This window comes from Diuraphis noxia, unplaced genomic scaffold (genome assembly GCF_037042655.1).
Source record: "Diuraphis noxia isolate RWA-SAM2 unplaced genomic scaffold, SU_Dnox_SAM2 contig0004, whole genome shotgun sequence".
Classification (NCBI taxonomy): domain Eukaryota; kingdom Metazoa; phylum Arthropoda; class Insecta; order Hemiptera; family Aphididae; genus Diuraphis; species Diuraphis noxia.
The window spans coordinates 47,357,064-47,407,639 of NW_028301714.1; the positions used below are offsets into that span (position 1 = coordinate 47,357,064).

At 28.5% G+C, this 50,576-nt stretch overlaps 4 protein-coding genes across 4 annotated transcripts; 2 read left to right on the forward strand and 2 right to left on the reverse strand.

The window, feature by feature from the left end:
* Window positions 1-4,685: 4,685 nt before the first annotated feature.
* On the reverse strand, window positions 4,686-8,165 carry LOC107172843 (zinc finger MYM-type protein 1-like). The gene is made up of 2 exons (XM_089227824.1): window positions 7,708-8,165; window positions 4,686-7,053 (listed from the first exon to the last, which is right to left on the reverse strand). Exon 2 carries the CDS (start codon window positions 6,491-6,493, stop codon window positions 4,691-4,693), a length of 1,803 nt encoding a protein of 600 aa, XP_089083950.1. The 5' UTR covers window positions 6,494-7,053; window positions 7,708-8,165; the 3' UTR covers window positions 4,686-4,690.
* Window positions 8,166-9,372: 1,207 nt separating this feature from the next.
* On the forward strand, window positions 9,373-11,855 carry LOC107164851 (23 kDa integral membrane protein-like). The gene is made up of 5 exons (XM_015512826.2): window positions 9,373-9,709; window positions 10,241-10,429; window positions 10,507-10,683; window positions 10,773-10,985; window positions 11,066-11,855. The coding sequence occupies exons 1-5, from the start codon at window positions 9,650-9,652 to the stop codon at window positions 11,129-11,131; spliced, it is 705 nt and encodes a 234-aa protein (XP_015368312.1). The 5' UTR covers window positions 9,373-9,649; the 3' UTR covers window positions 11,132-11,855.
* A 2,181-nt stretch (window positions 11,856-14,036) lies between these two features.
* Window positions 14,037-18,842, forward strand: Ubc2 (ubiquitin conjugating enzyme 2). The gene is made up of 6 exons (XM_015512814.2): window positions 14,037-14,518; window positions 14,603-14,817; window positions 15,796-15,846; window positions 17,349-17,481; window positions 17,568-17,715; window positions 18,378-18,842. The coding sequence occupies exons 2-6, from the start codon at window positions 14,633-14,635 to the stop codon at window positions 18,473-18,475; spliced, it is 615 nt and encodes a 204-aa protein (XP_015368300.1). The 5' UTR covers window positions 14,037-14,518; window positions 14,603-14,632; the 3' UTR covers window positions 18,476-18,842.
* A 1,085-nt stretch (window positions 18,843-19,927) lies between these two features.
* Window positions 19,928-50,202, reverse strand: btv (dynein cytoplasmic heavy chain beethoven). Its single transcript, XM_089225539.1, has 68 exons — window positions 50,088-50,202; window positions 49,839-49,987; window positions 48,586-48,756; window positions 48,301-48,433; window positions 48,110-48,236; window positions 47,651-48,008; window positions 47,496-47,595; window positions 47,224-47,375; window positions 46,922-47,140; window positions 46,605-46,774; window positions 45,411-45,603; window positions 45,101-45,328; window positions 44,906-45,004; window positions 44,695-44,825; window positions 44,480-44,623; window positions 44,197-44,406; window positions 43,879-44,116; window positions 43,468-43,817; window positions 43,281-43,396; window positions 43,058-43,212; window positions 42,816-42,983; window positions 42,550-42,708; window positions 42,294-42,433; window positions 41,991-42,213; window positions 41,678-41,905; window positions 41,296-41,487; window positions 40,913-41,091; window positions 40,695-40,833; window positions 40,311-40,613; window positions 39,765-39,988; window positions 39,360-39,681; window positions 39,186-39,293; window positions 38,968-39,121; window positions 37,939-38,146; window positions 37,769-37,866; window positions 37,526-37,704; window positions 37,204-37,448; window positions 37,039-37,144; window positions 36,593-36,733; window positions 36,336-36,478; window positions 36,150-36,258; window positions 35,927-36,046; window positions 35,746-35,869; window positions 34,936-35,046; window positions 34,631-34,860; window positions 34,342-34,564; window positions 34,063-34,228; window positions 33,821-34,004; window positions 32,783-32,997; window positions 31,909-32,352; window positions 31,591-31,804; window positions 30,427-30,678; window positions 30,306-30,326; window positions 30,039-30,175; window positions 29,854-29,939; window positions 29,605-29,768; window positions 29,370-29,528; window positions 29,040-29,270; window positions 28,823-28,966; window positions 28,628-28,744; window positions 28,196-28,388; window positions 27,507-28,127; window positions 27,004-27,191; window positions 25,653-25,776; window positions 24,664-24,974; window positions 23,366-23,556; window positions 20,845-21,046; window positions 19,928-20,703 (listed from the first exon to the last, which is right to left on the reverse strand). The coding sequence occupies exons 1-68, from the start codon at window positions 50,125-50,127 to the stop codon at window positions 20,545-20,547; spliced, it is 12,582 nt and encodes a 4,193-aa protein (XP_089081665.1). The 5' UTR covers window positions 50,128-50,202; the 3' UTR covers window positions 19,928-20,544.
* Between the last annotated feature and the right edge of the window lie 374 nt (window positions 50,203-50,576).

The window sequence follows — 50,576 nt, forward strand, 5'->3', positions numbered from 1 at the left end:
AACTCACACGATACGAGGAAATCATGGTTTACCTGCAGAGTACGCATTGGGCATACTAGACTCACACATTCCCATTTAATGTGTAAGGAGACCGAAAGCTCGAACACAGTCAAATATAAACAATGCCTCACTCAAAGAAGCATTGCCGACTAGAAAAAATAATAATCTATTTCATCAAGATTACTGAGCTCACATCGAATATATAGGACCACGGATCAACGATAACTCCAAGCGACTAGTTAAAATTTAAAAAAAAAATAATTTCCAAAAATTAAATTTTTTAAATGTAACAACGTGTATGTAACAATTGTAGTCTAATAAACTAAGTATTTGAAGCCTTAATAATAAAAGTAAATAAAAAAATTATTTCTAAAAATAAAATAAATTAAACTAAACTTACTACCACTATATTATCACCATCAATATTTTTTTTTCTTTTATCATGCAAAGCTTTATAAAGTTAGTTATTTGATTTAAATTTTATTCACATACCATTTTTAATCCAGTTTAAATTGTTTGAATATAATAAGTTATAACTATAGCTTGATTTGTATAGGTATTTAGAAAAACCAATACATCTGAATTATAATCGTGTCTTATTATGATAATATATTCCTGTATCTGAAAAATAATTCCCTACAATAACTGAATAAGAAAACATTGAAATAAATTTTCGTAAAACAACTATTTAAACAAAAAATTGACTGAAAGCAATAAATAAAAATATTAGATTTATGTTTGAAAGTTTGAATAAACAATAAATATAATTAATAACAATGTACAAAATTACAATAACTGAATTACTCAACAAAACACTAAACGAAATAAATATACTAATATATTTTCGTTATAAAAATTAAAAGGTAATAAAAATATGACGTGTACCTAGTAGCCAGCGCAGTTTTTAATCTGTTTACTTTATTCCAGCCAACATAATGATAAAATAAGTTGGTTTAATTATGAAATAGATGTTAAATCAAAACTACCGCACTATTATCTCCATCGAATTTTTTTATTATATACATAGATGCTTGTTTAAGATGGCTGTCTCTCCGTGGAAATTGTCGTCATTATTTTAGTAGATTTTTGTGTATTGCATCATCGCACCTAATAACCCTTGTCAGTCATTACTCATTAACGGATAACTCTCTGTCCTCTGTGGCAGACTGAGTGCTTTAGGCCGTCAGGTGTCCTGTTTGCCTTTCGTATGTAAGCGATTCAAAGTCGTAGGTCGTGTTTGAGTGTCTATAGCAAGTATAGCAAGTCAGTCATCATCGGTGATAGTCTATACTATAACTGACTATTAATTGTAGACACAATACGTTGAAGAGTGACATTGCAGTGTTTCGCAGAAACTCTATAGTTTAAATGTTGCAAATAGTCATCATAAAAGCACATCATAATATTATATGGGGATCATGCATAGTGGCTTGATTGGACAATTAAATCGAAAACATCTCTCGATAGTCAATTTTATATGTGAAACCACCTTGATGTGAAAACTAAGTGTTTAAAAGCACATATCATAGACCCGACAGCGTGGTCACTTGATCCCGTCGTTTGTTAAACTAAATAATATATAGTATGATGAATAATGCTATAATAAAATGTTTAAAGTACCTAACATTATTTAATCACTTAATAGTATATTTAATTCAAGGACAGTAAGTTATATCTATATATTAAAAAGTAATGAAAGTTCAATAATTTACGAAAAATACAAACTACCTTTACATACATTTTCTACTGCACTAATAATTAAAAAAAATAAATAGAGTAGATTCTACAATAGGAATATACACAATAAAGACTGCAGTCTACAATTTACAGATTATCAAACCATAAAAACTATTCAAAATAATTAGATTATCAAAGAATAATTATTTTGAAAGCATTAAATAACCAATTCAAAAAAACTACGTTTAAATGAAGGAAAAATAAAATGAGAAGGAGTGTGTGGGAGCCCACAGTCAAAATCAAATGTATTTCAAGAAGTAAAAAAAATTTAGATTAGATTGTACAAGAATAATATACACGATAAAAACTGCAGTCTACAATTTACAAATTCTTAAACCATGGAAACTATTCAAAACAATCAATCAATGTATGATTAATAAGAGAGCATCAACTTATCTATTTATTAATCAACTTATTTATTCTGTCATATGCAAAATAAATAAATAACTTATCAAAGTCAAAAATACGCAAAGAAAAAATCAGCTCAATAAAGATTATTTAGAAAAAAAGGGGAGCACGGCGCCCAAAGGCAAATGCATTTAAAGAAGCAATAAAAATATATTTAGAAAAAATTATACTGTAAAACACACATCACAGAATGCAGTCTCTAGTCATCTCCAAATTCTTAAAACCAAAAATGTATTTTCAATTATTAATTCATTAGATAATTATATAAAATTTGAGTAAATATTAAAAATAAATGAACCAATGATAATATGTTAATGAAAATAAATGGAATGAGGGCTTTTTGAGCGAACATTTGCAATTAAATTTTAAGATGCATAAAAATAATAATGATGAGAAAATAAGACAGGATTTAAAAGACTTCTGCAGTTAATTTTGAATTATATACTAAATATTATTTTAGGTGTAGGTACATTAAAATAATCTATGAATTAAATATGATCAGAAAAACCATTGTTAATATTATGAATTATGATTTATGGCTTGATGAGGCGCGGTCGTACGCTCAATCTGCGGAAACGCACTGAGCGTACGTACCGGCCGCAGTTGCTAGCTCCCGGATGGGTGACCACCCGGGATTTTTAGCAACATATCCTTGCCACACATACACAAACACGTGTTACAACCCTACCCACTTTAAAACCTACAAACAAACATACAAAAATAACCCCTACCGTACCACCCTACACCCAATGGCTTATATGTTGCCGCGGGTTCTCCTTAAAAAAAAAAAAAAATATTATGATTGACATAATTTAGCTTGTTTGAAAAACTGGTTATAATACCAATAATACGTAACGTTAACTCGACTTTAAAACCGTGTTAAAAATTATGATAATATGATTTAGGTTCTACATTTCCTTGTTAATTAAAATATTTTCTTTAATTTTTATGTTTACAATGTTTACCTTGAGAGTAGTTAACGAGCATTGCAATTGCAAAGTTCATGACCAGTGATGATATTATCACGGCATCACCTTAGCTTCAACTTACCATAGTTTGACGTCTGTATAACAAGGAACCTTCGACTCCGGAACCTAGTGGTTTTTTTTCACATTTTCTGTGGCTCTTTGAAAAATCCACCAATACATCGAGAACCGTAAAATATACATTTTTTTCTCAAAAATAGCAAAATATTACAACTATGACTACAAAAAAAAAAGTTGTTTGGTTCCTGGGAGGGGCGGGGTATATACGCCCTATACTATTCCAAGATTGCTATAGCTACGCCACTGAGGCTTAATAAAATATATCAAACTAAATGATATGATAGTAAAATTAATAAATAGTATTCGGATATCATCACGTGGACGTGACTACAAAGGGCTAACTATAGGACACTTTGAATAAAAGATCTTTATAGTTGGTTTCCGATATAAGTGTTTGCTTATCAAGTTGTTCTATTGATTGTTAACCTCTCATAACTCAGATCATATATTACTATGGATAAAACCACGCCAATCTCGTCCTCGTAAACAATTTGAAACACACACAGAAGCGACGAATCTCTGACAAAGATGAGTAAGTGAGGTGAACCCGGAACCGTTGGAATACGGCCACACCTATAGCATATGATCTAAGGTTGATATAATATATTCTTTTTGTGTAATCTATTCTAATTTTAAACGAAGTTATCTTTTATTTTCAATTGGTAATTTAGTGCTAATTATTCTTTGATAAACTAATTATTTTGAATAGTATTTACGGTTTTGGAATTTGTGAGTTACACACTGCAGTTTAATTGTATAATTTTTCCTAATTTTTTTCTTATGCATTTATCTACTGGCACAAATGGTCTCCTTCTCATTTTTTCTCTTTAATTTAACTAAATTGAATATTTATATATACAATATAAATATTACACTTTGATAACCTGGTTCTTTCTAAATAATTATTCTCCAATGAATTTATAATTGTAAATTATTTTGTCGGTTTAAGAATTACTTACCTGATTAGAATTCTTATACAGTTTTGTAAATTACGTTTTTAAATTCTTTCCTCGTTGCAAACCAAATTTTAAATCAAACCGTTTCTTACAGGGCCGGATTTAATGTTGTGGGGGCCCCAGGGCCCATACAAGATTGAAATATAAGATTTTTTAGTTGATCTACATGCTTTAAAACTTTAAAATTATATTACCGATGAGTTATTCTCTCATCATGCTATTAATTTCTTATCACGTCAATTTTGCTTATTGAACATAATTAATACAGATTTATATAATGTTAATACAATTAATAAGTAAGTACAAGTAACCTTTAAAGTCATCTCTTTTTATTTTTTTAAATTAGTACATCAAAACCATTAAATAAGTTGTTATTAAAATATATTTGATGCTAATGTAAACTAAAATAAATCCTTCAAATTATTTTCAATAAAAAATTTGATACATTAAATAATATTTAGTACATTAGTTCAAGGTACAACGTTATTTTATAATATACAAATATAAAAATAAAATACTAAAGAAATATAATGTACAAGTTATTTATAATAAACATACTTTTCTTGACTTTTTAATAGAAAATTGTTTGATGGTATCTTCAAAGTCCAAGGACCTAAGTACATCACTTTCGATACTTAAAATGGTTAAGTTGGATAGACGATCTTGTGTCATTGTAGTTCTTAATCTATTTTTTATTAGTTTCATTTTTGAAAACGAGCGTTCTCCACTACTGTTTGCCACCATTAACACCAAGTACATACGCAGAGCAATGTCTACATTTGGAAAGGTAACTTTTAAATTGTCTTCGTATAGTATCCTGAACAAAAATAATTCCCACGATTCTTCTTTTCTACAATCTTTTTGACGTAAATTAACCAAACCATTAAACTGCAGTAATTCGTTCCCTAAAGTTGATTCCAAATCTTCAGAATATATATTGACCAGATTTGTGGCAGATAATAATAATTCTGAAGTTTCTATAATTCCTAATTTGCTGAAAAATCCAAATCGTTTACATATTATATCATAGGCTTTTATTCTATCAGTCAGAGATGTATACAACTGATCGATAACAGGGAGAAAGTTATCAGATCGAAATTTTTCTGTTTGGGATAATTGAGTAGTTTCCTGATTTCTACTTTCCAATGGAGTGAGTCTTACATTTTGTGAGCGAATTCGAATTTCTGGGTAGTCGGTTTTTCCTGACATTTTTTTGGCCGCTTCTTTATATTCATCAAATGAATTTCGTTTATCTTGAACAAATAGTTTCAAAGAAGTAAGGGCTGTTACCGCAGATTGAAGAACCATCTTAGGATTTTGTAACAAGTGATTTGTGGCGTTGAAGCGGTCTAAAATGTCATTCCAAAATAACAAATAAAACGCAATTTCAAAACTAGTGATTTTTTTCAGAAGTCCATTCGCTTCATTTTTAACAACTTCTTTTTGCTCTGGATCTTTTGAAATATAGTCCAAAGTCTCTTTAAATACATTATAACCTAATACTAATGCTTTGGTGGCATCTGCTCTACATGACCAACGAGTATCATTTAAATTTTTAGGAACATGAAATTGTGTATTTGAATCTTTCAATGATAACTTCTTAGTTAAAATTTGATATCTGGCTGGAGATGCCGTAAAAAATACGTATATATTTTGAACGAAATCAAAGAATTTTATAGCAGAAGGACAAGAATTAGCTGCAGTTTTTCCAACTAAATTCAAAGAATGCCCACAGCATGGCACAAAAATTGCATAACCATTTACTCGTTTTATAAAAGCCTGCATTCCATTGTATTTTCCACTCATGTTTGCAGCGTTGTCATATGACTGCCCTCGACAGTCTTTTATATCGATATCATAATCTTTTAGAAAGTGAATAAGTGTTTCAGCTATAGCTTTACCCGTATGTCCACTGTTAGGTAAAAACGTCAGAAATCTTTCTACAGGAATAAGGTTTTCCATATAACGAAATATTACCGTAAGTTGATCTATGTGCCCTTCATCTGGAGTGGAGTCAACAGAGACTGAATAATATTTTGATATTTTTAGTCTAGTAATTATTTCATTGAGTACGCTTTTGGCCATTAAACTAACCAGTTCTTCACAGATTGTTGACGAAAGATAATTTGTATGGCCACTTCCTTTATTTGCATGTTTCTTTATGTGTGCTGAAAGAAATGGATCGTATTCTGCTATCAACTCTAGAATGCCAAGATAATTTCCGTTTTTTGATGATCCAATAATTTCATTTTGACCTCTTAACGCCAATCCACGCTCACAAATAAATTTTATAGTACTAACTACGCGCATAAGAATTTTATTCCAATAACCACTTTCTTCGTTCATCTGCTGTTTTAAACTTTTGTCAATACAACCTATTTCTTTTCCTCGTTGTGATAGTATTATAACCGCTTGTAAGTGCTCTTTAGATGCTTCATGTTGACGTAGTCGTTCAGATGCATGCTTCCAATCACAATACCCGTTATTAGATAGATTTCCTTGATTAGTTTCTAAAAGTTTACAAACGTAACAATAAATTTTCCCGGTGCTCGGAGAAAAGCAAAGCCAAAAACGATTAACAATTTCTTTATTTTTCGAAATCCTTTTAAAAAGATTAATTGAACATTTTCTAGTACCATGATCTGGACGTTCACATCGATCTTGATTTACGGACAATTTTTCAAATAATTCTTCATCACAGTTCTGTAAGTCATTAAAACCTTTTTTTATCCAAAAGGATATAATTTCCTTCGTACATTTATTAGGCCACAGACCAATATCATTTTCAAACCCCAGTTCTGGCACCGACTCTGTGTTATTATCTACACTTTCATTTTTTGGAAATTGTTCTTCTAGATTTTCAACAAATTCTGTGTCATTTTTTGATGTGTCGACCACATTTGTCACTACATTAAAAAAATACATAAAACAAGAGTTATTTTAGACCTAATTTACCAAATTAATGTTTGGTCATGCTACCATGATGTAGGTATCATATTATGTCCATATACATAGTGACTAGAAATAACTTAAATTTAAAATATTTTAATTACAATTCACATTTCATAGTAAATTATATTCTTAAAATATCAAATAAACTAAAATAAATTAGGATTTGAGTAACTTTATTAGCTGCCAAATAGCATATAAATATTATATTATCTTCTAACTTTTTCGTTCCACATTTTTTACTCCTTGTATGTATTAAGTAGGTACTATTTATAGTATAAGAAATTTAGCAAAAACAAATTATAATTTGCCTCTTTTCTGTAAATGCTTTTTAAAATATTTGTCTACTATTTCTTTTTGCTTCGATGGCCTATCAATTTTTAAATTTAAAAGGTCAGACAATCAAAAAAAGAACCTGGGTAATTAGCAACCGCAAGAGCCAAAAATACATATGATAATAAATATCTGAATATCATAAAACAATCAATAACGTCAATAACAATAATATATAGTTTGCTAAACGATAAACATAAAGTCGATAAGGATAAAATTACGCATTAAATTATGAAAAATTAATATTTATTTTATTAATAATAAAATTATTTACTTACCCGATAGTAATAGTTGGCTGATTCAATACGTGACAAATTGAAAATGATAATGTTTACCGAAAACCGCCGCTAGCCACTCCGCAATGTGTACCTACGGTTTTACACAAGTTTTAGGAAAAAATATGTATTATTAAACAAGCGATAAGCTTGATGCCCACCCCGACGGCCCACCGACCGACGGCGCGCTACGACGACCGACGGCTCGCTCCGTCGACCGGCTGCACGTGTCCGACGACGATGCCAAAAGAGAGGGAAATAGGAGCTCGGCGCTCGCTCGACCGTCAATCTCTCTGGACAGAGTATAGTTGCGTAGTTATAATATAATTTACTATTTATAATTAAGTAGAAATGGAAAAAATTACCTCACAATCTAGTGATTCGTTTTATCACACACTAATAGCACCAATTTTCAAACTTAAAAAAAAATAGTATATTGTTTTGCAAATTACTAGAAAAAAAAAAAGGTAATCATTTTGTGGGGGCCTCTTATTAATAGAATCTTGTGGGGGCCCCGTGGCCTGGGCCCCGTGGGCCCCCCCCTAAATCCGGCCCTGGTTTCTTATTTGTCAGTTGATGATATTGTATGAAAACTCATATTTATGTTTTACACATCAATAATCATCATCAAGTGAATAATTGTTTTAATTAAATTTAGTTCACTCCAATCAGGGACGTCATGGGGTGGGGGGGGGTGTGCAGGGTGTACATTTTCACCAACATTTTTTATAAACGTCATCTTTGGCCTGCCAACAATAAATATAAGCGCCGATATTCTTAAGTGTTATATATTAATATATTATATATATATTTTTTTTATGCCATTTTGAACAAGCTTGTTTTATTGGTTACCTAGGTAACCAATAAAACAAATTACAGGTTTAGCGTTTAGCTATTATTTATTTTGAGTGTGCAGGGATAAAAATGTATAGGTAGGTTCGATTAAGTACTATTAAGGTGCTTTATACCCATAAATTTACTTACCAAATTCAACTGGCATTCACAATATAATATAAACTCATTAAAAGTACCTACACATATGTAGTTTTTCAAAAATAGTAATAATATTGTGATGTTTTCATACTAATATAGGTGACATATTAAATAAAGTTTTTGTCACCATTGAAACCCCCCCCCTCTTTATCCACCCAAAAAAAATTCCATGTGGCCTGGTAATGATTTGAATGGCCTGCAAAAATGTTGGCACCAACAATAAAAAAGTTGAAACGACGCCCCTGACTCCAATTAAGGATTAAAATAATTGAATTAATTTTTAATTTTTAATTTTAAAATACCTAAATAACATTTCAATAAAATTAATTGCAGAGTTTAATTATTGAAAAGTATAATATGAGTTTACATAATAATATGTTAGTTTTATATGTCTATGGACATCATAGGACATAGACCTTAGTTTTAATAGTTCGACGACGAACTTCGGCCGTCGGGCAACCATCATATTATAATTGTATTAGTTAATCGTGAATAAGATTGTCGATCACCCAAACCCTAAACTTCTTTATAGATCTCGGATCACTCGATCACCATTCTCGTATTCACAAGATACAAAATACGAGATAATAACTACTGATAACGTGAGGCTTTTGAGATATCAGCTGTGAGATTGTGTAACAATAGTTTTGTACTGTCATGGTAGTTCCCACTTTTTGCCATGTAAAACGTTGGGTGGTGTATTTTGGTCTATCGAATATCGATCAGTGTGTTTACTGTGTTTCTTTGTGACTTGATCGTCGTGCGCGCGCTCTTTAGCTGTTAGTTTGTTATCCCTATATGTTTTTGTCATATTGTTGTGGTTACGATTAACGACAATATTCGCATTTCGCAATACAAGCAGGGTAATCGTGAATTTATATAACGTATTATTGTCATTTGCTCGTCGTACGTCTGTCGTTAATTCGTATCTTTTGACGTTACCACCAGAATTATGTCCATCTGCACGTTTTTGGGCAAGTACATTTTGTACTTGTTCAACCTGTTGTGTCTCGTAAGTATAACGTTAAAATCTTTATGATTTTGGGAATGTTGGTTGGGGAACCTGCGAATCGTGCGATTATTATAGCTTTTTTCTCATATGAGTCATGTTATATGATGCGAGTTGAGTTGTATTAAGGGAATGTTACACTAGCAGTTGTGGTCTATTATATTTATTTGTTTATTATTATATTTTAATTTTACAGTGAGTTATAAGAACTTTAAAATTGTAAATTTTACTTCTTAAAATACTTGGTTGAACTCTGACTTGTGGGTCTGGGAAAAAAATTGTAATGAATGACCAAATACTTAACTCGCTTTAAAATTAAAATATAATAAAAGTTAATGATATTGCCTGGATAATAATCCCTTAAAATTTTATATGAGATCAATTCGCTGTGATTTTTAAGCTATCAGAACTGAATATGATCTGCTATGCGTAAAATTTGCCGGTTCCACACTTGTAAAACGGAAACACAAATGCCAATGAAATGTCCCCTAAATGGCCTAATGTTTTATCAAATATATTCTGTACCAATTTCAGATCTCCAGTGTTGGAATTTTGTCGATCGCGTTCATCATCAATCACAAACTGTACAAATGGTCAAATTTCATCAGCACAGAACTCATCACCACACCTCAGATACTTTTGGTCATTGGTATCGGTCTTTTAATTATCTCCATCATTGGTTTGTGTGGTGTGCTTAGAGACATTGGATGGCTTTTGACATTGGTATGTATATTTTTCAAATTATAATGTTTAATATATTATTTTCTACTTAAATATAACTTGCATTTCAATTCTTATAGTTTTCCATATTGCTTACAATCGTATTGATCGGAGAACTTATTTTATCTGGTTTCGTGTACTACATGGGCGGTGAAATCAGAGAGTATGCGTTGAATCAGATGAACCATACAATTTCTGGATACAATAAAACTGGGTATGAAGCCTCTACACAAACTTGGAATTTGATACAGTCTGATGTAAATAATGTTTATTTTTATTACTTATTAAACTCTGCAATCTTACCCAGCCTAATCAAAATTTAACTGTTTAATTCTTTTGTTTTCAGATTGAATGTTGTGGAATTTATGGACCTAAGGATTGGGAACCAGTTACACATAGCAATAAACTGCCTACATCTTGTTGCTATGCCATACCATTAGACGGATTTTGCACAGATATTGAATCATATAAAGATGGCTGCTTCGAAAAGTTTGAAAGTATTCTTCAGGAAAATAGTGAAATAATAATATGGACAGCAATTGGATTTGCTTTAATTCAGGTATGTTGAATTAGAATTAGAATCATAATTTGATATATTAAAATTAATTCACATGCAATTTGAATGTTTTTTTTTTTTAGCTTTTTGCTGTATTTTTAGCATGTTGTCGCAGGTGTTCTTTACACAAAGAATATGAAACAGTTTAAACATAATTATCATTCAAGTTTTTAGTTGTTAATAGAGCTGCAAAAAGAATATGTATCTACTATTAATACCAATTTATATAATTTCTCCTAATATTTTTATTTCTTTCATTTATAAACCATCATGTGTTTACATTATCTGATATAATACTAGATTGTATTTAATTATTATTAATGTTTGGCCATGTTTAAAATGATCTAATGATCTATGATTTTCAGTTTCCTTCTGTATTAATTTATTGTTTGATTTTAATACAACTTATTATTCGTACTTTCTTATTTAAATCTTAAATCATCATCCAAAATTAATTATTCTTTACACATTATGCTAATATTTGAAAACCCAATTATTCAAATAATATCAAAACATGACGTATACTATATAAAATTGTAACTAATATTTTGAATTTAATATCTCAACAAATTTTATTATTACATACGAATATACAGTATTAAGTGATCATGGAAAGATTTATTGTTTCGTATTATATTATATTATTTAGTATAATTTTTACACTTTTGTTACAATTTTTTTAAAAATATTTTAATAAATAGTTCACTTAGCCTCATTACTTATACTTCTATTTTGTATTATGTTAAGTTATTATCCGTTTTGATTGATATCTTGTTCTCAAACAGTAATGTATTTTACTTTAAGGATTTAATATACTTAGTTTTTTTTTTTAAATATTATTTTAAAAGTTTTAAATATATTGATTAAAAATATTATTGTTTGTCTTTTTACTTTCTTTTATTTGTTCCTTTTAAATTTTAATAATTTGTATAGATTATTATAACTAATATAATAAGTTGATAGTTTAATAATATTGATAACACCTATAAAAAGATTCATTAAACTCTTCTAAATTTGTTGTCATGAAAAATCAATTCTATAACTGTTATATTACCAATTAATTTGTGAGTTGATCTTTTATTGTGGAATGATTGTAGAAAGAAAATGTAATAAATTTAGTATGAAATTCTCTGAATAACATATTTTTGAAAGTACAGCATGCATGTCTTGCATGGAGGAATACAATTTTCTCTATTAGTTTAATTAGGGTTTTATTTGTGAAATTGATTTATGCTTAAAATCAAGTACTATTTCAGGCATAGATCTACCAAACTTATTGACAAGTGAAAACTAAGAAATATAAAATATTATATTAGTTAAATTATGTTGAAAATATGATTAATATACTATTAATAATATTAAAGTAATAATCACATATTATTTGTTTATTTCTATTTACAATTGGTTCAAGTAAGAATAAAAGGTACCTACTTATTATTTTATTAAGTAGGTACAAGGTGATATGCACCGTTGGTGGATTGCCATCTCTGATTCATTTTATGCCGACTCCTGAATATTATAGCTTGTATAAGTTATCTGAAATTTTTTATTTTTATATTATAATCTATTTATTATTTAAAAATTTAGTTTCTTTTATTCAAAAACTACTGGACTGTTTTTAATTACAGTTTTATTAATAATAAAACAATTACTTGAGACTCGGAGGATGGTTCACAGTTTATTATTTTAGTTTTTGCAAACGATAATAAAATATTGTTTTTGTTTATTTAAATGGGTGTGATGCCCATAGGTTATAGATTATATGAACATAAGATGTATCACATTGTGACCATACATTTTAAATTTATAACTCAGATCTTTAATATATAATATATTTATTTATTTATTTTTTTTTTATTATAAAGAACAAGGCCTCGACTATATATATATATATATATTTTATAATCCATGATCTACCTATATTTTGAGGTCTGTGAATTACAAAATTTTTTAGTATTCAGTATATTTTCTTTTAATGAATTTGATTTAGTGATATGAAAAAAAATGTGCAAGTGAAAACATATAATAAAAAAACCATTCTAGTGGACGTGGGAAGATTGCCCCTGTTGACCACCCGCTAAACAAATATATCACAAATACCGCGAAGTGATATTTCAATTTTTATTTATTCCAATGCCTTTTTTTTCATAAAAATATCTAATTATTACTCGTTTAAAAAAATTATTATTCAGAACCTAATTTTTCAAGAAAACATTGTTTGTTTCAAAACAGTTTGGAATAAATGTTTTGTGATTTTGTGCAACTATAGAATTCAGATAATGCTCTATTTTTTCTTGTGACTTATGAGTTATGATAGGAGTATAGGACAGTCAATAATCAATATAAAGTAATAACTAATAACTAACAAGTAGGATTTAGGTATAAACTATAAACCGTTATTTTTAGTCTGTTAGAAATTAGAATCATTGACATAAAACATAGTTTATAGTTTTATAATTTTATATCACCGAGTGGAATATAATATAATGTATCTATCATGTGCTAACATAAATGTTCAATGTTATTGTTATCTCCATGCAAATCATTACTCATCTTAATGGTTGCATAAAAAATTACTTTCAGAAAATACATTTAAGCAGTATACAATAATATGCTGTACAAAATATAACAGGCGATTAATGTAGTACACAATTAGTTGATGTTTTCACAGCTGGTCTGTGCTATAAATTCATGAAACAATCTAATAGATAACATTATATAATATTGTCGATGAGCCACCGACTACATAATTGGATGACACGTCGAGCTAAATGCTTAAATGGGTAGAATGGCGTAGATGCTGAGCACTAAGGTAGTGAACCTATAGAGGTAATCGTGTACACGAACACGACGTACTCGCGTTGTTAATTTGTTGTTGTTTTCGACGTAGCGCAACGAACTACGAAGGAGGCACGAGTCGCACGACACGCGCATGCTCGATTTTAGTGATAACGACAACGTTATTAAAAAAAAATAAATACGCACGCACGCACGCACACGGACCGGCAAATACGTCGGACAACCGTAATATTCGCCGGTACGCAGACACCATTTTTGGAACCACTATCGTTTTCGAAAACTCGATGCATGATTGTTATTTCGGTGTTTTCCTTTGTTCGCCCGTCGTACCGCTGCCGTACATTTTCAACGCCGTGCACTCGCCGACTTACAGCCACAGCCTTTTTTTGAGCGTTTAACGCGCCCCGCTGCCTGGGAAAAACGATCGCATTTCGTGCTACAGTGAAGGCACGTCGTCGTTTCGTAGGTGTGTTTGCGACGATCGCTGTCGTTCTACGGCGTGCAATTTCCGTTTGCGAAGACGCCGCCGCCACCGCATGCAAAGGCTATTTTCCATCCATCGTGCGCACGTTACCCACGTCCGTCCACCGTCGTCTCTTAGCCGCCAACGCTGACGCCGCTCGCTGGCAGTTCCGTCAGACCGCCGCCATTGTTAGTTGTACTCGATGTCTTAAGACTGGACGAATTCACGTCATTCCTTCCCCGTGTTTAGAGGTTGGCCGCCGAAAGTATTCGAGGTATGCGACCGCTGCAACTATTGACCGACGTCGAAATTACCCATTACATGTGCGATTTTTATTTTTTTTTCTGTGTGTCCGCAGTTTGCCAGTGACCACTAGCCCTTGCTGATAATGTCTACTACCCCAACCCCCCGTAGTCCCAACAATTCTGGCCGTCGAGGTGTGACTGCGACGTTACCGGCAGTTACCACCGTACAAGCGACTCCGCCATCATCGCCGTCCATTGGTGGCGAAACCACCAAGGAAGTGAAACCAAATCCAAAGATGTCTAAATCTCTTAGCACCTCGACTAAGAGGTGAGTTTTTAATCTCTTCAAATCGTTACAATAATACGTATCTGTCTTGGTGGAGTAACTTGTGTGCCACTTAAGCTGTACTTATTAAGAAGATATTCATACGAATTGTCACGTTTTATCAATTTTATTGTAAATTGTAATAACATAGGTACCTAGTAATATTTATGTATCAAAACATGAATATAATTATAATAAATATTTCTATGTTATTGATTGTCCCTCAGGAAACTTTGGCTGTACTGCTATTTTGTTTTGTTAAAAAAAAAAATGGATAGTTTTCCGTTTTTCCGACTACTGCTTGATCCCACAATTACCTATTACTTATCTTAATTCTGTTATTTCGACTACCACCCGTACTATAGTTTTGTCTGTTTGTACACAATATTTATGAATTGTCATTTAAATTAGTATAATCTTTTATATATATTAGTATAACATTTATTATTAATTATCTCAAATCATTATAGTAGTAGAGAATTATACTATAAAATCTCGTATAAAACATAAAAAAATATCACAGCTACCTACTTAAAATATATAAAACTTAAAATTGTATTTTTGGAAATATTTTAAATATATTTTGTCTTCAGATAAACTTTGCCAATCAGGACTTTATATGAGAGAAAATGATCCTCTATACTTTTAATTTCTCCACCTAGTTGTAGCCGAGATAATGAAATTGAGACTTTCAGTAGTTGGGATAACGGAACAGTACCAAAAAATGTTGCTTATGTGTCTACCAGTCTAGCTTTCTGTCTTAAAATTATTAATTAAAATATGTTAATATAGAATGAAAAATATTATTTAAGTATGTTGTACCTATATAACTATTTTCCACCTACAGTTTTAATGTATTTTCTATTATAAGCCTATAACTGTCATATCAAACTATTTAAAAATATATTATTATTTGTGTTATAGGTATTCATACCTTATTAATGTTTTAACTATTTTTATTATAATTCAATTATTTTCCAGGATTCAAAAAGAACTAGCTGAAATTACATTGGATCCTCCCCCCAATTGCAGGTAAAGTTATCAAATTACTTTCATTAATAAGTTAATAGATAAAAATAAATTTACTTTTGATTCATATAATTTCACTTATTTTTAATTTATATCATGTATGGCTAACTCAAAATGTTAAAAAGACTAATCTAATGTGAATATATTGGTCAGAGTAAAAAATGTATTTTGGATTCTGAACAGAAAGTCTTCGCATAATTTATCTTTTTTTGTATATCGCCTTTTGGAGCATTAGAGTTTTTGAAATCTTCAATTTTATGTGTGCTTTTCGTTAGTAAATTGCGAGGTAAATTTGATGTTATTGTTACTTTGGTAGGTATAGAGTGAAATCAATGGATAAACCAAGAAATAAATTATGACAAAGTAGGGATTTTAAACTAAAAATCAGTTTTGTCAAATATTTATTTAGCTGACCTTTTTGAGCTATTTATAGATTGGTTTGTATGAACATTGAAAGAAAAATAACAAATCAAACAAAAATGTAATAAAAAAAATTGGAATTCCTGATAATCTGTACTTGTAGCAATTACAATTTTTTAAAAATAATACAATTTGTCAAAATTGTGAGACTGACACATCACCTCTGCTCAGGACCATGGTTTGAATATCATTATAATTTATCACAACCCTGAATGATTTTTTGTATATATAAATTATTTAATGTATTTTATTAGGTTTTTGATTAGAGTTATACAAAACAGAACTAAATTTTATTTAAAAAAAAAAAAAAAACTAACACTTGTACTGTTATCCATTATGGCTATTAAAGTTAGGTATCCCTGATCTGTATTCATAATCGGTGCTAGTTGGGTATGCGCCAGAGTATGCGCTCTACAGACAAGTTTCTGTTTCGGTATGTGCTCTACATACATCATTTTTATTTTATTAATTTTCCGGATGAGCTCTATACATCACTTTAATTTTTTAATTTTATTATTGGCTTTCATTCATTTTCTAGATGTCTTTTAGCATGGCGAGAAAAAGGTCCGTCCTGTTTTGACAGTAAAGTCGCCAGCAATAGTGGTTAAGATGGGACTGCAAATGATTTAAAAGAACACCCCTCATTTTCTTTAATAATTTAATTTTTGCGTCCAACCATGACCTCTCAATGTTTTGAGTGTGGGTTTCTGTATTGTCATTGACATATGACATTTGGTGATTATTTACCATCTAGTGTACAAAATTGCGGCTTGTGAGACACCTATATGCAGCCCATTCATCAGAATGAATAGTAATGAATAGGTAATAGAATTTAAGGTAAAGACAATCAAAGATAGATAATAAAGTCGAAAAAAAATCCAACATATCATGTATAAAAGCGCAGATAATGCATGACCAACCTCATGTAGAACAGCCTAACCTGTAGAGCGCATACCGAACTAGCACCTCATAATCTACTCTTCAACTTTATGGAAATTAAAATATATATATTTTTTACTTTTAATTTTATTTGTTTGTTCCTTTGTAAGATTTATTTTAAAATATAGGGTTTCATTATTTTTCAGTGCTGGACCAAAAGGAGATAATGTATTTGAATGGGTCAGTACAATTTTAGGTCCTCCAGGTTCTGTGTATGAAGGAGGAGTTTTCTTCTTAGACATTCATTTCACACCTGAGTATCCATTTAAGCCTCCTAAAGTATGTAACTAACAATTTTTATTTTTTTACTTAAAATAATGATTTTTGCTTCCGAGAAACTAATTATGATTGTTATCAATTTTTAGGTGTTATTTAGGACTCGCATATATCATTGCAATATTAACTCTCAGGGAGTAATTTGCTTGGATATACTTAAAGACAATTGGTCTCCTGCATTAACCATCTCTAAGGTGCTGTTATCGATTTGTTCCCTATTGACTGATTGTAATCCAGGTAAAGACTTATAACATATAATGTATATACTAATAATACATTATTATTCATTATATTTTAAAATAAACAATGAATATAAAATAAATAATCTTAGAGACAAATATTAATATTTATAGTATTGTAAAAAGAAATTGGAAAACAATTTAATTGTTTCAATGGTTAAATACCTAATTTTATTAGTTAAGATCAGATTTTTATTCTCTTGTTAATGTTCCTCTTAAAATTTTTAATGTTCAAAAAAATAAAAATTCTCAGTTCTATAATATTAAAATTAATCATAAATAAAAACATTTTTTCTAAAAATTTATAAAATATTCTTAACTATGTTAAATCAGCTAAATATTCCTTGATTCATGAAATATTCTCAATTATGTAAAAAATACTTTCCTGGGAATTGAACTAATCACCCTCATTTTTTATTCTCTTAAGACAGTAGACACTCCGTAACTATGTATTTTAGCATTTAAATCTCAAGTTTTTAAAATATTTTTCATGGTCAATATATGAACGTCTTACCATTTTAAATAATTATTTAAAAGACAATTTAAGGTTAACAATTATAATAATATATTGACGTTTTAATCTAATTGCTTTAAATAACTTGTGTTATATTTAATTCATAATAATTAAAATAATTCTCTGTTAATTGATTATATTTATAGCGGACCCTCTAGTCGGTAATATTGCTACACAGTATCTACAAAACCGCGAAGAACATGACAGAATTGCCAGGCTGTGGACAAAACGGTATGCTACATGATTGATCTTCAAACAAACTTAAAAAAATTGATATATAAAAATATACATGCGAAAATCCTAATTCCGTATTTTATTAATGGGTGTTAGCATGATAAAATTTTAATCATTATTATTTTATAGTTGGCATATTTGAAACCTGAATATGAGTCAGTTCCTACATTTTTTCTTTTTTTTTTCTTAAAACAGTAATATTTTAAACACTTACAAGATAAAAAATGTTAAATTAATTTTATATAATATGACTTAACTGCGCAACATATTAAGGCCACAATCCATGATAAAATCTCAATTAATATTTTATTTTTATTTAAGTTTTATAATAGAAAATGTATGCTTTTTTTCATGAATAAATTATCAATTTGTTTGAATATTGTATTAAGATTTATTATTTACAAACCAGTTGGTTACATTTTTAAATATAATTTTTACTTTAATTTATGAATTACAACAATGCTATAAAGTTGCGTACTATCTATACACAACTAAGTATTGAAAGTCTAGACTGCTAATTATATTTAAATAACAAAATTATGAACATTTTGTAAACGAATTTCATCTTTGTAAATGTATATTTACAAATTATACATATTTTTGTATGTAAAATATTATTTAACTAAATTAAAAATATTGATCAATTTGTTTTGTATAACTTAATTTGTATATCAAATATATTTAATAACATAACATAAAATCTACGGGTATTATAATGAAAATATTTGTTTAAATTATTGATTTCTAATATTATATTGAATATTAGGTAATACAAAGTTGTTTTCCATATTGAATTATCTGTTATATTATAAGGTTTTCATTGAATACCCTGTAGGCAACTTATATTATATTATTAAAATGTTGATATAGTATTATAGCTTTACCCGTGACTAAATAGATAGGTATAATCACATATTAAATGATACGCACATTCCTCTTCAGACTCAGTATTCAGCTTCTTATTGGCTATTCATATTATCAGTACTAAGATTATATTTTAAAAACCAATTTAATTTAAAATTATAATTTTTAAGTTTATGACTATTACTTAAATATAAGGTATATTGTGTAATATTCACATATTTTAAAATATGTGTACTAAAATTATAACAACCAATGAAATATTGAGAACTACAGTAGGTATGCTTTGCTAGTTTGGACGAGAACATGTACCAATGTGATCATACCTATCTATTAGTCATTACTTGACCTGTGCCTGTCGTACATATTACCAATGTATAATTTTAAAATGTATATTTGTGAATAGCTTAGCAAAAGTTTCAGTTAGACTACTATCTATTTACATATTTTATTTTCATTCTTAATGCAGAATAGTAATAATTCTGATTTACAATGTCGTTGCGTACTAACATTTTGTATCAACATGTTAAACCAAGTTTAATTGTTCATTTCTCATCTCTGTTTTAGAGAAAAAAGTAAAAAATAAAAAAATTGGTGAGAATTTTTCTTTTTATCTTTTTTTAAAAAAAAAAAATGCTTTGAATATAAATTGAATGTATATTTTTTTAGCCAACTTATTGGATTTCAAAGTCATCTTATTTAAGTTGATGTGTAATTTATCTCATTCTTGTTGGTCTGAATATGAGGATATTTTGAATTTACTATTTACCGTGTAATGTATTACACTAATTTACAAAAATTTTAGCATATCTATATATTTATAAGTTATATATTATATATTAATAATTAAATTAATATTAATATTGTAATATTTAGAGCAAATAATAAATAAAAAATATTGTTGTGAAATATTAAATTAAATATTTTATGTGTATTTGTGTTGTGTACCCTATAGTGCTAACAACATAACAAATAATTGGTAAAAAATATATTTTAAATTTTTTTCATATTTATTATTATACAAAATTAAACTATTTAAGTATATACAATTTGAACAGTAATAAAAACTAACAATAATTGCATTGTCTTATTGTAGGGTTGTTCACTAAGTTACCAATACCCAAATCAGGATAGATTAATTGTTTAAGGTTCATACATATGTTTTACAATTTATGTGTTAGGTATATCATATAATTCAAATATCAATTCTTCTTAAAATTAATGTGTTCTCAGAAATAATGTCACTCCTGCTAAAATCCATTTTTTTTGTTCATTTAATGGCATTGCTATTGGTAGCAATGTTATTAAATTATCTCTGAATTGTGTCTCATATAACGCTATTGGTAAATCAGAATTTTTCATGTGCTTTATGTGTTCCTATAAAACCAAAAAAGTATAATTTTATCAACCAAAAAACAGCTATAGCTTGTTAAATTCAGTTAAACACACATGTTGTAAAAACTAAAATTGACTGCACAAATATTTTTTAAATCTTATTTATATATGTGCTTTACAAACCTGTGGAATCCATGCAAGTTTAATGTCATCAATGATAGCTACTGATGGTGAATCAGCTGTATTTTCAACAAGTGTATTGTGATTGAGCCTAGCACCTTCTATAATCAAATTTGATATTGTTGTGTGGATTTTGGAACCTTTCAATCCATTAGTTGACAGAGAACAATCAAGTATGAGACTATCCATAGGTATTTCATATTGTCTACACAAAAAATTGAAGATTTATTACTGAAGTAAACTACTACAAGAAATATAATAGATTTATTATATATTTATAAATATTCAAACATGTCCTAAATGACTGTCTAATTAACGTAGGAACCTTAATGAACAATTTATTGATAAAGATTTGAAATTAGCATTATTTCTTTGCACCATTACCATTGTTTCAATAATCAAGGATCTTAAAGAAATACTCACACATGTATTTTGAGATTCGCAATGGAAATCAATTAATCAAGTTAATTTCTTTTTTTAATGGTTACTTAGGCAGATGAAGTAAAATCATGCATCAAATCGTCACGTTAATGGCCTCGAAAAAACAAATTATAAAATCTTAAACAAATATGAGAACATATTTTTAAAATGTTTTTTCTGTATTTTATTTGTTTCCTATAGATTCAAAAACTGCTCAACTGATTTTGACTAAAATTTCAGAGATTGTTCTTAAAGATGTCAGAAAAATGTAGATTAGCTTGAACTATGTTCAAAAATTTACCAATTAAATAGCTATAAATTATAATATCTGAACTGAATACTGAGATATACCGATTCATTTTATTCGAGACTAAGATTCGCCTACAGTTTAAATATATTATTACATTTCTACCATAGAATTTATGTTTCTACGAAACATCTAAAAATATTTCAGGTGATTGAGTCTTTCTTCCCTTAATGGTGGTAGCATCGCATAGAATTTTGTCTATTTGCATCACTGCTAATAACTGACTAGTTTTTAACTACATTATACATAAATTATTGATGTAATGTCCAGTGATATGAATGTTAAAATAATATTCAACAACAATCAAAATAATAAGTATAAAGTTTTATTTGTTACAGTTAATAGCTATATAAGTTTCAACGAAATCAATTTTGTTTTACTTTTTGTTGTTGTACCTAATGCTTAAAGAAATAACCGGTAAAGACTTGAAGAATTTTTGGCAAAATATTTATAAAAGTAAATGAGCATTTTCTAAAACATATTATTTTCAAATTTCAATAAATGTAGTTTTTGAACTATTATTTTTCTTCAATTTTTGTTTAATGTTTATTGCCTCTTGATCAAAATTCAAAAAGCTTGATAACTCCTTACACAAGTTTAAAATGATTACCTAACTATTGTACATATTTTTTTTTAAATAAGAACATTCTGATGTATGGTGTCTTATTATTTATCCTTATTTATACTTCCCTTATCATAAGGCTATAGTCTATCGCCTATGTACAGTTATTTATGTTGTGTCATATACAATGTGTATAGTATATAATATATATACTTACAAACTTAACTTATGATCATCACTTATGGGTTAATATCAATTACTTAATCACTGATCAGTGGCGTAGACATGATTTCTGAAAGGGGAGGGATCAAAAAAAAAAAAACGACAACTAAATGGGAGGTGAAAATTGGAAAATCTCCCACCCTCTCAAATTTGTTTTCTAAAGTACCTAGTTTAATGTTTATGGTATTCATGTTTAGCATGATTATTTAAAGTTATTAATAAAATTAATAAAAAATAAATTTTAAATATTTATAATATTGAAAAATTCAAAATGTGTAAACATAATTTTATAGACATACGTAGTCATACATATTATATATATATAATATACTGTATATTGTTGTCTCTATAAATAATAAGATATTAAGCTATAATTAAGCATAATCGTAGTCGACAATCGTCATCGACCATTTTGACCAAATAAATATTACTGTTTACTTTGCTATAATAATTTAATATAATTTAATATAATTTGCTATAAATAAACGAAAATAAAATTATAATGGTATTCAGTAATCAGTAGGTATATTGAAAAAACTGTCAAAATTCAATAGCTCGATGGATCACAATTCACAATATGAAAAAATGTTACATTATAGTGCATACTACATAATGTAAGCAAAAACAAAAAAAAAGCTAATGGGGGGGATCTAACCCCCACGTCGCCCTTGTCTACGCCACTGTCACTGATACATGAATAATTTTTCGTAATGTGATCAATTTTTTTTCATATTTTTTGAAATTCCTTTGGAGAAATGTGCACAACCAGTTTGGTGAAAGTAATGTGCCCCCCTCCCATATCAAGACTTCCGCGAGACTTTGAATATTCACATTACAGTCAAAACACCACTGAAATATGTGGGCTATAAGCCTATAACTTAGTTTATCGCAAAATCTAAGCAGGAATATTTCGATATATCTTTAGAGTGATTTTAAACATTCCTTTAAGATAAATAAATTGCATTTTGTAATAGACTTAGACTAAGTACTATTATACGTATATAGGTACATACTTGGCTGTTTGTTGTTTTAGTGCAATTAGGAACGTTCTAGGGTGAAATAGCTCGTCAAGGTCGATTTTCTGCGACAATTTGTCATCTAAAACGCTAATTTTTTTCACGCATATAGTTCTGGCCACGATGGTTCTGATATACGCCACCGGATCGTTCGGACCAGTCCATTGGTCCATCCACGTTTTTGGTGTCTAAAAAAATAATTTAATTATTACCTATATTATAATAAAAATTGTTTTTATATTTATAATTATTATATTTATTATGAATCGGATAAGTCAGGTATTATAAGTTATGGTCGATAAGATTGACAAGGCGCGAATCCAGTGTCCTCTATTTTTAGTTTTTGTTTTAGGTAAACTTCAAAAATAAATAGCCATAAAATACTTTAAATTTTCACCTAATATTATTTTTATGATCTTACATTATATGATACATTTCTCGTTTTTAAGTGAACAGTTTATTAATGATAGGTACAAAGTTCCTAAATAATTTTTCTTACAGCAGTTAATAAATATCGGAAGCATAATATATTAAAATTATTTTTATAAGAGTTTAAAATTATAATTTTTTTAATCATTAATTACAAAACCATTTATGATTATCGATTAAACAACGTGCTTACAGATAATTAAGTGAAATAATAATTGTAATAAGTAAAAAAGTAGAAAAATATAAGTAGAAATAATAATAAGTAGAAAAGTTAAACATAATTCCTGAAAAAATATGTGGGAAATCTGATGTAAAAATATCGAAAATATCTTTAGAAATAAAATAAGCTAACATAATAGATAATAGACATCATATTTGCTCAGAGTAGTTTTTCACAGGTATAAAGAATGCAATGATTTATAATTGAATTAAAATTTTTTACATCCATCATTATAAAATGAGTAATGACAAAGTACACTCGAAATCTGTAATCAGCCAAGAGACCCACTAAAGTGGACGGATTGTCATCAAATATTAAGATTTTTTTCTACACAATAAAAAACTAAAAACGTTTGTTAAGTAATTGATTATTTAAAAATTTACTCAGTCATATATACACGTACAAATAATTGTACCAGGAAAAAAAATGTACATAAAGCCTTCAAAATAGGCCATAATTTACGGGGATATCCCAAGTGCATGCCGTTTTTTTGATTTTTACCTTTCCCAAGATATTATTGTGGTGTAAGAAGCTAGGTTACCTTCACGTGGTGCACCATGAGTAATCTAAGTAACCGGTTTTAGGATGAATCTTTCTGCCCACCCTTTGGATCCGATATTTTAGGCTAAGCGATATTATATCATACTTGAAGTCTAATGAGATGTAACACTGTGTCTGACACTGTAGTCGAGGGCCTCGTGTTGCTGCGAATTGTCTGGTTTACACCGACCAAGGTCTTGTGCACGTTTCTAACTAGTCGGACCGCAAAGTTGAGTTCTTGGCTGAAAAACGCATCCACCGGCCGATGATGGTTACTGTCGCCACTTCTGCTCGACGGCAACTCAGAAAGGTTGACGCCCCTGTTCAAAGCCTTCCACAGATCTAGAATGGGTTGGACATTCAAATGCCAGTCACCCTTTATTTGCAGTTTCGTCCCAATGCTGCCAATGCTGACGCCTTTATACAGTATATATGAATTATGTATACAGTAGATAAACACTAAACAATAAGTATATGGATTTTTCAACCTTTGAGTCATTTTATGAATAGTTTGTTTGAATTCATATATCATGTTGAATTAAAGTAAATAATAAAATATAAATACATTTAAATATATTTTTTTAAATTTTAATATCTATTTAAATTTCAAACGAGTAGATTTTCAGTTATTCTGTATAATTAGCGGGGAAAAAAATGATGATTATACAACTATCGTCTTAAGGCACACTTCATAATTCTGTAAAAGTGCATATTGTGGGCTACCTAAAATAAAAAACGATGTATGTATAATAGGTGTAGGTACCTAGCTATATGGCGATATGAATTAATAGATATATCTGAACGACAGTAAAATTTAAATTATTATAATAGTATGTTGCTATATAGTTTTTGTATACCTAGGTTCCATAAACATTATTGTGCCAATCACATAATAGTATATCGAGGTTTACTACTCAATATTAGTAACGATTATTTAAAAATATATAATATATTGGTACTCGTGAACCTGAGATATATGCTATAAGTCCATCGCTATTTGATATTTTTACAAGAATATTTTAAAAATCAATCAATGATTTATTTCCACTCTTTTAGTGTTAGTCATTAGGTAATTTTTAAAAATATTTCGCTCACGTCGTAACTGTGATATTGTTTCGGTGCTCTGCTTCTTTTGCCAAGACCTGTCTACATTCTCTGGCAAATTCAACAGTTTCGGAGTGTCGTGTTCCGGGACGCTTTTCAATGCGTTATCGACATCCTATATTTGATAAAAAATAATTTACCTTCATCCGATTAAACCCATAAGTTGCTCATTTATAGTCAGTGTTAGGAACAGATAACAAAAAAATCATCTGGATAAAGATAAAGATAACAACACTAAATTTTATCTAAGATACAGATAAAAGATAAATAAATTTAATTCATCTAACAAAAAGATAAAAGATAAAAATATTTTATCCAGATAAATAACAGATAATTATAGAAATTAAAATTAAAACAACTAATTTAAAAAAACATATATAATGTCATGTAAGTACATGCCTATATAATATGTTTATTTTCGACTTAACTTATTATTTCATGATGTGTATCACCAAACATCAACTTCAACACATATAATTATATAAGGAACCAATAAGATCCAAGGGACTCTAGGGAGGTAACAAAGTATAAATAAAAATTTGGGAAGTCACCCTGCTGAAGAAGTTGTCGAGTGGACCAAAAACAAAATTCACATAGTTAATAATATTTTTGGTACAGATCTATCTAATTTTCACTAAAAAAATTATCTTTTAAATTTATCTAGATAGGTAAGTCAAATATTTATCTAACTTATATTTATTTATCTAGATAAGATAAAAGATAAAATTATTATTATCTGGATAATTTATCTAGATATGTCCTAACACTGTTTATAGTACAGTAGGTATTATATTATACTTTATCATATACGTATACATATACATGTTTCATATTTAACACTTTAAATTAATTTTAAAATTGCATTTAGGTTATACAATTTGTGTTATTTTATTACACAAAAAATGATTTCAGTTTTTATGAAAAGGTTTGAAAACATCTAAAAAATTGCACACGATAATAATTTTTTTGTATACGACATGTGTGAATTAATGTTTAGGCATACGGTAAATATTTGATTTACAAATCACCAGTCAAACATCACTGTATAATTAATGATGTGAAATTGTGATGTGCATATGACAAAATGAAGATTTTTGAGTGTTTACTTGAATGTAGTGTAATTATAGTGGTGAAAATGAAAATGGGCTGTGAATAAATAAATAAATTATACTGTTAAAGTACTAACTCACTAGTAGGATAATACTAAGGATAATTTTAATTTTATAAATATCAATAGATAAATGCAATTTTTGAGTTTTCATAAGATTAAATCATTTCTTTTTTTTTTAGCTACATCAGCAGGCGACAGGCATTCACCTTAGTTGTACAATAATTCACTCACCTTTGCGTCACCGGAATTTAAATCGACGATTCCAGGTATACCATCCTTCCAATTGACATTGTCTGATGTGAACACACATCGCAAATATGTTGTGAGGATAGCTATGTCTTGTATATTTGTAATTCGGCCGCCGTAGATAGCCTTTTCACATAGTCCGTGAATGTATGCCCATCTTGTTGAGCTGTGTTCTATCGATTTAAAATAATTAAAAAAAAAAAAATAATTTCATATTGTACATTGTGTAGGTACGTTATCTACAGTGGCTAGTGACAGACGCTTCTATGGTTCATATATATATATATATATTAAAGTGAGGATGGGCGATGTATAGAATTGAATTTAAATTGTTGCTGCCAATTTAAAATAATTGTAATTCTACGTTATTGAAATAAAATAATAAAACTACTATACTGCATATTCGTCACATCTATTGCACAAATGGGTAACGGATGTAAATAAAAAGTTTAATTATATTCGTGCATTATAATCTACAATATGCATACCACGATGTATTGATTTCTGTAAGACTTTCAGGGTTGCTGTTAAATCCGAATCATTGAACTCGTAATATTGTGACCAACCCTGCGGTATGTATGTCCTGCGTTCCAACACTATGGAATGGAACCAGGCCAAAGTGTAAGCAGATCGCATTTCGTCCAAAGATTTCCACACCACATGCTCGTTCTTCCAGATGTCGTAGGCTCGTCTCATGTTCTTCTTGACGCCGTGCGGCGCTTCGTATGCGACTTTAACGCACGACACAACAAATGAATGTTGAATTTTTTCGTTGGGCTCTGCGGTCATCCACACAGCGAATTTCTCGTGCACGTCCTCTAATGACTTTAACCGTTTTTCCAACTCCGTTAGTAGAGACTCCGAACTCAGGTGAATGTTTTTCAATACGACCCATTTCGGCTGTTTGCACAGTTCTTGCAGTGACTCGACTTCCCTCGGGTCTTCGCCTGTAGCTATTTCTATACAGTTTTCGTGAGTAATTTGTTTAGCTAACATCCTCAATTCGTCGGATGGGTCAGATCCGATGGACGTGATTATCATCACCGGTTCTGCGTTTTCTCCGACCAATTTAGATAGACTTAACGTCGATGGTGATAAGTCAGTCAGTTCTAAAACGACAAATATAGGTATATTATTAAAGATTCCAAACTGTTAAATCAAAACGATCGTAATGTACTTAGTTGATTGAGTGAAAATTCTGTCAAAACTTTATGCAATCTATCGGGTTTCAGTGCTTGTGTTATTAATACTTGTTGAAAATTCGACACATTTACCACTTTCGGAATGCTGGAATTTGTTGTTTCGACAAAGTCTTTCCAAATGTTTTGATTATCGAGTTGAAGTTTTTCGTAAAGTTCTGGTACAGATTCCTGGTGTGAGAATATCGTACATTTTAGTTAAAATTTAAAATTATGTATAAACTATTATAATATAGTCAATAGTTATCTGATAGTTTTGATTTATCATATAAAATAACTTAATTCATTACAATTTACAAATAACCAAAAACATGATCTATATATCATTGGACATGTCAAATGTCAATGTTATGTGGTATGGCAGAGATGGGGATCGGCCCAACTATATACACGTTATAAATAATATTTACTTTTAACATGTACACATCAAAAGCTCTGTTGTCGTTAATCCATTTTGGAATATTATCTTTATAATTCAATCCTTCGTCAATATTTGTTGTTTTTTTTCCAATGAACAATTCCCATTCCTATTTTCACAAATTAATTGATCTCGTTAGAGTTAAAACCCAATTCGGTAAATCGTAAATATGATTATAAATACTAACATTAGGACCAAAATCATTTGGATTCAATTTATAAGACAAGTATGTGGCGAATGTCAATTGTTGATCTTTGAAAAGCGATCTCGATACATAATAATAAACCGTGTGTAATAGTCGTTTCTCTTGGTTCGTACCTCCAGTAGATTCCTAGGACGTACAAACAATAAAAGTAATTTTATCGTAAGTAAAACTAAAATTATTTCACAGCTAGTTACTATACTTTTAGTGTAGACTGGAACAATTTGACAAATGTCGACATAGAGATTTGACAAAAACGGTTGAAGACGAACAAATCTTTCAAAGCGAAATATATTTTTGAAGCGTAACTGGAAAATGGCTTGTACACTTGACATTCAAACTTTAATTCTCTCTGCACTTTTAGTGACTCGTCGAGTGATTTTGATATCTCAGTGCTGTTAGTTTTTATACTGTCTAGCGAATTAAGGAGTTCCTAAATAATCGCATATGTTACTTATATACCGTAGGTTAAAAATAATATTGTAACATTCATTACATCTTTGTTTTTAAAAATACAAAAAAATAATTTTACTTGATTTTCGAGTATATTCCCTTGAGCGTCAGCTAAGTCTTTTAACACGTTCTCTTGTAGTACATGCAATTTGGATTTCAATTCTTCTTCCGTGTGCAATAATTCTAAACGCATGGAGTCTAATTTAGGATTTTGTACTTTCAATGCATGTCTTAAAAGCTATAGAAATCAAATCAAATTTCAAAATTAAAAATCTTTTGTGTGATTAAAAAAATTTGTTAATTTAGACAGGTACCTGTTCAGTGAGTCCAATGTCATTTAAGGTAAAGTTAACAATAGTTAATAAAACAGATTGGTCTGAGGACAAGGTCAAGTCAGTAGTATTGCTGAATAGGTATAATTGGAAGTTCTCGTTGTAATCTACCAATCGATCTGCAATTTGGACCATTTTTCTGCTCCCTATAAGTATCCATATTAATTTGTTTATATATAATGAATAATGGCGATATTATATAATCGTCAAATAATGTAGGTATAAAGTTACCTTCAATTTTAAAGTCACTTCTTAATACTGGTACGAGTATAGGATCGATTTTGCTTACGTTATATATTACTATCGTTTTACCAAAACTTAAAAAAAAAATTAAATATTTTTAGAACCATATTATTAAGAACTTAATACTATACGTATACGATAGGTATGTAAAAAATATAATTTTTAATGCTTACCGAACAGCTAATTCTAAACTTGAGTATAATTTTGGGTTTTCAAATGAAGTAAATTCTGTTGAATTAACTGGTAATTTTAATTTTAACCACTCCATGATGTTGTTATTAGGGTCAATGATCAATGGATAAAATTTAGCCTATATACGTGTCCAACCATCACAATATCACATTAGTACATATTATAGTATGCGATTCTTATAGTAGGAGCATATATTATATATTATATTATTATATTATATATATATGAGCATATATTTATCAACTTACCGAAATCTGAAGGGTCTTAATCTATATTATACAAACATATTTTAAAATAAATAATATATTACAAATAAACAATAACAAAATATTGGTAATCACACTAATCAATCAAAGTAGGCATGTTTACCTGTTTGAGTATTATGGCATTTTGATGCGATGTTTCATCAGATGGTAAGCCTTCAGTAATCCACTGCAGTATCTGACATTCAGATTCCATGAATTTAGAAAACGTAAAATCATTTGATTTTAGTTCGTACTTCCATTTTTCAATTTTTTCATTGCGAATACTATCTGAACATTCCGATAAATATGTCACAAACGCTGACGCAAGCAGTGTGCTCAATAATAGGTTTTCTAAGCTTGACGACAATTCATTTACCTATGACAAACACTTAACACTTTTAATATACATTGAATTTTGATTTGATATACACATGATATATGTAATTAAATGTTTATTATATTTAATCATTTAAATCGTTATATACATATATAATATATAAAGTGTGTGTGAAAAATATTCTTCATATTTTTATATATTACATCATATTACTTAATTTTTTTGTTTTTTATTTGCAGGTACCTACATAAAGTATGCCACAAAACAATGTGTTTGTATTACTCAATAATTATCAGTACATAATAATTATTTAAGGTCAAAATTCAAATGTTTGATTAATGATAATAATATTCTTAAAGTTCAAAAGCGAAAAAATTTCCGGAATTCGATAACGCTCTATGAATAAAATGAAAAATTGTTATATATTTATGAATAATAAAGCTAAATAAACAAACTAGTAGGTATCAGGTTAGGTTAAATAATTATTATTATACAACTATTGAAACAGTTAACTCTCGATTATATTGAAATCAATGAAATCATTTACGATTTTTAACCAATTAATAGTTAGACAGATATAAATTACGATTTATATGAGAAGTGTTAGTTACGACATTTTCTTTTGTACATTTATAAACACATATAATAAATTATGTTATTATTTATTGAGTATTTCATAGAAATTAGATAAAATTATATTTAATGAATTCGGACGATTTAAATGAAAATATTGACCTCGTATACACGATAAGGTACTTAATTATAATATTAACATAATATAAATATATAATTTAATTGTAATATATAAATAAGTATTTTACTATACAACAATCCGCATACAAGATTTAATATTGAAATTTACTAAATCTGTTGCGTATTTCAAGCTTTATTTATGTATCTATCAGTAATTTTAGTTCAATAGTATTCTATCAATTTCATGCAAATATCTACCTGTAAACCCCATCTCGAAAATTCGTCATCTAATTTTTCGACAAGTTTTTGGGCGGCATCTATTGTTTTTTTTTCTTTGCTAATGTTTAATTCAATTTCAGCTGCTTCTTTAGTGTTAATAGTTAACTGCTCTCTTAATTCTGATACGTTTTTATCGACACTGTCTAACCCATCACTTAAAAGTTCTATTTGCTCTTCGGCTTTTTGCAATTTTCTGTATCAAAAAATAAATACATTTTGCATGAATTTAAGACTTCGCGCCTACTGCAAAGCGTGACTGAGTAACACATATTTTTATTATTTAAATTAAATAATTACGATTTCAAAGAAGCGTGTTCGGTTTCCAATGGTCTTATTTTGTGAAGTATGTGCGAGTACTCGACATTGGCTACTACCCACGAAGCCAGCGGTGCCGCCGCCGCAGATGCCCTCTTCGCGTTTTTTGAGTCAAACGAGTCACGTTTTGACTTCAAAAGTCTCTCCACCGAGTCCCTGTTGGCTTCCGAAATCCTGCGTGCATCGAAAAACCTTATGTCCTCCTTGACGCCCCTCTTTGCTAGAAACGTTTTCATGCTGTTCCATGATGTGTCCTGTATGCCCATAAGCCGGAGCACGCCCTCCAATATGTCCCTTATCACTTCTGGAGGGGCTCGAAGTGATCGGATCTCCGTCAGCGCTTCTGGTTTTATGTTGCTCACTGCTGCCTGAGACTCTTCAATCAATGGTTCTACTTGCGCTAGTTCTTGATCGATTTCTTTTTTCCTAAAATTTTTATTTTATCACGTTTCACGAAACACATCGAAGTCGTTATGGATATATGTTTAAAAAATCGATGACAATAAATTACGATTGACACTTAAAACGTTGTAATTGTACTAATTCCTATCTATATTTATTCAATTACTACAGATTTAATATTTTTATACATTTTATTTTTGATAGTTAATTTTGATAATTTTTTTTTTTATATCTTAAAATACGAATCATTGAACTTTCTTTTCAACATCACGATCGTGGTGCGAGCTAAGTAAAAAAAAAAAATAGCTGTACAACGGTGTGTGTATAGTATATCGAAGCAGAGTTGCCTATTTAAACTGTGTAAAATACAATTAACTCCTAGTTAACTCCAAATCATCAGAAATATTGTGTAGAACTATAGAATGTGAAGGGTTTTTGTTGTAATGTAGGTTACCTCTGGTTTAAAACATCGTTTTTTATTTGAAACTCTTTTCTAAGACTTTCCATTTGCTCTTTTTTCGTATTAGCTCCTTGCATGGTTCTAGATATCATATTCAGTGCTTGATTGGCCTTTTCTTGTTTTTCTGCTAGTTTCGTTTCTTGAGTTCTAGCGTCCGATTTCAATTTCGCTACGATGTTTCTGGCATCAATCAATTTAGACAATCCAGCCTTAAAATATTTAAAAATAATAATAGTTTGCATTTTAATAACGCCCGTAAAATGCAATTGAATGTATAGACAGATTTTAACAAAATTATAAATATATTAGCTAAAGTAGTAATGATAATAATAATGCATATTAATTTTTGATGATAATATTTTTTTAAATATTATTATTACACAATATACATATATGTATAACTTACATTAATTTATAATATTTCCTTATATTGAACATACAATTATTATACTTTATAACTATTTTAAATTTAGTTATACCTAATAATATAGCATGTATGCTGAAGTATAGATTTTTCATTAAAATTCATATCGAAGTTTATATTTATATACGAAATATCGGTCCATTAAAACTATATTATAAAAGTGAGTGGAATTATACTAGTAAAAGGTTATTTTGGATCTTCAATTAAAAGTAAAAACCAACCTACCTATCACCTCTAAAATGTTAGGACAATATTTACTTGTTCATTATTTATTTAATATTAAAAATAAAGATATAGGACATGGGTGCCTATTACATATCAATAAATTTCCTTCTGAAAGATAGCATGTTTAAACCTATCTTCGAAGCTAGTTTATTAGATGTACGAAGAGTCTTTGAGTTGTAAACTTATTTGACAGATATATCTTATTAAGTAGAATTGTATTTTATTTAAATTACGTAACTAGGTTGGGATGAGTTCTATAGTATAGATTAATTAACAAACCTATTTAATATTTTAACAAACTACTGAAGAATATAAAGTTCTTAATCATTCAATATTATTAAGTATAAAAACAATTTAAAAAAAATAAAATAAATTTATATTACTTTTAAATGGACCATTCTTTTATTAATTGATTCCTGTTTGTTCTTTAGTAAGACACTAAATGTTTGAATAAATGATAAGTAACGCCTTGGACAAGTATTCATCCAGGCTCCGGCTTCTTGATGAATACTGGCAAAGTACGAAATATGTTGTTTAATATTTGGAAATTCATCCATTATTTTATTTCTGAAATTTATGTTTGAATTATAATTATTGATATTAATTTTATGGTTTAAGAAACAACTTTTTTAAAATCAGCTCCGGTATTATTTCCATTGTTTTTTCATCCCACCTATCAAGCCATACAACGTGACAGTGATCTAGCACTGCCGGGCTGTTTTCTAAGCAATTGTTGAAAAATTCACTTTCTGAATCCAAAATCATCACTACGTGTAAATTATTCTTTACTCCTGAAATCAAACAAATATATATTACAGTTGGCAATTGACAGTGTTGTGCCTTATTAGTTATTATCACTTTTTATGGGGGAAATATATTTTATTATGCTATTAATTTGACATACTTTGTGTAAAAAAATTGGTCGATGTTCCGTCAAAATTCTGCTGAGACATTTGATCTTTGAGCGGTGAACACAACGATTCTAACTCTTCATTTTTATAGAGCCCCATCACTTCACCTGACACTATTAAACAACTTACGATATCCAGTACTTCATTGTTTACTATGTGATATTCTTCGACAACATAATAAACTTCTTCGTTGTCTATTCCACATGTTTGCATTATCTAATTTGAAAACAATTTTTTTAATGTTATCAATATTTGTATTTTTTAAATATGTTCATTTAATACCGTTTTGAGGTCGTTTTTAAATGCATTCAAATTAAAAACTGGTCGTATTTTAGGTGACACGACTGTTGCGTTATGTCTGGATGCTACGATTCTTACGGCTAAGTTTCGTCCTATTCCCGAACGTCCTACCAATAACATACACCCTCTAGGGTTTGTCAAAACCCTTTCACAATAGGCTGTGATAAGGTACAGTAATTCTGTGTTCAACTCAACTTCCTGATTCGTGGTTTCTGAAAGAAATTTAAAAACGTTAATAATGTCTGATACAAATTGCATCATAAGAAAATTATATAAATTTGGAGTACCATTTGAGACAATACATTTTTCAATTATTTTTTTCCAATGTTCTACGTAAACTTTTGAAAGTAAACCAACATGTTTTGGATCCATTTTTCTTTCACATATATAAACAACATCTAAAATATTATATTTGTGAGATGATGGTATAGTAATTTCACACAATCATTTAACATAGGTAGGTACATTATTAAGTATTCATTAATATACTATGCTTTTTACCAGAATGATTCACCTGCAATTGCAAATCACTAATTGTTTTCGAAAATGGGTTGATATTCAAATAATATTTTTCAATCTTAAGAATTACATTTTATAGATTTTACCAAGCCTTCTATTTATTATATGATTATTATTTAGTGGTAGGTACATTCAGCAGCGTAATTATGGGGGGGGGATATGAATAAATATCCCCCAGAGCCTTTTTTTAAATACCCATAATTAAATTTCCGTAAACATTTGGCTTTAAAAGATCTTAAAATTTTAAAATAAGAAAAAAAATTCATGAACAATATCATAATTGAGATTTTTTTTCTTATACTCCCTCTATAGGACTATAGAGTATAGAGTAGGTTTTTATCACTTTATAGTTTATGTTATGAACCTTCAGAACCTTGTTATTAAAATATTATTTATTAGTTTATCAATAATCTTTTCAAGTATTCATGTTATAATGCGGTTAATATTACAAAACCTAATTGAACAAATCGGCTTATTTAAAGTATAAAAATACATTTAAACTAAAACTTGTCTAATAATATGATAATATATATAGGTATGTATATATGTATAAGAACGTGGCGAAACTTTATAATCACCTTCATATTTGAAATTCAAACGAAGATCTGCATAAATCTTATTAATTATTCCTTCAAATTTTAACTTATCTTCATACGTTACTAGTCGATCATTAAAAATGCGATTTGCTTCGAAAAATAAAACCTGAAATATGGTTTTATTAATATTGAAAGGAGCAGATATTTTTTTTTTAAATATTACTTGAGCTGCATTATTTCCATCATTAAATTGGTATCGGCTTAGATTTTGGCATAACTCCACTAAAATATGATTTGTAAATGTATAATGAGGTGTCTGTACTGATGTAAGCGTTTCTCTAGTCTAGAAAGATTATTAATATAACATTGTTATGTTTAAATATTCTATGAACTTTATTGTTACAGGTATCGATTAAACCGATAACCGATACTATTATAATAAATACCTTCACTAATAGATCTACTATTGCATTAGTAATTGTTTCTGAATTATCTTCTATTATTGTGCTTACATATTCTATACAAATCTTTTGAAGTTCATGCTTTTGTGGTGTTCTATAAAATATGTCAACGTTTGAAAATATCTCATAATTTTAATAAAATATAATAGTTTTGAACTTTTTTTTATTTACTCAATATGTAAAATGTTACTAGCCGATACAAGTCTTGGGTTAATACCGTCTATTGAAGTTAAGCTATTAATTATTATAATATTAGAGTCAATTCCCATCCATTCTAAAGTTGCAGGCTCATAAAATCCTCCGAAAAAAATTAACTAAAACATATTTAATTTTCATGTATAACGAATGTTAACATTATTAATTAATTTTCGTTTTCAAAGCACTAAAATTTACACAAAAAATAATGTTGTTAAAAATATTACACTCACTTGTTGTATAAATGCAGCTAGATGAATGGAACCCCATTTATCTGGTTTGACGTGATTTAAATTTTTGAGGTGCAAAATTAATCGTTCCGAGTTTCTTGGACGATAAATTCTTCCTTTGTTGTTAGAAACTACCACGCATACCTCGAAAACAATATTATACGCGCATTAAATAAATATTAATTGGCATAGGCGATCATTGGCTGTTAAAATTAAGTTTAAAAAAATAAGTAGAATTTGCCTTTTAAATATTTTAGAGAGTGAATATATTTTTATCCAAAATTTAAAATTTAATATTTTCTTGTAGAAATTTAGACAGTTAATAATATAAATACTTTCTATAATAACATATTTCAATTATGTGAGGAGTACCAGTAGTAAGTTCTCCTGTACGACAATATACGAATCTATTTCATAAACATATAGGTACGAATATCTTATTTTAATACCTGTGACATTTTTAATAAAATCTGTTCTGGAGAAGTATGAGCACTGCAATGAATTGTTACGCATTCAATTCCTCTTAAAAGATTGGTAGATTTAAAAATGATTTTGCTGAAAAAAACAATTATGTCATGCCCATATAGTGGTAATATTTTAGCTAACTATTATACCTTTTACCCACTGCCGATGGTCCAACAACGAAAATCGATGAACTATGTTGTATCCATTTGACTAAAATATCAGAAGCGTTCGCTATTCTAGGTGTTTCAATTAAATCGCCGATTTTGTTTCCAAATAAATTTGAATTTTCCATTTCTAGTAAATTGTAAGCTTCTACACAATCTCTCATTTCGTTATAGCAATAATATTTTGCGTCATTTATTTCTGGCACATACTCTCCAAACATTTCAAAAACCTTTTATAAACACCACATTATATTGTAAGTGGAATGATATTACTTTAATTTTTTATTAATTAATATAAACGTTTTACCATTTCTTTAAATTTATCTCTGTTTGATGAAATTAAATTTGCTCCTAATCCGTTAATTAGACATATGATGAAATGGGATTTAGATTTAACGTCGGTTAAAAGATGTAAGACATTTTTTACTGTTGATATCGTCGAACATGGACAGACAAACTGTCCATTTATGTCCAGCCATTTCAGAGCTTAAAAATATTCAATATTATTTATTCTATATTCATAGAACCATTTTAAAGTTTATATTTTTACCTTTATAAAATTGAATTTCGTAATCTTTTATAATACTATTATTGGGAAATTTATTAATCCACGAATCAATGACATTTTTTGTACTTATGTCTTCTTCGCTGCAGTATATAAGGAATACGTATAAATAACTTTTTGGTATAAGAATGTAAATACTATTTTAATTTTATTACCTGAGAAGAATAATACCCATTCTCGATACAGTAGCGGGAGATGCATGTCCAAGAGAATGTGTTTCAAAAATAAAATTTATATTATTTCCAAATTGAATTCTCCAACCAGATGGTAATGTCAATAATCTATTATCATCTAAGACTGAATTGAGCGATTCAATCCATTCGGGATCAACATCCCCATCAAATATTATCCAAGAAATAATATCTATAAAAATAATTTAAGCCAATGATTATCAAACATAATGAATTATATGTAATCGTTAAATTATAATTTATGTAAAATAGGTAATTTTAATTTGTGTGAAAAAAAAAACTATTGAATAAATATTAATAATTAGTGAATTACCTATCTATTTATTTAATAAGATGGTTTTATTCAAAGAGCAACTCTTGGAGTTACTGTTTATGTCTACATCTTTAGTAGTAAACTAGTAAAACAAAATTGTATTTTAGTCTAGTCTATACATATTAATTTTTTCACTTGGCTAATATTGACAATGTTATAATATATTTTCATGGTGATACAAAAATGTTTCGATTTAAGAATACATAAATAGAGTTAGGCATTATCGCCCATCGTTATCTTAAAACTATTGTAGGTTTAAAATTTGTTTTTTTTTTTACTGTAATTTGTAAGCATTATTATTTTTATCATTTTAATTTTAGATTTGTTATTTTAGATTCTGAGTGGAACGATTAATGCTTTGATGTTTCATTAATGCTTGTTTCATGTGTGTTTGTACACGATATGTAGTTATCACCTAGTTAGTTAATGCCTTACAATAAAATAAATTACTTTAATCACAAAAATATGATAAAATAAACTTAGTAATAATATAGGCTTCAGATCGCCTTCATTCAGATTCGTTTCTCATACCTATAAAATAATTGTATATCATATTGAATTCAAGTTAACACATCTATTACATGCAGAAGCTTCTCTAGACATTTTATTATATTCAGTAGAGCGTTACGCACTTTTTTGCTTTTTAATATTATTATTGTACATAAATACAATTGTTTTACCAGGATTTTCTGAATATGCTTGTTGAGCAGCTTTGCTAATTATTCCGTCGATCCACTGACGCGTATCCAAATCTACTTTTCCTAATAATTGCGATCGTGATTGAGCTTTTGGGTTAATTTTATGTACTTTTATATTGTTGTTAGTGGTTAAGGCCTGAAAAATACAAAAACTCATTTAAGACTATTAAAAAATCAATAAAGCATTTATACGTCATTACGCGCGACAATAGTTGAATTATTGTTGTTTTTCCGGACGACGGTGGACCCATTACCACTACTCCCATGCGTTGTTGTAATTGTTCGTAAAGTTCAATACATTTTTGTTCCTTGATAAATAATAATGATAATTTAACTCACTTCGATGTTATACGATTTAAATTTAAAATATTTACTTGTCTTGGATTAATTTGTAATTCCATATCCTCTGCTGCTTTCCGTATTTTCTGAGTCAATGTATCATATATTTGAGTGCTGTAGTTAGTTTCTTTTAATTCGGGAAATATATTTAAAATAAGTGATTTAAACAGTGCACTATCGTCAAACGTTAATTTTGAAATCGTGTTCAATTCTAACGCCTGTACTGCGACCGAACATTCTTCTGGAAGTGATTTCAAAGTCACCGCTGAAGCTTTTAAAATTGTACCGCAAAAACCAATTACTGTCTTCAAAGCTCGAAGACCCCAATCGTAATGTTGTTGATCACTCAACAATTGCCTAACGGAATTGATTTTATCATTAAATATAATATAGATTATAGCTGACTTAAACTATTTTATATTTCTTTAATAAAATTTTACTTGGCAGAATCAAAGGTTTCAACGAGTTTTTTAGCTATAATTTGCGGGTGTTTAAATCCTTCGGCGTGAAGTGTTACGTTAGCTATTAAAGTTTGATCTGGTTTACTCATAACTACAGGTCTGAAAAGTTGCTTGAGATTGTCGGGTAATTTATTTCTACCACCATAACCTTGTCCTGCTGGATTTAATGTTACGAATATTCCCGCGTTCAAATTTAAATCAATCTGAAATATGTTGTTTTTAAATCATTAGGCAAAATATGAGACCTGTTTAATTTTTACTTAAATCGATAATCTAACAAGAACTGAGTTTATTATGTACCTAACTGTTGTATGTGATGGTGAAAACTATATATTGTATACTAAATTGTATATTAAACTGTTTAAAACTTAAATATTTCTTATTTTATTGTAATATTTAAAAATAGTCACATACATTATACTGTATATGTATACTTTACCACTGATAATCATAATTATACAATTTAAAGAAACTATATTAAATCATTTCTAAAATGGAATTTTTAAAAGAACTTAAATGTCGAACCTTCTGATTTTCTAATATGAAGCTAATCTCTTTGTTTTTAATCGCTTCTTGTATTGGGTGTATTCTTGTTGAGATCATTGACAATGTGGAATCTTCTAGGCGATTAAATTCGTCAAAGCATCCCCAAGCTCCACATCTCGCCAAACCGATTAATATTCGTGTTAGAGATCTGATATCTATGCCTTCATCGCAGTTAAAAACCAATACTTGTCGGCCAAATAGATAACCGAGCGCTTTGATCGATTCTGTTTTTCCAGTTCCAGCAGGTCCATATGGATTTCCTCCAAATCCCATACTCATTGCCTAATGACAACAAGAACAATGTCATTCATGAGATCGATAGCCTAAAAATTCCGTTAGCACTAAATATTATGTAATTTATACTTGAGTGAGTGTTAGGTAACAGTTATCTGTGAGTGGCGTGTGTACCAGTTTAGGCGCTATCCCTTGATATTCGTAAGAATACGTAAATTCCGAATCCACCATTTTAATGATTATTTCACCACCAGAATGTGAGTAAAATCTATAGTACAAATTAATTGATTGATTCGTTTAATTTCATAAATTAGTATAAAATATTACAATACGCATTAGATTCAAACCTTATTCTTTTTTGCCATTCCCAATCGTGGATAGATGTCACTCGCGAGTTTATAAGTTCGTCTACTACACTAATATGATGTATTGTGTCTAAAATTAGGCCCTTTATTTTCAAGTACAGTACAATTTCTCCTCTTATAGTACTTTCGACATTTAACGCTGTATAAGTATCTAATTGATTCTGAAATCGTTTAACATTTGATTTTAAATTTCGTTTAAGACAGCTTGAAAATTAATGTACAAGAAAAAATACAAGTGATTAAAAATTCAAATTCTTATATAATATTGTGATTATACTGATTGTAATTCGTATAGATTATACTATATCGAAATAAGAGCATTAATTTAACTTATAAATATTACGTTTAAAACATAATTCGGTTACTTTTAGAGACTTTTGTAATTGCTGTAATTGTTGTTTTTTTATTGCCTCTTCGCATCTTGAACTGAAAAGGACTTCATTTACTATACATAAAATCTGTGACGGATATTTCAAAGGGTCTAGTTCTTTTAGACAATTCAAAAAACATGTTTTCAACGTATTAGTTATTTCTTGAACAAGCAATTTAAGCCATTCCTGCGAACGATTAAATTTTATAAAATGATTTTTTATTGAAAAAATCAATTGCCACCTTTTTTTTTATTTAAACACTAATAAATATGACAAATAAAATAAAATATTATAAATCAAAAGTAATTATATTAAGATTTAAATACAGTTTTAGTTTCTAATAAATATACGTCCAATAAAAAAAGTTTCATTATACCTCAATTTGATTGGAAACTTGAACCGGCTTGTCAAGATTTACTATTTCATTTTGAGGTGATTCTATTGCGATAATATTCCCAGACGAATTGAACTGTACATTTTGTACGCCACTAAATAGTTTTTTAAGATGAGCTTGTACTACAGATATTTTTTTTGTTTGTCCAATCATTTCTAATAGGTCTTCATCACTGAGAAAGTAAAATCTTGGAAAACTCTTTCGTTTATCCTTTATATAATTAGATCAAATAATAATGTATTACTATTCAATAGTAGTATTATACATTATTCAAAATATTATTATTATTTTTTACCTCTAGAAAATCATTTAAGCTCTTTTTCGTTGTTGCTAATAAATTAAGCATGGATTCTAACAAATTTTTAATATTATTTATTTTCAAAAACTGCAAGATTTTCGAATCTAAAGATTGCTGTAATATATATTTAAAATCTCTATCCACTCTATCAAATCTCAATTTTACTTCTTTGTCAATTTTCAATGCACCACTACCAAATATTGGGTCTAAGTATAGCCATCTGTTAAAATTAATATTGTATAGTTATATTTATTTAATACTTTAAATAATGTTTTAATCTAAACCTATCGAAAAACTCACTTTCTTTGTATATGGGAAAATTGTCTTAGGTATGCATCGAGTTCCATTAATTTACCTTCCCATACATTAGACTTGTCTAAAAATTGTTCGTCGTTTGAAGTATTTTTTATTGACTGTAATAAACATAGTTTCTCTCCAATCTATCAAAAAAATAAAAAATATATATACATTGTACTTCTATACCATGTGTATTATTCCAAAATGCGTGTTAGACTACGAATCGCATTTTGATTTTATATAGAAAAATTTATCTTACCGAGTTGAATATAGTTTTAAAATCGTTGATAATACGAATAGTGTGGCCTTTTGAGTCGACATAGTTTATAGAAGAGAAATGTGTTTCAAATTCCCATATATCTAATTCAGACAATGCTTGTCTGATTGTAATTTCATTAGATGCTTTAGTATTTAATTCCTTCAAATATACGAGTAATGTAAATAATGATAGTAATAATAATAATAACATAATGTACATATTCTCGTGCATCAGTATATTCAGCAATCTTTATTTTATTTTTTTACCTGTAAACTAGTTAGCTTTTCTTTGATTTTATCTTTTACTAAAATAAAATCTTCAAATGTTAGTTGTTCAATATGCTTAAACGGAATTCCAATTAATGAAAACATTTCAATCCAATGTTTTTCTGTAAAGGTTTCTCCCTGAACATATTTAATGCATAGCGAAAAGACCTAAAGTCAACAAATTATTACAAAACAATTTAAAATATCAATTCAATATTTAAATTATTCATATGATAAATTACTTTGAAGGTTTCTAATTCATTGTGTATTTTGATTGTTAACGGAGATGCAGCTGTTTCTTTAAGTTTCTCTTGCCATTTAAAAATAAAATCCATACATTTTTTATAAGCTTTACTACGAAATTCAATCCATTTTTCTTGGCCAATGCTTTGCAAATCTGAAATTAATTTTTACCATTATTTTTTTTAAATATATTTCATTTTTAACTATGGACATATTTTTAACCTGAATTAAATTCATCGTAAAGGCCCCATATGCTTTCAGAATGTAGCAATTCATTTTCAATCGAATCATATGAACTGAAGTCTGGTATATCAATGTAAGCATCTTTGCAGTCATTCCTATACAACAAAAAAAGGATTCTTAAAATTTCATGGATTTTAAATAGTTAACAATTGTTTGATAATCATACACTATTTTTTCCTTCTGTGTTTTTAGCGTATTCCATTCGACACGACTATTTTTTAAAAATTCAACAACTTTTTTCAATTTGGAACTGTTATCGTCTTCAAAACCTTTTGGTTTATATTGTTGCCACTTCGAATGGAATGTATCGAACATATTTAAAATGGTTTGTATTTCCACTGTTAAATTACTTTTCATTGCATCTATCTGCTGTTTCATAACCATTTGATGATTTTCTAGCATATTTTTAAAGTTTTCCCAACTGGATAAGGTCTGGTTCATTTTATCTACTTTTTCATTTGTCCAATTTGATAAAACCTTTTGTTTTTTTACAATTTCCAAGGCTATGAGATTCATCTAAAAAGAAAAAAATATTAATGATTCGGCTTTCATGATAATTATTTTTCAAAGATTTTACTTCGTATGACTCGTTAACTATTTTTTTGTGTTTATTGTTTATTTGTTTTGCTGATGAATTTTGTTGTTGAAGCATAATGACAGAGTCTTCAATAAATTTGTTTAACGTAGCAATGTCAAATAAAATCGATGAATGCAATAAAGTAGACATTGTATCCCAATAACGACGATTATGTGCTTCCAATTCTAATCGCACTGCTGCAGTGCTTACAATAAAGCACTCGACATTTAACTCAGCGCTACAATAGTTGAATAAACAATTAATTTTAACATTTATTGAATAAGTAATATTATAGAATACAATAATTATTAAATTTACCAGTTAAATTTAGCTATCTGTTGACCCCACGACTTAGAGGATCTAAAATTGTTTTCCCAGTCGTGTGCAGTCTTAATATTTTCTTGAATCATTTTCTCAATGTCTATTGAACCAAGTGAAACTCTATTTTCCCATTCTTTTAAAACATTTTCTAATTTCTCAAATAATTTTTCGGCTCTTAAGAACAACTTAGGGAATTTGGATGCATTACTTAAAAAAATAACAATAGTACATTATTGTAACGTTTAAATAATATAAAAATGTAACAATAATTGTTACATACATGTCTACTATGGATGCAAATATTGAAACGGACGAATTCACTATACCGCGAAAACCAATTGGTACTGATATAAATTTTTTCAGTAGAGAATAATACTTCATTCGTATCTCTTCTATTGGAGGGTTAAACTTTAATTGTCTTTGCCTGATAAAAATAAAAATGTAATTAAACATTCTCAACTTCAATTTGCATATGTTTTATACAATAAATTATACCTGTATACAATTTCTATTCTAAAATCGGGCAAATGTTGATTTAGAGCTTCTAGTCCTATTTGATATCTATGGTTTAAGGCTTTGTATATTTGAAAATCCAAGTGTGTTTTCCACGCTTCACAGTTGGAAAACTTATGAAAAAACGATTGATATCACTCAGATTATTTATTTTAACATAAAATATAAATTACAAATTTACGCTTTATATTACTTTTTCCTCGACTTGTCTCACAATGTCTCTGATGCTTTTTAAACAGACCTTCCACTGTTGTTGTTCTTGCAAAACATCTATACTCATAAGATTTATAATCTAAAACATGTTAGTGGCATAAAATACATTTGATTTGATTTGATTATAATTAAATGGTTAATTGTGCGTTTATCAACATTTTATTATTTAGTTTACCTTATTGGATATGGATTGGTGGTAATTAGCTAATGTTTGATTTTCAAGTGATATTTTCTCCATTAGTTTTCGCATTTCTAGTATATAAATATCAACAGAATGGATATCGGTCCATGTTACATTTTTTTGCTGTTTAACAAGATTTAACAACTCGACTGCTGATGCCAGCATCATGGGCCTTTGAGAAGAGATCATTCGATCTCCTATTGTGTTATGAAATGAAGCTATCTAAGGTATGGAACATGTTTTAATCATTATTATGAACCAATCGTACACCAAATATTATTGAATAAATATTTTATTTTCATACTTGTTCGAGAGATTTTGCTTGCCGTATAAATTTGCTTCCCATATCCGATACATTTTCTATATCAGATGGAATATTGTAGCCAAGAATTTTTAACATTTTTACCTCTCTAATTAGTAATTCTATATCCGGATTAAAATTGACTTTCATCAGTTTGTTGGATTGAAAGTAAACCACAGGATCATCAGAATTTAACCTTTAAATATTGGTTGATTTTAGATATGTATTTGTAACTACTAACTATTAAGTATTAATAATTATTGTCAGTGTCAGTGTCAGATTGGCATAGTATAGTCAATAGTTATATAGACCACCTTACCATTTTATTATTATGTGTAAATCAAGAATAATTAATTAAAGATTTTCTACCTATAGGCTATAAACTATATTTTCTATATTTTAGTTTTAAATATAATTTTCAAGCACATAACATATACATTAATGTCCAATTTATCATGAGTAATATGAACTTTAAAAAAAAAATAAAATTTATATATAATACCTATGTTCATTGTTCATGAAATGCAATTATGCAATAGAGTTAATCAGAAAATGTATGTAAAATACAGTTCAACATGTATTCAGGTTATTGGTACTATGACTACTAAAGGTTCTCCTGTTAACTCTTTGTTATCTATTTTATTCTCGATATAATTTATTTTAATAATAATATGGTAGCCAAACAACATGCCTGCAACTTATTCTCTTTTGTTTCTATTAATCTTGTGTAATAAAATCAATAATAAAAGAGTAATCTTACTCAGTTATTTACATTTATTGCAGTTTGCATAAATATCTCACAACACAATTTTACACAACTTTTTAGGTTAGTACTTAAAGTAGTTTTTCTATTTCCTTCTTGTTTTCTTAGGGATTCATTAGAAATATTTATTAAACCTATTATTAATTGTACAAAGTATAAATTAAAAAGGTCAAAATAAATACTAATTTTTATTTTACACAATATTTAGACAGGTAGTTTAAATATTTTCTATATATCTTATATATATTATATTGGCTACCAAATTAATTCCATAGGTAAACTATACATACCTGATACAATTATTCAGCATTCATGTGATAGTTATTAATTAATAATCATCGTTTTTTTATAAACAGGCCTATAGTTATATAAGTTTAACTACAAAATGGTGTAATAAATGTTAATTGTATTTTGAAATAGCTTAAATTGTATACCTAAAACTTTTGTTAATTACTGCAGATTTTCTATCTTTTATCCAATTACTATAAGTTTCTGTCATCAAATTGTTAATGCATTTCTTTTGAACCGTTAATGTGTCTTTGAGTTGTGGATAATCATTTAAATTAGCTAGTATGCGATCGCTTACTCTTTCGATATCATTTAACTGAAATGAAAATTATGTAAGCGTTAATAAACGATGTAAAAAAATTTACGTATTAAATATTGAAACAAATTTTTGAAATTTGAATATGAGTTTCATGTTTGTGAGGAAGAAATTAGAGTTTAAAATAGTTTAATTAGGTTTTAATACCTTAGCTTCTTGTTGTTTCAATGAATATAAATTTCGTACAATTGGTTCTAAACCTGCTAATTCTAGTACATTCATTTTTTGTTCTCCATCGGCATTATCTCCTATTACACTGATAATTTGTTTTAGACAATTTAGGAAATTTTCCAATTCTCCTTTGAGTTGAACAAACATTTTTGGCCTTTCTATTATTTCTTGGTAATGAGTAAATTCATGAATTAGCTATTTCAAAATTAATAATAACATTTTGATATTTAAAATATACCATAAATAGATATTATACTAATACTATTAATTGTTATTACTTCTACAGTGTTTGATTTTTTACTATTAATCAAATTTCTAAGTTTCCCAGCAATTAAATCCTCAGCTGGTTGCAATTTTTGTTCAAATTTTTCTACAGCAGCTTCCCATTTCTGTTTTGTGTAAGTATTTAATTGACTCACACCATTGAATTCTATACATTTAATAGTTATTATTATTGTAGTGTATACGTTATTACTTATTAAAGAATATATAATAAATGGTAGTCAATAACATTAATAACCGCTTTAAAATATAAGTTTTTAATTTTTACCGATAAATGATCTCAAATTTTCTGATGTTCTCAATTTTTCTTGCTCATAGGCACTCAATAATTTTATCATTTGGTTATTTACACATAATATTGATATTATCTAAAATTAATAATCAATTAAAGCAAAGTTACTTATATTTATGTTTTATACTAACTTCTTTAATATGATTAGAAAATGTGATTAAGTTTTTCGGCAAAAATGTTGGACCAATCCATTTATGATAAGTGTAGTTTGGCCAATACAACATAGTTAACTGTTCACATATTTTAATCCATTTGTTACAGGTTTTCATACACATTTTTAACGTGTCTATATTTGCATTATGATCTCCAGTCCATATATTCATATCACTTGTTGTTCGTTGAATGAGTTTTATCATACCGTTTCCGATAACTTCAAATAAATGTTCCATTCTGGTTTGAGGATATTTAATTTCTTCGATTTTCCATATGTCATCGAGACAATTGTGTATGTTTTCTAAGCATTCCTCCATGTCATGAATAGACGATTCTCTAAAAGAAAGATTATAGAGAGAATAATATGTAATATAATAATATTTTAATATAAGGTATATAAAATATATAATTTAAATAATACTAAAAATAATAGATACTTTAATTGCTTTGTTACAGGTAAAAATAAAGAACATATTTTTTCAGCTGCGATCGATTCTTCTTTATTTTTTGTATGTTTTTTTACAACACACCAATAGTCAGCTTCGTCTTCAATGTCTAGAATAGCTACGAAAACTTTTTTAGATCGTTTCAATATTTCTTGCTATGTACGTATTTGAATAATAATTACCTCCTAAGTGTGGTTCTATTGAATTATTTAACTGCTGTAGTGATGACTTTAAAATAGTAGTTTTTAATCCCATTTCGAGGTCTGAAATTAGACATTGTAATTTCGGGTCGAGTTTTATATCTGATTCAGTATCCTATGGTTTTTATAACATAAAATAATTATATTTCTATTCATATTTATAAGAATTTCCAGCCAAATTCACGTTACAAATACATATAACATACAAAAATACTAACTTATATTTTATATGTATTTATAGCGTATAGATATTATTATATTAATTACTTTTAAAAGTGAAGGTGTGTATATATAATGCAAACTATTATAGAGTGCTTCTGTTGGAGAATCTAACATGGAATACACGCATATAATAGAGTGTAAATTATCTTCTGTTATACTTTCAGATCTTGTTTTATAAAATACTATTATGTTGTTATTCTGATCTTTTTGAAAAGCCTATAAATAAATAATACAATTGTGACTAAAATTTATTACAAGTGTTTTTTTATTTTTATTAATTATCCCGTGGAAACTTGGGCCATTGGGAAGGGGGTGGTACTGCAGGTTTATGGAACGGTCGTAGGTGTGTTACACGTGGGTGAGTTTTGGCAGAATTTTAATTGGGGCACCCGTAGGTATCTGCAATGCCCCGGAGTGGGGGATGGCGGCACTTATTCTCCGGACACCGTGACTTTCCCGGAGAAAAATGTCGCCTGATGGTCAAGGATCGAACCCGGTCCGGCTGAGCCACAGCTGACGCGTTACACCGCTCGGCCACCTCGTCACCCTATTGCAAGTGTATAAAATTCTTATCCCTCCTCATTAAAATTAACAAAGATTAAATAATTATATAAACTGTTGTTTACATTTAAACCTATAATTTATAGTAGTGGTCTCAGACTCAAATTACTAGCGGGCCATATGCATATATATGTATAATATATACACCAAAAATTCAAAAGTACGCAGAAAACATTTTTGTAGACCTTTTCAGTTTTTTTTTGTTTATTTATGTCTATAAAATGTATGATTTATAAGGTGTAACGATTTTTGATTTACGCGCATGGCAAACACACTAATATAAGTATCATGTACCTACTCATTTTGTTACAAATACTACAAATTATAAAAACTATTTTATTGGTAATTAGGAATTACTAATACAGGATGTAAAGAAAAGACACTAAGAATGTCAAATATTATAACTAAAATATATAGTTAAAAAATGTTGTCTTTCAATATTAAAAAAAAAAATATATAAACATTTATAAATAAATGTTTGAATTAATTATTGCGGGCCACATCGAAAGCGTCTGAAGACCACACGTCGCACACAGTCTCTCCGTGTTTGAAACCACTGATTTTAGATTTATAGTCTATATTGTAATTTTTTTTAAATTGTTTATATACCCTTGGTAACATAGGCCATTGAGCATAAAACGAAATAATTAATTACATAATTATTGTTTTATATATAACAGAATGCTGTTAATTATCACAACTAGGTACTATTGAATATTTTTTTTTTTTTTACTTACGTTTTTGTCATTTGCTTCTAGTGTTTCAGTGTCTGTATTTTTTATATATAATGTGCAACAATTAGAAGAGTTCAAGAAAGCGTTCAAGTGCTCAGAACCCGATTTTAAAATTATATTTTCATCAAATGTATCAAGCCCAAAATAGTTACCTGTAAATTAACAAAATTTAATGAATATATTTATAAAAAATGTTTACCTAAATACTATATACAATGATATAAATGTATAAATATAGATATTATAATTTACCTGCTGTTTTCATAATAAAGATTTTCCGAATGTCTGTCATTTAAAAAAAAATTAATTTAAATTTGAAACTTGTAAAATAATTCTTAAAACATTCTAGGTTTATGATCAAAAACATGTGTTATCTACTTACTACTATTCTGCTTAATAGCATGGACTAAATTTGTTGTTAATGTAGTTACCGTAGCAACAAAACGACAACATATAATGTCGCGCATGTCGTGGAAGTACATTCATAAGGGTGAATAATGAGACAATGATTTCATTATCAGCAGATATACCTACCTAATTGTTTTAGATTCTGAGCAATTCCGTGAATGTACATAATAAATTAGTCAATAAGTTATTTTTTATCACGTTCGGTAGTAGTAAAATGCAGAATTGTTCAACTTTCAGGGTAGTTTCCGGAAATTTAATCTAGTTATTTTAGATTCTGAACGAAGTGATGAATGTATTGATTTTACAATGATGTGTGTTTTTTTTGTGTCTTTG

Bases quoted from the DNA above. Each gene is read 5' to 3' on its own strand.
- Ubc2 (XM_015512814.2), top strand. From the start codon at position 14,633: ATGTCTACTACCCCAACCCCCCGTAGTCCCAACAATTCTGGCCGTCGA. The intron at 17,482-17,567 runs GTATGTAACTAA...ATCAATTTTTAG, and splicing joins ATCCATTTAAGCCTCCTAAA to GTGTTATTTAGGACTCGCAT. The intron at 17,716-18,377 runs GTAAAGACTTAT...TTATATTTATAG, and splicing joins ATTGACTGATTGTAATCCAG to CGGACCCTCTAGTCGGTAAT.
- LOC107164851 (XM_015512826.2), top strand. From the start codon at position 9,650: ATGTCCATCTGCACGTTTTTGGGCAAGTACATTTTGTACTTGTTCAAC. The intron at 10,684-10,772 runs GTAAATAATGTT...TTTTGTTTTCAG, and splicing joins GGAATTTGATACAGTCTGAT to ATTGAATGTTGTGGAATTTA. The intron at 10,986-11,065 runs GTATGTTGAATT...TTTTTTTTTTAG, and splicing joins TTGGATTTGCTTTAATTCAG to CTTTTTGCTGTATTTTTAGC.
- btv (XM_089225539.1), bottom strand. From the start codon at position 50,127: ATGACAGACATTCGGAAAATCTTTATTATGAAAACAGCAG. The intron at 45,604-46,604 runs GTATACAATTTA...CAATATTTAAAG, and splicing joins GTAATTAACAAAAGTTTTAG to GTTAAATTCTGATGATCCTG. The intron at 39,122-39,185 runs GTAATGACGTAT...TGTATTTTTCAG, and splicing joins TAATTCAACTATTGTCGCGC to GCCTTAACCACTAACAACAA.
- LOC107172843 (XM_089227824.1), bottom strand. From the start codon at position 6,493: ATGAACGAAGAAAGTGGTTATTGGAATAAAATTCTTATGCGCGTAGTT.